Consider the following 53,124-nt stretch of genomic DNA (forward strand, 5'->3'; position numbering starts at 1 on the left):
CATAGTATACTGGTATCCATAAATATATCAATAATCGATACAAATGACAAGCAGTTTGTAAAAGAGACAATCATAGGAAATATAAATGGAAAGCCAACTTTACTAAGAAATCAGAACATACAGTTGCGTTTAATGACTATACAAGTTTATAAAAACAAACTGTGTAAAGGAAAAAGCGATCTCATGTGTAACAGTTTGATCCTTTAAAAGAATATTCTGGGATAAAATTAAAATTTTATCTCTAATATTTTGGACAAAACTAAAATTGTCTCAAAAAATGAATCTTAAATTTTAAGGGATAAGATTAAAATTTCATCTTTAAAAGTAATATTTTGAAATAAAATTATAAAATTTTGTGCCGAAAATAATATCCTAGGGCAAAACTATAATAATGAAGCCTGTTAATTATATGTATGTTAACAAGGATTTCTATGAGAGCGAGACATGTGAAGCTGTCATTCATCGTACGGACTTCTAAATCACAAACAAGCCTGCTTTTTTTAGAAGTGAAGTCTCCATTTTTGAGAGTGCCTTCAGACTCATAGTTGATATTCTTTCTTTCTCTTATTACAATTCTTGGAGATAAAAGAATTCAAAGAGGAGAGAATTTCAGAAAAAATACAAAACCAAGAGAAGACAGAAATGGAGATTCAAGCTCAGGAAGCAGCTCAAAATGACACTCAAATGCCGTATGAAGCAAGCATGACGGGATATTTAGCCACCTTGAACACATTGATACAGAATGATCCTTTCATTCTCCATAAAATTTCACTCACTCCCTTCACTGAAACTCCCTTGCACATCTCAGCTTTGCTTGGTCATGTTGAGTTCACCAAGGCTATTGTGAGCTCGGTTGGAATGAGTCCAAATCGAGCTCAACTCAAGTGAGTTCAAACTTAAGTCTATGAGTTAAATATTTTCGAGTTTAAGTTTTAGAGGTATTCGGCTTATTAAATTCGTAAACTTGAAAAAATTTGATATAAATTGATTAAAAAGATGATGTTTTAGTATAGAGTTGAGTTCAAAACTTAATTCGAGTTTTAACTTAAGCCAATCTCAAACGTGACTCCTCTCAAACAAGTTGAACTTGAACACTTTTAAAGTGAGCTCAAGCTTGGATCCACTTCAATCGAACCAAGCTTGAGACCCAAAGAGCAGGCAGACACTTCATGTTTGCAAGTTGTATAACACAACATATATAGTGAATTATCATTTTGCTCACTCTATTCTAGTATTATTTCAATTTGGTTGAACTTTATGCAGACCACTAGCTACTTGCTTTCCGTGCCGAAAATAAGAGTGGATTTGAACTCCTTGATCAAAAATGGCCTTCCAGCCTTTGATGGAAGCTGTAGAAATGGCACACAAGTCAAAGCAATTTACAGAAGAATCCATCAAAGAAAAACCACCAAAGTTCAAACCACCCAATCACCCCAAAAATTACAATCAATACTAACATCATTCTTCAAGTGGAGAAGGCTCAGCAAGTACAAGAGCGACACCATGAAAAGACAAGAGGAAACTGATGGTGGTGGCCACTTTGGCTGCCACCATGAGTTTCCAGATTGCAACAAATCCACCAGGTGGCTACTGGCAAGAAGACACCACTCATTCGAAGCTGAAACCTGCCCAAAGGGGGTAATTTGCAGAGCTGGAACTTCAATTCATGCATACACAGATGGGTACTACTACTTAACAATCATAAGCATAATCTCATTCTCAGCATCGCTCAGCATAATTTTGCGGCTCATTAGTGGAGTTCCTCTCAGGAATAGAGTTTCTGTGGAAATTGTGCTTGTAAAAATGTGGGTTACGGTGCTCTTTATTGCCAATGCATACGTTATCTCAATAGACTTGGTAATGCCATATGATGAAATATTTCATAGTTTGAATAGCCCGTGGCGTCAGGTCTTCTCGAGGATTTGGGCTTTGTCGCTTATCGCTATAATTTTTATACATGTAATAAGATTTTACTGGTGGGTGTTGAAGAAGCTGTTCATGGGGGTGATTTTTGTGACTAAACGTTGCTGTTTTAAGAAGAAAAAACAGCTTGATCAGCCTGTGGTGAGTGCTTAGAAAAATCAGATATAATCTTATTATCTATTGAAGTGTACACATTTGATCAATAAATTATGTATGAACAATAAAATTTTATGTAATCTATTGATAGACTTCTCATATTCTATCAGTTAATGTTGCATTATGAATTCTTATTTTGGATGGAAATAGGAGGGAATAAAAGGAAGAAAAAATTAAATTTAACAAATGTTTGATTTATTTTCTATTTGCTTTTATTATATAAATAATATATTATTATGTAATTAGATATTATTTTTTAATTTAAAATTATACAATTACATGATAGCACTCATCAAATGTGTATAAATATTTATACTTAAAGTGAGTATATATAATTTTATATATATATAAATTTGAATTTCTTCGTATAACCAAACAACTATAACCATTTTTTATATGGCACTTATTGATAATTGCATAAAATTATGATTGGCTTGTCAATCACAAACATGTTTTGTTTTTTTATCAAGGGAGTTTGTAAATTGTCAATATTACCCATCAAAGGTGCCTTCTTTTTTGAAAGTGAAATCTCCAATATTGAGAGTGCCGTGACTTTCGCATGTGATTTAGGGACTGACTTGTCAATTTTCAAAAGACACTCTCAATAAAAATCAACCACCCACTGTGTTATCTATGAGGACGATCAAAACCCAAGGTCAAGTGAAAATGCAGACAATGCATAATCTCGTTTAAAAATTATTATAAGGAATATGAGTTACTATTTGCCATGGCTTCCACAATCTCTCGAATTTAAATAATAATTTTGTGTCGTCTTGGAACCATTTTTCACATTTTTAACCATTGTAATCAATGTAATATCACTGCTTTTCTCTTCAAATTATTCAAATAATATCACTAGGCTCTTGGTTTTTTTTGTAACCACATTAAAAATCGATCATATCTTAATTTTTTTGTGTCTCTTCCTCTTCTAATATTGAATTTTATAACCATTCAATGTACTTCTCGTGGGTGCTAGGAGTGTTCAAAATTATCTGATAACCGAACTAAATCAAATTTTGAATCAAAAACCAAATAAAAAAATAGATTATTTAAAAACTGGTTCGAATATCAATTCATAAATATAGAAAAACTGGCTTTTTGATTTGATTACTGGTTGGTCTAATTTTTAAAATCGATTAATTGAACTGAATCAGTTTTTAAAAAATTGAATAAAAATTAGGAGTATTTACAAAAAAAAATTAATAAAATAAGATAATTCTTTGAAATTCGATTTAAAACTGATCAACTAAAAATTCGATCTGATTAATTAGTATTTTCGATTCAATTCAAAATTGATTAATCTTTAAATCAGTTTTATTTCGGTTTATAATTTTTCTCAAATCAAAAATTTGATTCAATTTAAAAAATTGATAAACCAATTTAGTTAAATGGTTTTGAACACCCCTAGCCGGTGCAAATCCCATCACTAACAATATCAAAGATGTGGCTGCGTATTTGAACACAATAAATGCAAAAGTCTATTTTGGTTCAAGAATTTTTTCCGGTATAGGCAATTTCGTTGAAATTTCAATTAATAGAGAAGAGGTTGAGGTTGATATCCTCTCCTACCCTGAGATTACAGGGACGGAACTGGCAGAGAAATTGCAGAAAAGAAAAACTATGTCAAGGGAAACGGAGCTTATTGCTGAAAATGGCACTCAAACGCTGTATGAAGCAAGCATGAGGGGATGTGTAGCCACCTTGAACACATTGATACAGAATGATCCAATCATTCTCCATATCCAAAGTTTTAAGGAACAAAATTAAAATTCATCCTCAAAAGTAACATTTTAAAAATAAAGTCTAATTTTGTGTCTAAAATGAATCTTAAGTGTTAAGGAACCATATTAAAATTTCATCTTTTAAAAATAATATTTTAGACAAAACTAAAATTATTTGGAAAAATAAATCCTAAATTTTAGAAGATAAAATTAAAATTGTCTTTAAAAACAATATTTTGAGACGAAATTAAATTAAAATTTTGTTTCTAAAAATAACTTCTTGGGACAAAATTATAATAATGAAGCTTGTTAGTTATATATATGTTAAAAAGAATTTCTCTAAGAACCAGACAAGTAAAGCCGTCATTCATCGCACAGACTTCTAAATCACAAACACGCCTGCTTTTTTTAAAGTGAAATATCCATTATTGAGAGCGCCTTCAGGCTCATGTGGTTGATATTCTTTCTTTCTCTAATTACAATTCTTGGAGATAAAAGAATCCAAAAAGGAGAGAATTTCAGCAAAACCAAGAGAAGACAGAAATGGAGATTCAAGCTCAGGAAGCAGCTCAAAATGACACTCAAATTCTGTATGAAGCAAGCATGAGGGGATGTGTAGCAACCTTGAACACATTGATACAGAATGATCCATTAATTCTCCATAAAATTTCACTCACTCCCTTCACTGAAACTCCCTTGCACATCTCAGCTTTGCTTGGTCATGTTGAGTTCACCAAAGCTATTGTGAGCCAAAAGCCTCAACTTGTCGCAGAGTTGGACTCTTTCAAACGCTCACCTCTTCACTTGGCTGCTGCTGAGGGCCACAGTGAAATTGTCAAAGAGCTGTTAATAGCAAATAAGGATGTGAGTATGGTTGCTGACCAAGAGGGGAGAATTCCTCTCCATTTGGCTGCAATGAGAGGGAGAGTTGAGGTGATAAAAGAGCTTATAAGTGCAAAACCTGAGTCAATTTTTGAGCCAATCCGTGCAGAAACAGCTTTACATTTCTGTGTTAAGCTCAATCATTTGGATGCACTCAAAGTATTGGTGGCATCAGTTGATGATGAGGAGTTTCTCAACTCCAAAAACTTTGAAGGAAACTCTATCTTGCAAGTATCTACTATGTTGCAGCAGTATGAGGCATAAGCCTTTTTATCTCGTGCTTAATTTGCTTAAATTCTAAGTACGATGAGATTCAAACTGAGTTTATTTTTGCTTGAGTTAGGCTAGAATGAGTCCGAAATGAGTTCAACTCAAGTGAGTTAAATATTATTGAGTTTGAGTTTTAAAGGTGTTCAGTTCGTTAAATTCATAAACTTAAAAAAATTTGACACAAATTGACTAAAAAATATTATTTTGGCCAATACGCATCAAAATGATATTATTTTGGTATAGAGTCGAGTTCAAAGCTCAATTTGAGTTTGAACTCAAGCCAAACTCAAACTCGCCTTCTCTCAAACAAGTCGAATTCGAATACTTTTGAAGCGAGTTTAAGCTTGGATCTACTTAAATCAAACCGAGCTCGAGACCCAAAGAGTAGGCAGGCACTTCATGTTTGCTAGTTGTATAACGCAACATATGTAGCGAATTATCATTTTGTTCACTCTATTCTAGTATTATTTCCATTTGGTTGAACTTTATGCAGACCACTAGCTACTTGCTTTCCGTGCCAAAAATGAGAGTGGATTTGAACTCCTTCATCAAAAATGGCTTTCCAGCCTTTGGTGGAAGCTGCAGGAACGGCACAACTCGAAGCAATTTACAGAAGAATCCCATCAAAGAAACAACCACCAAAGTTCAAACCACTCAATCACCCCAAAAGTTAAAATCAATAATAACATCATTCCTCAAATGGAGAAGGCTCATCAACTACAAGAGCGACCGCCACGAAAAAATGAGAGGCAACTTGATGGTGTTGGCCAGCTTGATTGCCAAAATGAGTTTCCAGATTGCAACAAGCCCACCAGGTGGCTACTGGCAAGCAGACGCCACTAATCTGAAAGAAGAAACCTGCCCAAAGGGGGTTTGCAGTGCTGGAACTTCAATTCACGCATACACTCATGAAAATGAGTACCACTTATTAACATTCGTGAACACGGTCTCATTCTCAGCATCGATCAGCATAATTTTGTGGCTCATTAGTGGAGTTTTGGTGGGAATTTTGCTGGTAAAAATGTGGGTTACGGTGTTGTTTATCGTCGGTGCATACTATTTGTCAATAAGCTTGGTGATGCCACATGAAATACTTGATAGTATTAGTAACTGGTGCCCATGGGTTTATGTTTGGTCGCTTATCGCTATAATTTTTATACATGTAATAAGATCTTGCTGGTGGGTGTTGAAGAAGCTGTTCATGGGGGTGATTTTCGTGGCTAAATGGTGCTGTTTTAAGAAGAAATGGGGTGGAATAAGAGGTTGAAAAAATTAAATTAAATAAATGTTTGATTTATTATCTATTTGTCTTAAATCTTACATTTGATTTCTCCTATCATATTAAATATATAAAAAAAACCAAATAATGTTATGCATACAATTTTTTATTATATAAATAATATGTTATTATACAATTAGGTGTTATTTTTTCTTTAATTTAAAATTATACAATTACATGATAACACTCATCAAGTGTGTATCAATATTTGTACTCAAAGTGGGTATGTATAGTTTTATTGATAAAATGCAAACATTATTTTGCATTGATCGAAATGTTATTATAAGATCTAGGGTTTCTTTATATATCATCTCATAAAATTTACAAAAAATTGCCTAACACATTACATATCATTCACTGTTTTTTTTTTAAATGAGAAATTCTTATTTAAGTCGAATTATCCTTTTAATGTTAAACTTACCATATCAAATAAATAAAATCCCGAATTTAATAACTGACTACACATATGTCTTCTTTGTTATTTGGATGCAATCATTTTTGCCGCTTAAACTATCTACTTGAAGCTATTTTCACTATTTTTAAGACCCGAAATCATAGAATGAGATATTCGTAAGAGCAATGTTATATAGGCACACTTCTAAGTATATAATTATGTACATATTATATATCATTTTATGATTAGGTATTGTTCTACCTTATGCTTGATATAATTATGTACACATTTTTGAGTATATAATTACACTTTTGATTATATAATTGAGCAATGCCAGAGATGCCCATGTGTTATTTTCGGCAGGAAAAATAAAAAAGGGTGCAAATGCTTGATATGTGTATTTTTGCATCCCTATTCTTTTCATAGCCAAAACAATAGCTACCAAGAAGAAAAATGGATTGACTAAAGGTGTTTGAGTGAAGTTTGGACATTGGAAATCCTTCAGCCTTGCCATGATTAACAAAAACTTCAGAGGACAAGTAATTATGGTGTGGCTTTGGCAAAACTGTTTTCTGTTTTGATGAATTTCTAAACTTTATTCATAAGTTTAAGATTTATGGGTTATGGATTGATGTTAAGATGATTATATAAAGGTTTTTACATTTAAAGAATGTGGAAATAGTATAGAGTTATATGAATGTGCTGGTTGTGTTAAGATTAAAGAGATGATAATGTGGTTCTCGATTTGAGATGTGTTTTGGTTGGTTGTTATTGGATTGTTGGAAGTTGGCCAGAATTCATAGAAACCTGTAGGGACAATTTTCAGATCATAGTATATGATCATGTGTGACAGCTCACATACCCGTGTATCCCTTTGTAAAGAAATAGCTCGCGAGTAGCAGCACATTCGTCTTGAGGAAAAGCTCAAATGATCATGCAGTATAGGGCAAACATCTATGAATGGCTTCCCCATTAGTGGACGCATGTGTTAGAGTATGATGAAATGCCCGTGTTGAGTTGGTGAGGAATATGGGGATGTAAAACTATAACATGCCCATATGTCATCCTTGTGAAGAACACGGGGAAGGCAAGGGTGAAGAACGCCCATAGATGTACTAAGAAATGGAAAAGACTATTTTATCTCTAGGTTATGTTCAATGAGGGGAAGAGGAAACAAAGAGAAACAAAAAGGCTTTAGCAAACAACTTAAGCTAGCCAACCATAGTAAAGGTGCCCGAATATGTGACAGATGACACAAACCTTAACCAAGTCAAATCTGGATTAAAAATAGGAAAAGTCAAATCTGGATTGAAAATAGGAAAAGTCAAGGAAAGTGGTGTACACCTAGTTATCCATAAGTTGTATACGTAAGTGGTGAGATAAATGAAAGCACTAGGGTTATACAAGAGATAAATACCTATGAGATATATCATATAGTTAGATTTAAGTGTGCATAGTAAGGGATAGTGGCAGTTCAGTTAGTTTTTCATGTGGTCAATGAGATAGAGCACATACATGCTTGTGGTAGGTGTCATCCAAAGATTGTATTTCAGTTAGCATACTCGTAACTAAGTGTATGTAGTAAGGGAGGGACTTCAACCAGTTTCCTTGTGTGACTAGGTTATCATAGCTAATTGACCTAATAGTCTGGTTGACATGTGCGTGGGGCACAATAGTCAGTAGGCATTCAAGATGTTGATTACTTTCACTAGGGCATCAAACATGTTGAGATCAACTTAGGCTATAATAGTTTATGTGAGAGAGCTTATGTATTTAGGGCATGAGAATGTCGAAAATAGACAGATGGGCAAATGAGAGTGCTAGAAAACATATGTTTTAACAACATAGAGACTTAATAATGGAACATCAATTATAAGATTTTATGTTATATGTAAGGTGTTGAAACGTCACCTACTTACTAAGTGTTTTTTACTTGTGCATTTCTTTGTGGTTTTGCAAATAGACGTTAGTAGCAAGACATACAGGGGAGCAAACGATCCAAGAAATTATCCTTAATCACTACAACACTTTTCATAAAAAGTGACCAAAATTTTCATCCCAAAAAGTCACTCAAGACAAAAGATCAAATATAAAAAAAGACTAGTTACCAAAAGACTACCCATGAAAAAAGAAATCGTTCTTAATAACCAATCATTGTTAACAGAACAGTGTTTTCTCAATACGCATTTTGGGATGAAATTTTTTCTCTATAAATGAATTAAATTTCGTCCCAAAAGGAACACAATTACGAACAAAATTAGGAACAAAATTATTCATCCTTGATAGTGTGGTGAATGTGGGACAAAATTTGTTGTCCTTAATTTTATAGTGCATTAGAAGAAAATTTTTCTTCCTTAAATGTATAATAAATTTAAGACAATTTTTTTCATTATTGATTGTGCAATGAATTAAGGATAAAATTTTCCATCCTTAATTGTATGATGAATTTGGGACAAAATTTTTCATCTTTGATTATGTGAACAAAATTTTTTGTCATTGATTATGTGGTGAATTGGGGACAATTTTTTATGTCCTTAATTGTGTTATAAATCAATGACAAAAAATTTGTTCTTGATTATGAAGTGAATTAAGAACACAAATTTCTGTTCTTGTTTATTTGGAGAATTTGAGAAAAGAAATTCGATCATAAATTAAAATTAGTAGTTATATTAATCTTCGAAATTGAACAAATCATATAAAACATCTTTTATCAAATTTTCAGCTTGTAACAGATGCCATTCTCTTCTTGTAGCATGTCAAGCTGCAATTTATAAAGGGATATTGAAATTTTTATCACTATTTTATTCCGTGTATACAAAAATGCCACCTATCCTAAAGCTTTCACAAATATACCACAACAGTAATCACCTTCCCAAAAATACCCCTCTTCAATCTTTCATGCACAAATTCTCTCTCTTCTTCTCTGCAACTTTTTTCTCTCTTCTTCCTCTTCTTTCAAAGTGATAAATGAATCACTCTCTCTTCTTCCTCATCTTCAAAAACAAAAGTAGGAAGGAAAATACTGAATTCTTCAGATTAAGAATTTTTCAAAGTAAGGATTTAAAAAGAGAAAAGAGCAACCCACAAAAAAATTTAACCACATCCACTGTATATACCTTGGAGGAAATGACAATCGGAGAAGACCATATAGCAGTATTTAACTGGAAAAAGAAAAAAATTGATATTTAAGGATTAAAACTGAAAAAAAAAATGTGAAAGTTGCTGCTGGGTTCGCCAACCCCTGAAGATATATACATAGCCAACCCTTATTATATTATATATATATAATATTATAATATTATAATACATTATATTATATATTATATTATATTATTATAATAATATTTTATATATTATTATAATATTATATTATATAAAAAATATTATAATATTAATATTATAATATATAATATTATTATATTTATATAATATATTAAAATATTATATACTATAATATTATAATATATTAATATATTACTATAATATATAATATATTATAATTTATATAATTAAATTATAATATTATTATAATATTTTATAATATAATATTACATATATAATATAATATATATATAATATATTATATTATATATAATATATATAATTCGCCAACCCTTGGTTATATATATTATATATATAATATATAATTCTATATTATAATATATTATATATTATATAATATATATAATTATATATTATATATAATATTATAATATATAATATATATTATAATAATATAAAAAAAGAGGGTTGGCGTTGACCCCCTTTTTTTTTTTAATTAAATTTATTTTTTTAGAAGGCAATCCTTTTTATTTTTTTTAATTAAATTTGTTTTGTTTAAAAAACATGAACACCCACCCTTTTTAATTTTTTAAATTAAATTTTAATTTAATTCAAATTTAAATTAATTTGATTTGATTGAATTAATTTAAAATTTGATCCAAATTTAAATTAATACAATAAAAAACAGAAGAAAATGATACTGAAAAAAAATTAATAAGGGTGGGTGTTCATATTTTTTAAACAAAAAAAATTAATAAGGGTGGCCAACCCTTTTTTTTTTATATTATTATAATATATATTATAATATATATATATATATATATATATATATATATATATATATATATATATATATATATATATATTATAATATTATTTAATATAATATTAATATATTATAATATATATAATGTGTATTAATATATTAATATATATTATAATATATAATTATTATATATTAATAATATAATATTATATATTATAATATAATATATATGATATTATATAATATATATAATATATTATCAATAAAACTATGTGTACCTACTTTGGGTACACAAATATGTACACATTTATATGTGTCATTATGTAATTGGATGATTTTGAATTAAGAATAAAACAATAACCAATCATATGATGACACATATGAGTGTGTATATATTTGTGTACCCAAAGTGGGTACACATAGTATTGCTCATATATTATATATAATATTATATAATATTTTATATATAATATATTATATCATATATAATGTATATATTATATTATATAATATATAATATAATGTATATATTATATTAATAATGTATATAATAATATTATATATATATTGCCAAGGGTTGGCGTTGCCGCCAACCCTGACAAATAATATATACATATATTATATTATATAATATATTAATATTATTAATAATACATATAATATATTATATTATAATATGTAATTATATAATATAATTATAATATTCTAATTAAAAATATAATATATTTTATATATTTTATTTTATATATAATAATTTTATAATTATAATTATATATTATAATATATTAAATATATTATATTATATATAATATAATTATATAATATATTACATAATATATAATATTATAACATATAATTATATAATAAAATATATATAATATATTAATAGAAAAAAAAAAAAGCAAACTGGAAATTCTGGGAATTATTAACTGTTGGCGTACGCCAACCTTTCCCACACCACTTGCTCTGCTTTATAAAGGGTGGGTCCACCTTACATTAATGCTACAGGCCAATTTCCCTTATCGCCAACCTAGACCTGGCCACGGTTCATGAACCGTAGGTTTTGGTTCAGAACCGTCGGTTCACGGTTCAAAAACATAAGGACCCTGAACCGAAACCGTAACAGGACGGTTCGTCCACGGTTCGAAACCACCGGTTTCGGTTCGGAACCGACGGTTTCGATTCGAAACCGATATTGAACAGTCAATTCTAATACATGATCTTGATTTAATTTTTAAATTATTAATTACAATAATTGAAAATTAAAAGAAAAGCTTGAACTTAATTACAATAAATAAAATTAATTATATAAATAAATTATATGATTAATTATAAAAGATAATAATAAATAATAAATAAAATTAATTATAGAAATAAATTCTATAATTAATTATGAATTGTATAAAAAAAATTGAAATTGAAATTAATAAAAAATTAAGAAAGAATTTAATTAAATTTGAGAAAATTTGATTGAATTGAAAGATTGAGAGAGTATTAAGAGTTTAAAGAATGAGAATGAGAGTTTGAAGGATTGAGTGAGAGAGTGGAGAGATTGAAATTTGAGAGAATGGAATTTGAAGGAGTATATATAGGAAAAAACTTTTTGAAAAAAATTAAAAATAGGGGGGTGAATTGAGATTCAGAGAAATTGCGGGGGTTGGTTCCCTGCATTTTCTTTGAAAATTGCAGGGGATCCCCTGCAATTTTCCCTTCAAGCCAACGGTTCCCTGCGCAGGGAACCGTTGGCTTTTTTAAAAAAATTCAAAAAAAAATCAAAAAATATTCAAAAAAATATTCAAATTTTTTCAGTTCAGCATAGTAAACCGTCGGTTCATAAACCAGGTGTGAACCGGTGGTTCACGATTCCAATTTATGCAAACCGGAACCGAACCGTAGAACCCCAGTTTTGGTTTCAGTTCAGTCCGGTTCCGGGTCTGCCAGTTCCAGTTCCGGTTTTAGGCGGGCCGGTTTCGGTCCGGTTCACAGGCCAAACCGGCCCGTGGCCAGGTCTACGCCAACCCATTGCCCCAGACTCCCTTTACATATATTTTATAAAATATAAAATTATATTATATTATATATTATATTAATATATTATTATATTATAATATTATAGTATATAATATATTATATTAATATAATAATATTATTTAATATTATATATTATAATATTAATATAAATATTATATACATATATTAAGAGTTGGTGTTACACAACAACTTTCACACCAACCTTTTTTTTTTTTTCAGTTAAATGCCCAGTTTTTTTTGTTTCACTTAAATCCTTAAATACCAATTTTTTTCTTTTTCCAGTTAAATACTGCTACATGTTCTCTCCTATCGTCATTTCCTCCAAAGTATATACAGTGGATGTGGTTGAGTTTTTTTGTGAATTGCTCTTTTCTTTTTTTAAATCCTTACTTTGAAAAATTTTTAATCTGAAGAATTCAGTATTTCCTTCCTGCTTTTGTTTTTGAAGATGAGGAAGAAGAGAGAGTAATTCTTTTATCACTTTGGAAGAAGAGGAAGAAGAGAGAAAAAAGTTGCAGAGAAGAAGAGAGAGAATTTGTGCATGAAAAATTGAAGAGGGGTATTTTGGGAAAGATGATTATTGTTGTGGTATATTTGTGAAAATTTTAGGATAGGTGACATTTTTGTATACACGGAATAAAATAGTGGTAAAAATTTCAGTATCCCATTTATAAATTTACATTTGCTTCAAACTTTCTGCTTCAGGACATATTATTGCATTCAGTTAAAAATTAAAATGGTTGAAAACAATAAATAGCTTCTTCCAATGTATTTCAAAGGTTATATGTGTCTTCAACAAGACAAATCTACAGGAGGAGCGTGACATAATTCATCAAGAAGCGCAGAGGCTTCACACTGGTCTCCTGAATCTTTTATATTGAGGAGTGGTATATCAAATGAGAGTCTAAAGCAATTAACATTTTTATATTCTATATATCTAATTGTATAATACATTCATTTTATCATATTAATTCAATACACCTCATTATATATATCGTTTTATATTTTTATTATATCATAGCAAGGAAAGTAAAAGGTTGAGTCGTCTTAATGGTGAAACAAAGAATCAAGAATTAATCAGCAAATTTTTGGATCAAATGACATCCAAAGAAAAACGAAATTTCAAATCGAATGAAAATAGCGCATGAAAGTGAGAGAATTAGCTGCATACCATAACATGAACTATAGAAGATGAGTCCGCGACTTAGCTTTGCCGAGAAATCAAGATACACCGAAGAAATATAACCAAGATTTGAATAAATATAGCTAGTGATTTCAACAGGAAACAAACATAAAAGCTAAGTAGATATATCATGATAGTTGAATTGTATATTGTATCATGCATCAAAACCTAATTTTTTGTATCGTATATTGAGTATCATATCATATTGTATTGTATGATACAGTTTTTAAAAAATAAATTATTAAAAAACCTAATCAACATATCATTATTTTGAAAAATTTCACAAACATCTTTAAAAATTTTTAATTTCTCATATACACTCCTACTATATTATCATTTTCTTTAAAAAAAATGCATTGTTTCGTATTGATAATATGTATTATATCATATTATATATATCATATTGTATAATACATCTATTATATCATATTAATTCAATATACCTCATTATATATATTGTTTTATATTTATATTATGTCGTATTATAGGATATATATCACGTATCATAGGATACTGACATCTATAAATATATCAATAATCCATACAAATGAGAAGCAGTTTGTAAAAGAGACAATCATGGGGGTAAGAAATATATATGGAAAGCTAACTTCACTAAGAAATCAGAACATACAGTTGCGTTTAATGACTATACAAGTTTCTAAAAACAAACTGTGTAAAGGAAAAAGCGATCTCATTGCATGGATAAAGGAAAATCATCAGAAGTGAATAAACCAAAAAGGTCATAACTCAATCATCTTTAACAGTAGTATACAAAGTTCCAAGTGAACATCCATTTCTATTTCATCAGTAAAATTTTTGGAGGAAAGTTAAATTTTGTTCGTAAAAATTAATCATAACAATTCTATGACAATTTGATTTTTTAAAAGAACATTTTGGGATGAAATTAAAATTTTATCTCTAATATTTTGGACAAAACTAAAATTGTCTCAAAAAATGAATCTTAAATTTCAAGGGATAAGATTACAATTTCATCTTTAAAAGTAATATTTTGAAATAAAATTATAAAATTTTGTTCCCAAAAATAATATCCTAGGGCAAAACTATAATAATGAAGCCTGTTAATTATTTATATGTTAACAAGAATTTCTATGAGAGCGAGACATGTGAAGCTGTCATTCATCGTACGGACTTCTAAATCACAAACACGCCTGCTTTTTTTAGACGTTAAGTCTCCATTATTGAGAGTGCCTTCAGACTCGTAGTTGATATTCTTTCTTTCTCTTATTACAGTTCTTGGAGATAAAAGAATTCAAAGAGGAAAGAATTTCAGAAAAAATGCAAAACCGAGAGAAGACAGAAATGGAGATTCAAGCTCAGGAAGCAGCTCAAAATGACACTCAAATGCCGTATGAAGCAAGCATGAGGGGATGTGTAGCCACCTTGAACACATTGATACAGAATGATCCTTTCATTCTCCATAAAATTTCACTCACTCCCTTCACTGAAACTCCCTTGCACATCTCAGCTGTGCTTGGTCATGTTGAGTTCACCAAGGCTATTGTGAGCTCGGTTAGAATGAGTCCAAATCAAGCTCAACTCAAGTGAATTCACACTTAAGTCTATGAGTTAAATATTTTCGAGTTTAAATTTTAAAGGTGTTCGGCTTATTAAATTCGTAAACTTGAAAAAATTTTATATAAATTGATTAAAAAGATGATGTTTTAGTATAGAGTCGAGTTCAAAACTCAATTTGAGTTTTAACTTAAGCCAATCTTAAACTCGACTCCTCTCAAACAAGTTGAACTTGAACACTTTTGAAATGAGCTCAAGTTTGGATCCACTTCAATCGAACCAAGCTTGAGACCCAAAGAGCAGGCAGGCACTTCATGTTTGCAAGTTGTATAACACAACATATATAGTGAATTATCATTTTGCTCACTCTATTCTAGTATTATTTCAATTTGGTTGAACTTTATGCAGACCACTAGCTAATTGCTTTCTGTGCCGAAAATAAGAGTGGATTTGAACTCCTTGATCAAAAATGGCGTTCCAGCCTTTGATGGAAGCTGTAGAAATGGCACACAAGTCAAAGCAATTTACAGAAGAATCCCATCAAAGAAACAACCACCAAAGTTGAAACCACCCAATCACCCCAAAAATTACAATCAATACTAACATCATTCTTCAAGTGGAGAAGGCTCAGCAAGTACAAGAGCGACCGCCATGAAAAGACAAGAGGCAAACTGATGGTGGTGGCCACTTTGGTTGCCACCATGAGTTTCCAGATTGCAACAAATCCACCAGGTGGCTACTGGCAAGAAGACACCACTCATTCGAAGCTGAAACCTACCCAAAGGGGGTAATTTGCAGAGCTGGAACTTCAATTCATGCATACACAGATGGGTACTACTACTTAACAATCATAAGCATAATCTCATTCTCAGCATCGCTCAGCATAATTTTGTGGCTCATTAGTGGAGTTCCTCTCAGGAATAGAGTTTCTGTGGAAATTGTGCTTGTAAAAATGTGGGTTGCGGTGCTCTTTATTGCCAATGCATACGTTATCTCAATAAACTTGGTAATGCCATATGATGAAATATTTCATAGTTTGAATAGCCCGTGGCGTCAGGTCTTCTCGAGGATTTGGGCTTTGTCGCTTATCGCTATAATTTTTATACATGTAATAAGATTTTACTGGTGGGTGTTGAAGAAGCTGTTCATGGGGGTGATTTTTGTGACTAAACGTTGCTGTTTTAAGAAGAAAAAACAGCTTGATCAGCCTGTGGTGAGTGTTTAGAAAAATCAGATATAATATTATTATCTATTGAAGTGGACACATGTTTTGTGTTGGTTTATCAAGGGAGTTTGTAAATTGTCAATATTACCCATCAAAGGTGCCTACTTTTTTGAAAGTGAAATCTCCAATATTGAGAGTGCCTTGACTTTCGCGTGTGGTTTAGGGACTGACTTGTCAATTTTCAAAAGGCACTCTCAATAAAAATCAACCACCCACTATGTTATCTATGAAGACGATCAAAACTCCCCACTCATACTTGTCGAGTGAAAATGCAGACAATACAAAATCTCGTTCAGTTTAGCTGATTCTCCATTTCTTGGATCAATCGGGGCTTGACCTTGATCTCATCATTTGTATTTGTTTCTTAACCGTATACTACAAGAGAACGTATACTTCAATGTAGGCCTAGGATGTGTCACCATCCTCAAATCAATAAGATAATAGAAAATATAGGAAGCAAGCAAGCAACCGCTAATCTGGACATTGAAACGAAGAGGACATTGCCATCCATCCAGGTACTTTCTCTTTAATTTCAAGATTCATGCTTATGTAAGCCAATTTCTTTACTGTTAACGTGTTCTATTCACCACCAACTTTTGCATACAAAAAGTCGAAGAACATTAATGCAAAACCCAGTTTTCTGTCAAAATATTATTAATTTTAGAATTTAAAACGTGTTTTTGATAGTTTATAAACTAACAGACTATTTAATTAGTGGTCTTTTATAATCTCAAAAAATATGAAATATACGTATAAACTCAATATTTCTTTTATATTTTATCAAATATGAGATTTATTTAAAGGATTATCCTGAAACTATTTATATGATCACAACCAAAACTTCTTAAGTTACAGCGGGCAGGTGAGTCAAAATGAGTAGGTTTGCTTGCTCTGATGGCCAGCCGGCGGATAAAAGAGGTTATTAGAAGCCGAGACATGTCAGGGGTGTGTTTTATAAGGTGATTTGATGGTTCAACAAACGTTTTTCTTGTGGTTGTTGAGATTGCTTGCATTGCACCAAAGTCAAAAAAAAGAGTCCCCCAATTTTCTTAATTTGCAGGCCAAACCGGCTAACAAATATGACTTATTATTCAAACTATGGCCAAAACACTACTCTCAGCCCAACGATAGCTGAAATGATATTTGCATCTTTAAGTTTCAAAAGTCAATTTTTTATTTTAAAAGTTAATAAAACTGATAAAATATTAAAATTTTTAAAGAAAACACATGATTTTAAGTTTCTGTTAGACTATTTGCCATGGCTTTCACAATCTCTCGAATTTAAATAATAATTTGATGTTGTCTCGGAACCATTTTTCACATTTTTAGTAACTGTAATCAATGTAATATCACTGCTTTTCTCTTCAAATTATTCAAATAATATCATTAGGCTCTTGCTTTTTTTTGTAACCACATTAAAAATCGATCATATCTTAATTTTTTTGTGTCTCTTCCTCTTCTTATATTGAATTTTATAACCATTTAATGTATTTCTCGTGGGTGTTAGGAGTGTTCAAAATTATCTAATAACCGAACCAAACCAAATTTTGAATCAAAAACCGAATAAAAAAATAGATTATTTAAAAACTAGTTCGAATATCAATGTAAAAATATAGAAAAACTGATTTTTTGATTTGATTACTGGTTAGTCTAATTTTTAAAATCGATTAATTAAACTGAACCAGTTTTTAAAAAATTAAATAAAAATTGAGAGTATTTACAAAAAAAATTAATAAAATAAGATAATTCTTTGAAATTCGATTCAAAACTAATCAATTAAAAATTCGATTCGGTTAATTGGTATTTTAAGTTTAATTTAAAATCGATTAATCTTTAAATTAGTTCTGTTTCGGTTTATGATTTTTTCTCAAATCGAAAATTCGGTTCAGTTTAAAAGATTAACAAACCAATTTGGTTAAAATGGTTTTGAACACCCCTAGGGGGTGCAAATCCCATCACTAACAATATCAAAGATGTGGCTGCGTATTTGAACACGGTAAATGCAACGTCTACTTTGGTTCAAGAATTTTTCGCGGTATAGGCAATTTCGTTGAAATTTCAATTAATAGACAAGAGGTTGAGGTTGATATTCTCTCCTACCCTGAGATTACAGGGACAGAAACTGGCAGAGAAATTACAGAAAAGAAAAACTAAGTCAATGGAAATGGAGATTATTGCTGAAAGTGACACTCAAATGTTGTATGAAGCAAGCATGAGGGGATGTGTAGCAACCTTGAACACATTGATACAGAATGATCCATTAATTCTCCATAAAATTTCACTCACTCCCTTCACTGAAACTCCCTTGCACATCTCAGCTTTGCTTGGTCATGTTGAGTTCACCAAAGCTATTGTGAGCCAAAAGCCTCAACTTGTCACAGAGTTGGACTCTTTCGAACGCTCACCTCTTCACTTGGCTGCTGCTGAGGGCCACAGTGAAATTGTCAAAGAGCTGTTAATAGCAAATAAGGATGTGAGTATGGTTGCTGACCAAGAGGGGAGAATTCCTCTCCATTTGGCTGCAATGAGAGGGAGAGTTGAGGTGATAAAAGAGCTTATAACTGCAAAACCTGAGTCAATTCTTGTGCAAATCCATGGAGAAACAGCTTTACATTTATGTGTTAAGCATAATCATTTGGATGCACTCAAAGTATTGGTGTCATCAGTTGATGATGTGGAGTTTCTCAATTCCAAAAACCTTGAAGGGAACTCTATCTTGCAATTATCTACTATATTGCGGCAATATGAGGTACAAGTCTTCTTATCTCTTGCTTAATTTGCTTAAATTCTAGCAGAATTATCACATTGCACACTCAAATAGCAAGCAGGCATTTCATGCAGGAGCGTTAAAAAATATTCAGTAACCGAACCAAACTGATTTTCAAACTGAAAAATAGATTATTTAAAAATTGCTTGAAATACCAATTCAAAAATATGAAAAAAACTAGTTGTTTTTCATTAGGTTACCAATTTATCAATTTTTTAAAGTCAGTTTGAACCTATTTTTTAAAAATTGAAAAAAGATAATAAAATAGAATTATATCGCTTTATAGTGAATTGTCACTTCGTATTATATCAATTCTGTTGAATCTTGTAATATTTTTTTATCTGTCTTTCTATCGTTAGTAGTAGGAAGATCATGAACAATCTTGAAGTTATGCATGTATATGCTTCATGCAGACCACTAGGTACTTGCTTTCAGTGCGAAAAATAAGAGTGGATCTGAACTCCTTGACCAAAAATGGCCTTCCAGCCTTTGATGGAATCTGCAGAAATGGCTCAATTCAAAGGAATTTACAGAACAATCCCACCAAAGAAACAGCCACCAAAGATAGAACCACCAAAGTTCAAACCACCCAATCACTGCAAAAATTAAAATCAATATGGAGAAGGCTCTGCAAGCACAAGAGCGACCGCTACGAAAAAACAAGAGGCAACTTGATGGTGGTGGCCATTTTGATGGCCACCATGAGTTTCCAGATTGCAACAAACCCACCAGGTGGCAACTGGCAAGCAGACACCACTAGTCTGAAAGGTGAAGGCTGCCCAGAGGGGGTAACTTGCCCAGCTGGAACTTCAATTCATGCATACACTCATAAAGATGAGTACAACATATTAACAATCGTGAGCACAATCTCATTTTCAGCATCTCTCGGCATAATTTTGTGGCTCATTAGTGGTGTTCCTCTCAGGAATAGAGTTTCTGAGGGGATTTTGCGGGTGGGAATGTGGGTTACAGTGCTGTGTATAGCCGGTGCATATTATTTGTCAATGAGCTTGGTGTTGCCACATGATGAAATATTTCTTGACATTAGTATGTATTACGAACAGACTTGGGTTTACTTGCTTATGGGTATTCTTTTTATTCATGCAATTAGATTTTGCTGCTGGGTGTTGAAGAAGCTGTTCACCGGGGTGATTTTTGTGGCTAAACGTTGCTGTTTTAAGAAGAAAAAACAGCTTGATCAGCCTGTGGTGAGTGTTTAGAAAAATCAGATATAATCTTATTATCTATTGAAGTGGACACATTTGATCAATAAATTATGTATGAACAAGAAAATTTCATGTAATCTATTGATGGACTTGTTGTATTCTATCAGTTAATGTTGCATTATGAATTCTTATTTTGGATGAAAATTTAATAAATGTTTAATTAATTATCTATTAGTCTTAAATCTTACTTTTGATTTCTATTATTATTATTATTATTATTATATATAAACAAAGAGTATACTATGTGTATAATATTCAAGTACATAAATAATGTATTATCATATGATTAATCACTCAATCATTTGATAACACTTATTAAATATGTATTTATTTTCTATATTCAAAATTGGTGCATATAGTTTTATTGATAAAAAAATATATAAAATTTTGCATTGATCCAAATATTATTATAATCTGTAGGGTTTATCTATATATCATCTTATAAAATTTACAAAAAAAAAAATCCTAAAACATTAACATATCACTCTCTATTTTTTTTCCTTTTAATGAAAATTTTTTATTTAAATTCAACTATCCTTTTAATATTGTATCTCCCACATCAAATAAATAAAATTTTAAATTTAATAACTGACTCCACATATATTTCCTTTGTTGTTTAGATGCATGCATTTTTATTCTTGAAGCTATCATTCACTGTTTTAAAAACTTGAAATTATAAAATGAGATGTTCTGAAAAGTAATATTATGTATACACACTCTTAAATATATAATTTTGTATACAAATTATATGTTATTATGTAATTATATATTATTTTATTTTTATTTTAAAATCGTTTAATCATATAACAATATGTCATTTATATATATCTAATTATATATACATAATTTTATTATATTCTTAATTATTTGTAGATGTCCATGCAGATATTCACACACCCTCCCAGACCTGAACCCACCTTAAAATGTATAGGATTTACATGTCACCTTACATCAGCTAGACAAAGAGGTTAGCATCATCTGTTTCACTCTGCCACTTGAACAAATCAAAAACCGTCGGATGGTCACTTCTCTCAACCAATCAACGGCTGATCATTCTCCAATTTCTTCCTCACCCTCAAACAAAGCCACCTGACAACCGAATATTAAAAGGAAACCTTCTACCACGTGTCGGTTTCCCTTAAGCCATTTTAATCTAAACTCACCTTTTATTCAGGGCACCCACACATTGGGAAATTAATTAAAATAGGCACTCAATTAAACTTTTTTGACAATAATTATTAACTTTTACTTTTTTAAGCAAATAATTTTTTTATTCCATAAATACCCTTCATCTTATTTCTCTCCATTTACAATAGTTTTCACATACTAATCTCTTATGTTTCAAAGGATATGCATTAAGCTTAATTTTTTTGTAATGAATAAGATTTACAGAAGAAAACAAGATATAATAATGGATACTTATATACTTTTACACATTTATAAAATAATTGACATAACTAATACAGGACATGTGGGCTGTGTCAGATGAAAAAGGGTGTCTGTCTCTTCGAAACGGTTGGAAACATTGCGAAAATGAGTGAAAGGGTGGGCGTATCCTCAAAACGGTGCATTTTTTCGAGTAGGTGTGAAAGTGTAATGGGGTGTGTGGAAGGGTGCATGGAAGGGTGCAACAATGATGAAGGGGTGCGTGGAAGGGTGCGACAATGGTAAAGGGGTGCGTGGAAGGGTGCGACAATGGTAAAGGGGTGCGTGGAAGGGTGCGGCAATGCTAAAGGGGTGCATGAAAGGGTGCGGCAACGCTGAAGGGTGGCTAAAAGGTGCGACAACGCTAAAGGAGTGTGTGGAAGGGTGCGACACTTTGAAATAGTGCATTATAATCTCAAGGGGTGCGTGAAAACCCTAAAAGGTGTGTCATTCTATCCATAGGTCCGTGGATGGTGCGTTTGTCTCTCCAAGGGCGTGTGCATGCATGCATGCACAATTCATCAGCTGTAATGAAAATAATTTCATACAAAGAGGTGCATGAAAATACAAACAGGTGAGTGAAAATACAAACGAGTGCGTAAAAATAAAAACAGATGGGTGAAAATACAAACGGATATGTGTAAATATGAACGGGTGCATAAAAATACAAAACAGATGCATAAAAATACAAACGGGTGTGTTAAAATGTGAAGGGTTGCGTGAAAATACAAATGGGTGTGTAAAAATACAAAATGGGTGTGTACAAATATAAACGTTGCGTGAAAATATAAACGGGTATGTAAAAATGTAAAGAGGTTGGTGAAAATACAAACGGGTGTGTGAAAATATAAATAGGTACATAAAAATACAAACGAATGCGTAAATTATAAAAAGGGTGTGGGAATTATAAAAGGGGTGCAAAAGATTATAAAGGGGTGCGGGAGATATTATAATATATATTATTAATATATATTATAATCTCCCGCACCACTTTATAATTCCCGCACCCCTTGTATAATTCACGCACTTATTTTAAAAATATAAACCAGTGCGTGAAAATGTGAAGAGGTGCGTGAAAATACAAAACGAGCGCATAAAAACACAAACGGATGCGTAAAAATGTAAAAGGGTGCGTGAAAATACAAACGAGTGCGTGAATTATAAAAAGGGGTGTGAGAATTATAAAAGGGGTGCAGAAGATTATAAAGGGGTGCGAGAGATATTATAATATATATTATATTAATAATATATTATTTTTATATATAAATATATATATATTAATTTTTATATGATATATATCTATTATATTAATATATAATATTATTTTTATATTATATTAATATAATATATGTTATAATATATATAATATAATATATATTAATAATATATATTATAATCTCCTGCACTACTTTATAATTCCCGCACCCTTTTTATAATTCACGCACTCATTTTAAAAATATAAACAGGTGCGTGAAAATGTGAAAGAGTGTGTGAAAATACAAAACGAGTACATAAAACACAAACAGATGAACAAAAATGTAAAAAGGTGCGTGAAAATACAAATGAGTACGTGAATTATAAAAAGGTGCGAAAATTATAAAAAATGTGCGGGAATTATAAAGGGGTGTGGGAGATTATAATATAATATATATTAATAATATATTATATTATATATTATAATACAATATAATATATTATTAATATAATATATATTATAAAGGGGTGCGAGAGGTATTAACATATCTCTTGCACCCCTTTATAGTCTCCCGCACTTATTTTATAATTCACGTATTTATTTGTATTTTTACACATTCATTTATATTTTCATACACTTGTTTATATTTTTGCGCACCACTTTGTATAAATATTATGTTAATAATTCACGTATTTGCTTCACACACTGGTACAGAATTATCCAATCATTCTCCATAAAATTTCACTCACTCGCTTCACTGAAACTCCCTTGCATATCTCAGCTTTGCTTGGTCATGTTGAGTTCACCAAAGCTATTGTGAGCCAAAAGCCTCAACTTGTCACAGAGTTGGACTCTTTCAAACGCTCACCTCTTCACTTGGCTGCTGCTGAGGGCCACGGTGAAATTGTCAAAGAGCTGTTAATAGCAAATAAGGATGTGAGTATGGTTGCTGACCAAGAGGGGAGAATTCCTCTCCATTTGGCTGCAATGAGAGGGAGAGTTGAGGTGATACAAGAGCTTATAAGTGCAAAACCTGAGTCAATTCTTGTGCAAATCCATGGAGAAACAGCTCTACATTTATGTGTTAAGCATAATCATTTGGATGCACTCAAAGTATTGGTGTCATCAGTTGATGATGAGGAGTTTCTCAATTCCAAAAACCTTGAAGGGAACTCTATCTTGCAAGTATTTGCTATATTGTAGCAATATGAGGTACAAGTCTTCTTATCTCTTAATTTGCTTAAATTTTAGATAGGGTTGGATTTGGGTCGAGCTTGTTTAAGCTCAAGCTCAGTTTGAACGAGTCTAAAATGAACTCAACTCAATCGAGTTATAGTTCGAACAAGCTTGAGCTTGAAATTGACTCTGTGAGTTAAATATTTTCAAGTTTGAGATTTGTGGGTGTTTAGTTTGTCAAGTTCATTACCCTGAAAAAATTTGACATGAATTGACTAAAAAAAATTATTTTGACTAATACACATCAAAATAACATCGTTTTAATACTGAATCGAGTTTAAAGTCTGAGCTCGAGCCAAACTCAAACTTGACTACACTTTTGAAGTGAACTCAAGTTTAAATATCGAAACGAGCTTGAGCTTGAATCTGCTTAAATCGAACCGAGCTCAAGTCCCAAATAGCAGGCAGGCACTTCATGTTTGCTAGTTGTATAACACAACATATATGGTGAATTACTGAATTATCATTTTGCTCACTGTGTTCTCGTCTTATTTCAATTTGGCTGAACTTTATGCAGACCACTAGGTACTTGCTCTCAGTGCCAAAAATATGAGTGGATCTGAACTCCTTGACCAAAAATGGCTTTCCAGCCTTCGATGGAATCTGCAGAAATGACACAATTCAAAGGAATTTACAGAACAATCTCATCAAAGAAACAACCACCAAAGCTAAAACCATCCAAGCACCCCAAAAATTTAAATCAATAATAACATCATTCTTCAAATGGAGAAGGCTCAGCAAGCACAAGAGCGATCGCTATGAAGGAACAAGAGGCAACTTGATGGTGGTGGCCACTTTGATTGCCACCATGAGTTTCCAGATTACAACAAATCCACCAGGTGGCTACTGGCAAGAAGACACCGATCATTCGAAAGCTAAAACCTGCCCAAAGCGGGTAATTTGCAGAGCTGGAACTGCAATTCATGCACACACTGATGAGTACTACTACTTAACAATCGCGAGCACAATCTCATTCTCGGCATCGCTCAGCATAATTTTGTGGCTCATTAGTGGAGTTGCTCTCAGGAATAGAGTTTCTGTGGGAATTTTGGAGGTAAAAATGTGGGTTGCGTTGCTCTTTGTTGCCTATGCATACGCTCTCTCAATAAGCTTGGTAATGCCATATGATTATCTATTTCATAGTTTGAATAGCCCGTGGCTTCAGGTCTTCTCGGAAATTTGGGCTTTGTCGCTTATCGCTATAATTTTTATACATGTAATAAGATTTTGCTTGTGGGTGTTGAAGAAGCTGATTTTGTGGCTAAATGGTGCTGTTTTAAGAAGAAAAAACAGCTTGATCAGCCTATGGTGAGTGTTTAGAAAGATCAGATTTAATCTTATTATCTATTGAAGTGGACACATTTGATCAATAAATTATGCATGAACAAGAAAATTTCATGTAATATATTGATAGACTTGTTATATTCTATCAGTTAATGTTGCATTATGAGTTCTTATTTTGGATGGAAATTTAATAAATGTTTGATTAATTATGGATTCTTAGCGCCCTAGCTAAGAGTCTAGATCCTAATTTGGATTTCTCATATATTATATATATATAAATAATAATAATAATAATATCTTATATATCTTTTTTAATATATAAATAATGTGTTGATATATGATTAAATGTTATTTTTTTTAATTTGAAATTATTTAATTATTTGATAATATACATAAAATATACATATATTTTTGTATTTAAAGTAGATAAATATAGTTTTATTAATAAAAAACATAAAGGGTTTTGTATTGATCGAAATATTATTATAACGTGTAGAGTCTATTTTTATATCAACTCATAAAATTTATAACAAAATTCCTAATACATTAACATATCATCCACTATTTTTTTTTTAATGAGAAATTTTTATTTAAGTTAAACTATTCTCTTAATATTGTACCACCCATATCAATTAAATAAAATTTTAACAATATTATATATATACATATTTTTAAATATATAATTATGTGTTATTATGTAATTATATATTATTTTATTTTTAATTTAAAATTATTTAACCATTATATATTTAATTGTATATGCATAATTTTATTATGCCCGGGATTGTTTATGGATGTCCATGTGGATATTCATACACCCACCCACACCTGAACCCACCTTAAAGTGGATAGGATTTGTATGCCACCTTACATCAACTAGACAAAAACGTTAGAATCAGCTATTTTATTATTAATCAAAAACCGTCGGATGGTCACTTCTCTCAACCAATCAACGACTGATCATTCTCCAATTTCTTCCTCGCCCTCAGACAAAGCGACCTGACAACCGAATATTAAAACGAAACCTGCTGCCACGTGTTGGTTTCCCTTGAGCCGTTTTAATCTAAACTTACCTTTTATCCAGGTCACCCGAACATTTCTCTTCTCCTTTGTAGAATGTAGACTCTCTTCGATATTGTTTCGTACCTCGGTCTCTTTATTCCGGTAAGTCGAAACTCTCCGTCGATCTGGGTCTCCCTTGGTTTTTTCATTTGAAGTCCAGAAACAGAACAAAAAAAAAAAGAAACAAAACAGAGTAAACCAGAGCAAATTTTGTGTTGTTGTAATAGCTGTTTATTGTAAATGTTTTGATTTTATTTTGGATGGAAATAGGAGGGAATAAATAGATGAAAAAATTAAATTTAACAGATGTTTGATTTTATTTTTTTATTAAATATTATTTTATTTTTAATTTAAAATAACATAATTATATGATGACAGTTGATGCAGAATGGTCCATTCATTCTCCATAAAATTTCACTCACTCCCTTCACTGAAACTCCCTTGTACATCTCAGCTTTGCTTGGTCATGTTGAGTTCACCGAGGCTATTGTGAGCCAAAAGCCTCAACTTGTCGCAGAGTTGGACTCTTTCAAACGCTCACCTCTTCACCTGGCTGCTGCTGAGGGCCACAGCGAAATTGTCAAAGAGCTGTTACTAGCAAATAAGGATTTGAGTATGTTTACTGACCAAGAGGGGAGAATTCCTCTCCATTTGGCTGCAATAAGAGGGAGAGTTGAGGTGACAAAAGAGCTTATAAGTGCAAAACCTGAGTCAATTTTTGAGCCAATCCGTGGAGAAACAGCTTTACATTTGTGTGTTAAGCTCAATCATTTGGATGCAGTCAAAGTATTGGTGTCATCAGTTGATGATGAGGAGTTTCTCAACTCCAAAAACCTTGAAGGAAACTCTATCTTGCAAGTATCTACTATGTTGCAGCAGTATGAGTCATAAGCCTTTTTATCTTATGCTTAATTTGCTTAAATTCTAAGTACGATGAAATTCAAACCGAGTTTATTTCAGTTTGAGCTAGGCTAGAATGAATCCAAAATGAGCTCAACTTAAGTGAGTTAAAACTTAAGTCTATGAGTTAAATATTTTTGAGTTTGAGTTTTAAAGGTGTTCAGTTCGTTAAATTCGTAAACTTAAAAAAATTTGACACAAATTGACTAAAAATTGTTGTTTTGGCCAATACACATCAAAATGATGTTATTTTGCTATAGAGTCGAGTTCAAAGCTCAATTTGAGTTCGAACTCATGCCAAACTCAAACTCAACTTCTTTCAAACAAGTCGAATTCGAACACTTTGAAGCGAGGTCAAGCTTGAATCTACTTAAATCAAACCGAGCTCGAGACCCAAAGAGCAGGCAGGCACTTCATGTTTGCTCGTTGTATAACGCAACATATGTAGCGAATTATCATTTTGTTCACTCTATTCTAGTATTATTTCCATTTGGTTGAACTTTATGCAGACCACTAGCTACTTGCTTTCCGTGCCAAAAATTAAAATCAATAATAACATCATTCCTCAAATGGAGAAGGCTCATCAACTACAAGAGCGACCACCACGAAAAAATGAGAGGCAACTTGATGGTGGTGGCCAGCTTGATTGCCAACATGAGTTTCCAGATTGCAACAAACCCACCAGGTGGCTACTGGCAAGCAGACGCCACTAATCTGAAAGAAGAAACCTGCCCAAAGGGGGTTTGCAGTGCTGGAACTTCAATTCACGCATACACTCACGAAAATGAGTACCACTTATTAACATTCGTGAACAGAGTCTCATTCTCAGCATCGATCAGCATAATTTTGTGGCTCATTAGTGGAGTTTTGGTGGGAATTTTGCTGGTAAAAATGTGGGTTACGGTGCTGTTTATCGCCGGTGCATACTATTTGTCAATAAGCTTGGTGATGCCACATGAAATACTTGATAGTATTAGTAACTGGAACCCATGGGTTTATGTTTGGTCGCTTATCGCTATAATTTTTATACATGTAATAAGATCTTGCTGGTGGGTGTTGAAGAAGCTGTTCATGGGGGTGATTTTCGTGGCTAAATGGTGCTGTTTTAAGAAGAAATGGGGTGGAATAAGAAGTTGAAAAAATTAAATTAAATAAATGTTTGATTTATTATCTATTTGTCTTAAATCTTACATTTGATTTCTCCTATCATATTAAATATATAAAAAAAACCAAATAATGTTATGCATACAATTTTTTATTATATAAATAATATGTTATTATACAATTAAGTGTTATTTTTTCTTTAATTTAAAATTATACAATTACATTATGACACCCATCAAGTGTGTATCAATATTTGTACTCAAAATGGGTATGTATAGTTTTATTGATAAAATACAAACATTATTTTGCATTGATCGAAATGTTATTATAAGATGTAGGGTTTCTTTATATATCATCTCATAAAATTTACAAAAAATTTCCGAACACATTACATATCTTTCACTGTTTTTTTTTTTAAATGAGAAATTCTTATTTAAGTCGAATTATCCTTTTAATGTTAAACTTACCGTATCAAATAAATAAAATCCCGAATTTAATGACTAACTACACATATGTCTTCTTTGTTATTTGGATGCAATCATTTTTGCTGCTTAAACTATCTACTCGAAGCTATTTTCACTATTTTTAAGACCCAAAATCATAGAATGAGATATTCATAAGAGCAATGTTATATAGGCACACTTCTAAGTATATAATTATGTACATATTATGTATCATTTTATGATTAAGTATTGTTTTACCTTATGCTTGATATAATTATGTACACATTTTTGAGTATATAATTACACTTTTGATTATATAATTGAGCAATGCCAGAGATGCCCATGTGTTATTTTCGGCCGGAAAAATAAAAAAGGGTGCAAACACTTGATATGCGTATTTTTGCATCCCTATTGTTTTCATAGCCAAAACAATAGTTGCCAAGAAGAAAAATAGACTAACTAAAGGAGTTTGAGTCAAGTTTGGACATTGGAAATCCTTCAACCTTGTCATGATTAACAAAAACCTCGGAGGACAAGTAATGATGGTGTGGCTTTGGCAAAACTATTTTCTGTTTTGATGAATTTCTAAACTTTATTCATGAGTTTAAGATTTATGGGTTATGGATTGATGTTGAGATGATTATATAAAGGTTTTTACATTTAAAGCATGTGGAAATAGTATAGAGTTATATGAATATGCTGGTTGTGTTAAGATTAAAGAGATGATAATGTGGTTCTTGATTTGAGATGTGTTTTGGTTGGTTGTTATTGGATTGCTAGAAGTTGGACAAAATTCATAGAAACCTATAGGGACAATTTTTAGATCGTAGTATACGATCATGTGTGACAGCTCACATACCCATGTATCCCCTTGTAAAGAAATAGCTAGCGAGTAGCAGCACATTCGTCCTGAGGAAAAGCTCAAATGATCATGTAGTATAAGACAAATATCTGTGTCTAGCTTCCCCATTAGTGGACGCATGTGTTAGAGTATGATGAAATGTTTGTGTTGAGTTGGTGAGGAATATGGGGATGTAAAACTATAACATGCCCATATGTCATCCTTGTGAAGAACACGGGGAAGGCAAGGGTGAAGAACGCCCATATATGTACTAAGAAATGGAAAAGACTATTGTATCTCTAGGTTATGTTCAACGAGGGGAAGAGGAAAGAAAGAGAAACAAAAAGGCTTTAGCAAACAACTTAAGCTAGCCAACCATAGTAAAGGTGCCTGAATATGTGACAAATGACACAAACCTTAACCAAGTCAAATCTGGATTAAAAATAGGAAAAGTCAAATCTGGATTGAAAATAGGAAAAGTTAAAGAAAGTGGTGTACACTTAGTTATCCATAAGTAGTATGAGTAAGTGCTGAAATAAATGAAAGCAATAGGGTTATACAAGAGATAGATACCCATGAGATATATTATATAGTTTGATTTAGGTGTGCATAGTAAGGGATAGTGGCAGTTCAGTTAGTTTTTCATGTGGTCAACGAGATAGAGCACATACATGCTTGTGGTAGGTGTCATCCAAAGATTGTATTTCAGTTAGCATACTCGTAACTAAGCGTATGTAGTAAGGAAGGGACTTCGACCAGTTTCCTTGTGTGACCAGGTTATCATAGCTAGTTGACCTGATAATCTGATTGACATATGCGTGGGGCACAATAGTTAGTAGGCATTCGAGATGTTGATTACTTTCACTAGGGCATCAAACATGTTGAGATCAACTTAGGCTATAATAGTGTATATGAGAGAGCTTATGTATTTAGGGCATGAGGGTGTTGAAAATAGACAGATGGGCAAATGAGAGTGCTAGAAAACATATGTTTTAACAACATAGAGACTTAATAATGGAACATCAATTATAAGATTTATTGTTATATGTAGGGTGTTGAAACGTCACCTACTTACTAAGTGTTTTTTACTTGTGCATTTCTTTGCGGTTTTGCAAGTAGACGTTAGTAGCAAGACATACAGGTGAGCAAATGATCCAACCAATTTGTTAAATGAGGCTAAGGGGCAAAACTGTTATTTGCACATTTTATGTTATTCATGTTTTGTTTTCTGTCTAGATTTTATGGTTTATATTTATGCATTTATCAGAGTTTTAGATTTTAGATACAACATTTATTCAAACAATGGTTACTAGTTATGAATATCAGTTATTTCAATTACATCTTTTTGCACACTTTGAATGAAGTTTGAATGCATGCTCATTTATTTCGTTGTTTTAGTTAAAATGTCAAGTTGTACAAGTCTCTTCAGGTCATATTCCCTGTAAAGGTATATATTTGAAGAGGGATGTTATAGTGATGAATATTTTCGTCCTAGAAAGTCAAAAATTTATCTTAAAAAATCAATATTGACAAAAGATCAAACATTACAAAAGGTGTGTTGCCAAAGAGTAATACCTATAAAAAGAAAGGAAGAAATTATCCTTAATCACTACAACACATTTCATAAAAAGTGACCAAAATTTTCATCCCAAAAAGTCACTCAAGACGAAAGATCAAATATAAAAAAAGACGTGTTACCAAAAGACAATACCCATGAGAAAAGAAATCGTTCTTAATAATCAATCATTGTTAACAGAACAGTGTTTTCTCAATACGCATTTTCGGATGAAATTTTTTCTCTATAAATGAATTAAATTTCGTCCCAAAAGGAACACAATTACGAACAAAATTAGGAACAAAATTATTCATCCTTGATAGTGTGGTGAATGTGGGACAAAATTTGTCGTTCTTAATTGTATAGTGCATTAGAAGCAACTTTTTCTTCCTTAAATATATAATAAATTTAGGACAATTTTTTTCATCATTGATTGTGCAATGAATTAAGGATAAAATTTTCCATCCTTAATTGTATGATGAATTGGGGACAAAATTTTTCATCTTTGATTATGTGAAAAATTGAGGACAATTTTTGACAAAATTTTTTGTCATTGATTATGTGGTGAATTGGGGACAATTTTTTATGTCCTTAATTGTGTTATAAATCAATGACAAAAAATTTGTTCTTGATTATGAAGTGAATTAAGAACACAAATTTCCGTTCTTGTTTATTTGGAGAATTTGAGAAAAGAAATTCGATCATAAATTAAAATTAGCAGTTATATTAATCTTCGAAATCGAACAAATCATATAAAACATCTTTTATCAAATTTTCAGCTTGTAACAGATGCCATTCTCTTCGTGTAGCATGTCAAGCTGCAATTTGTAAATTTACATTTGTTTCAAACTTTCTGCTTCAGCACATATTATTGCATTCAGTTAAAAATTAAAATGGTTGGAAACAATAAATAGCTTCTTCCAATGTATTTCAAAGGTCATATGTGTCTTCAACAAGACATAAATCTACAGGAGGAGCGTGACATAATTCATCAAGAATCGCAGAGGCTTCACACTGGTCTCCTGAATCTTTTATATTGAGGAGTGGTATATCAAATGAGAGCCTAAAGCAATTAACATTTTTTCCAACGGTTAACCAAAACTAAAACATTTTTTCTTATTATTCTAAGCAAAAGGTTAATTAACTGCTTAGCAGGGAAAGTAAAAGGTTGAGTCGTCTTAATGGTGAAACAAAGAATCAAGAATTAATCAGCAAATTTTTGGATCAAATGACATCCAAAGAAAAACGAAATTTCAAATCGAATGAAAATAGCGCATGAAAGTGAGAGAATTAGCTGCATACCATAACATGAACTATAGAAGATGAGTCCGCGACTTAGCTTTGCCGAGAAATCAAGATACACCGAAGAAATATAACCAAGATTTGAATAAATATAGCTAGTGATTTCAACAGGAAACAAACATAAAAGCTAAGTAGATATATCATGATAGTTGAATTGTATATTGTATCATGCATCAAAACCTAATTTTTTGTATCGTATATTGAGTATCATATCATATTGTATTGTATGATACAGTTTTTAAAAAATAAATTATTAAAAAACCTAATCAACATATCATTATTTTGAAAAATTTCACAAACATTTAAAAATTTTTAATTTCTCATATACACTCCTACTATATTATCATTTTCTTTAAAAAAATGCATTGTTTCGTATTGATAATATGTATTATATCATATTATATATATCATATTGTATAATACATCTACTATATCATATTAATTCAATATACCTCATTATATATATTGTTATATTTATATTATGTCGTATTATAGGATATATATCACGTATCATAGGATACTGACATCTATAAATATATCAATAATCCATACAAATGAGAAGCAGTTTGTAAAAGAGACAATCATGGGGGTAAGAAAATATATGGAAAGCTAACTTCACTAAGAAATCAGAACATACAGTTGCGTTAATGACTATACAAGTTTCTAAAAAACAAACTGTGTAAAGGAAAAAGCGATCTCATTGCATGGATAAAGGAAAATCATCAGAAGTGAATAAACCAAAAAGGTCATAACTCAATCATCTTTAACAGTAGTTTACAAAGTTCCAAGTGAACATCCATTTCTATTTCATCAGTAAAATTTTTGGAGGAAAGTTAAATTTTGTTCGTAAAATTAATCATAACAATTCTATGACAATTTGATTTTTAAAAGAACATTTTGGGATGAAATTAAAATTTTATCTCTAATATTTTGGACAAAACTAAAATTGTCAAAAAATGAATCTTAAATTTCAAGGGATAAGATTAAAATTTCATCTTTAAAAGTAATATTTTGAAATAAAATTATAAAATTTTGTTCCCAAAAATAATATCCTAGGGCAAAACTATAATAATGAAGCCTGTTAATTATTTATATGTTAACAAGAATTTCTATGAGAGCGAGACATGTGAAGCTGTCATTCATCGTACGGACTTCTAAATCACAAACACGCCTGCTTTTTTTAGAAGTTAAGTCTCCATTATTGAGAGTGCCTTCAGACTCGTAGTTGATATTCTTTCTCTTATTACAATTTTGGAGATAAAAGAATTCAAAGAGGAGAGAATTTCAGAAAAAATGCAAAACCAAGAGAAGACAGAAATGGAGATTCAAGCTCAGGAAGCAGCTCAAAATGACACTAAAATGCCGTATGAAGCAAGCATGAGGGGATGTGTAGCCACCTTGAACACATTGATACAGAATGATCCATTCATTCTCCATAAAATTTCACTCACTCCCTTCACTGAAACTCCTTGCACGTCCCAGCTTCGCTTGGTCATGTTGAGTTCACCAAGGCTATTGTGAGCCAAAACCCTCAACTTGTCGTAGAGTTGGACTCTTTCAGACGGTCACCTCTTCACTTGCTGCTGCTGAGGGCCACAGGGAGATTGTCAAAGCGTTGTTAATAACAAATAAGGAAGTAAGTATGGTTGCTGACCAAGAGGGAGAATTCCTCTCCATTTGGCTTCAATGAGAGGGGAGTTGAGGTGATACAAGGGCTATAAGTGCAAAACCTCGGTCAATTCTTGTGCAAATCCATGGAGAAACAGCTTTACATTCGTGTGTTAAGCATAATCATTTGGATGCGCTCAAATCATTTTGCCGGTGGATGTGAAGAAGCTGTTCATGGGGTGATTTTTGTGGCTAAATGGTGCCGTTTTAAGAATAAAAAACAGCTTGATCAGCCTATGGTGAGTGTTTAGAAAGATCAGATTTAATCTTATCTATTGAAGTGGACACATTTGATCAATAAATTATGTATGAACAATAAAATTTTATGTAATCTATTGATAGACTTCCACAATACAAAATCTCGTTTAAAAATTATTATAAGGAATATGAGTTACTATTTGCCATGGCTTCCACAATCTCTCGAATTTAAATAATAATTTTGTGTCGTCTTGGAACCATTTTTCACATTTTTAACCATTGTAATCAATGTAATATCACTGCTTTTCTCTTCAAATTATTCAAATAATATCACTAGGCTCTTGGTTTTTTTTGTAACCACATTAAAAATCGATCATATCTTAATTTTTCTGTGTCTCTTCCTCTTCTAATATTGAATTTTATAACCATTCAATGTACTTCTCGTGGGTGCTAGGAATGTTCAAAATTATCTGATAACCGAACCAAATCAAATTTTGAATAAAAAACCAAATAAAAAATAGATTATTTAAAAACTAGTTCGAATATCAGTTTAAAAATATAGAAAAACTGGCTTTTTGATTTGATTATTGGTTAGTCTAATTTTTAAAATCAATTAATTAAACTGAACCGTTTTTAAAAATTGAATAAAAATTGGGAGTATTTACAAAAAAAAAAAATTAATAAAATAAGATAATTCTTTGAAATTCAATTCAAAACTGATCAACTAAAAATTCGGTTCGATTAATTGGTATTTTAGGTTTAATTCAAAATCGATTAATCTTTAAATCAGTTCTATTTCGGTTTATAATTTTTCTCGAAACAAAAATTCGGTTCAGTTTAAAAGATTAACAAACCAATTTGGTTAAATGGTTTTGAACACCCCTAGAGGGTGCAAATCCCATCACTAACAATTTCAAAGTTGTGGCTGCGTATTTGAACACAATAAATGCAAAAGTCTATTTTGGTTCAAGAATTTTTTCCGGTATAGGCAATTTCGTTGAAATTTCAATTAATAGAGAAGAGGTTGAGTTGATCATCCTCTCTACCAGAGATTACAGGGACGGAACTGGCAGAGAAATTGGGAAAAGAAAAACTAATTCAAGGGAAACGGAGCTTATTGCTGAAATTGCACTCAACGCTGTATGAAGCAAGCATGAGGGGATGTGTAGCCACCTTGAAACCATTGATACAGAATGATCCAATCATTCTCCATTATCCAAAGTTTTAAGGAACAAAATTAAAATTCATCCTCAAAGTAACATTTTAAAAATAAAGTCTATTTTTGTGTCTAAATGATCTTAAGTGTTAAGGAACCATATTTAAAATGTCATCTTTTAAAATAATATTTTCGATAAGACTAAAATTATTGGAAAAATAAATCCTAAATTTTAGAAGATAAAATTAAATTGTCTTTAAAAAAAATTTTTGAGATGAAATTAAATTAAAATTTTGTTTCTAAAATAACTTCTTGGGACAAAATTATAATAATGAAGCTTGTTAGTTATATATATGTTAAAAGAATTTCTCTAAGAACCGACAAGTAAAGCCCGTCATTCATCGCACAGACTTCTAAATCACAAACACGCCTGCTTTTTTTAAAGTGAATATCCATTAATGAGAGCGCCTTCAGGCTCATGTGGTTGATATTCTTTCTTTTCTAAATTACAATTCTTGGAGATAAAGAATCAAAAAGGAGAGAATTTCAGCAAAACCAAGAGAAGACAGAAATGGAGATTCAAGCTCAGGAAGCAGCTCAAAACAGACATCAAATTCTGTATGAAGCAAGCATGAGGGGATGTGTAGCACCTTGACACAGTGATACAGAAAGTTCCATTAATTCCATAAAATTTCACTCACTCCTTCACTGATACTCCCTTGCAATCTAAGCTTTGCTGGTCATGTTTGAGTTCACCAAAGCTATGTGCGCAAAAGCCTCAACTTGTCACAGAGTTGGATCTTTCAAACGCTCACCTCTTCACTTGGCTGTGCTGTGGGCCACAGTGAAATTGTCAAAGAGCTGTTAATAGCAAATAAGGATGTGAGTATGGTTGCTGACCAAGAGGGGAGAATTCCTTCAGTTGGCTGCAATGAGAGGGCGAGATGAGGTGAATAAAGGTTATAAGTGCAAAACCTGAGTCAATTCTTGTGCAAATCATGGAGAACAGTTTTACATTTATGTGTTAAGCATAATCAATTTGGATGCACTCAAAGTATTGGTGTCATCAGTTGATGATGAGGAGTTTTCAATTCTAAAACCTTGAAGGGAACTCTATCTTGCAAGTATTTGCTATATTGCGGCAATATGAGGTACAAGTTCTTCTTATTTCTTGTCATTTGTTTGCTTAAATTCTAGCAAAATTATCATTGCACACTCAAATAGCACGCAGGCACTTCATGCAGGAATGTTAAAAAAATATTCAATAACCGAACCAAACTGATTTTCAAACTGAAAAGTAGATTATTTAAAAATCGCTTGAAGTTCCAATTCAAAAATACGAAAAAACTACTTTGTTTTTTATTTGATTACCAATTTGTCAATTTTTTAAAGCCAGTTCAAACCTGTTTTTTAAACATTAAAAAAAGATAATAAAATAGGATTATATCACTATATAATGAATTGTCACTTCGTATTATATCAATTCGGTTGAATCTTGTAATCAATTCGGTTGAATCTTGTAATATTTTTTTTATCTGTCTTTCTATCGTTAGTAGTAGGAAGATCATGAACAATCTTGAAGTTATGCATGTATATGCTTTATGCAGACCACTAGGTACTTGCTTTCAGAGCAAAAAATAAGAGTGGATCTGAACTCCTTGACCAAAAATGGCTTTCCAGCCTTTGATGGAATCTGCAGAAATGGCTCAATTCAAAGGAATTTACAGAACAATCCCATCAAAGAAACAACAACCAAAGATAGAAACACCAAAGTTCAAAACACCCAATCACTCCAAAAATTAAAATCAATATGGAGAAGGCTCAGCAAGCACAAGAGCGGCCGCTATGAAAAAACAAGAGGCAACTTGATGGTGGTGGCCATTTTGATGGCCACCATGTGTTTCCAGATTGCAACAAACCCACCAGGTGGCAACTGGCAAATAGACACCACTAATCAGGGCTGCCCAGCGGGGGTTTGCAGAGCTGGAACTTCAATTCATGCATACACCAATAAAAAAGAATACGACCAATTAACAATCGTGAGCACAATCTCATTCACAGCATCTCTCGGCATAATTTTGTGGCTCACTAGTGGTGTTCCTCTCAGGAATAGAGTTTCTGTGGGGATTTTGCTTGTGGGAATGTGGGTTGCACTGCTTTGTACAGCCGGTGCATACTATTTGTCAATGAGCTTGGTGGTGTTGCATGATGAAACTTTTGATGGCATTAGTAAGTATTACGGACGGACTTGGGTTTTCCTGCTTATCGCTATAATTTTTATACATGCAATAGGATTTTGCTGGTGGGTGTTGAAGAAGCTGTTCATGGGGGTGATTTTTGTGGCTAAACGTTGCAGTGTTAAGAATAAAAAACAGCTTGATCAGCCTGTGATGAGTGTTTAGAAAAATCAGATATAATCTTATTATCTATTGAAGTGGACACATTTGATCAATAAATTATGTATGAACAAGAAAATTTCATGTAATCTATTGATAGACTTGTTGTATTCTATCAGTTAATGTTGCATTATGAGTTCTTATTTTGGATGGAAATTTAATAAATGTTTGATTAAATTATCTATTAGTCTTAAATCTTACTTTTGATTTCTATTATTATATCATATATATATATATAAACAAAGAGTATACTATGTGTATAATATTTAAGTTCATAAATAATGTATTATCATATGATTAGATATTCTTTATATTCAAAATTGGTGCATATAGTTTTATTGATAAAAAAATATATAAAATTTTGCATTGATCCAAATATTATTATAATGTGTAGGGTTTATCTATATATCATATTATAAAATTTACAAAAAAAAAAAAAAAAAATCCTAAAACATTAAACATCACTCTCTATTTTTTATTTCCTTTTAATGAAAAATTTTTATTTAAGTTGAACTATCCTTTTAATATTGTATCTCCCACATCAAATAAATAAAATTTTAAATTTAATAACTGACTTCACATATATTTTCTTTGTTGTTTAGATTTAAGCATTTTTATTCTTGAAGCTATCATTTACTGTTTTAAAAACTTGAAATTATAAAATGAGATGCAGTGGCTAATTAAACTTACGTGCCTCACAAGACTATTAATAATCATCAATAATTTGTTACTCCAGTAAAACCTGAACCTGAAGTGCAGTGGTGTAGCTCTTCATCTCCGAATTTTTTTTATTCTTTTCTTTTATATACACTGAATCTGACGCCCTTTTTTTGGCTTCTTCTTAAAGGTATTTATTTACTTAATATTTAATCTTATTCTTTTATACTTACCAAATTTCTATGCATGTGTTCTTGTAGAAAGCAACTTCAGTTGTGACCACTGGGGTACACTATTTCAAAACACTTATAACTCCCCATAAATTCTCCACCCTTTTTCTCCCTAAAAGATGCCTAGAGTCTCTTTTATTATTTACCTACATCAATTTGAGAAACAACTTATAAATTTAAAAATATAATAAACACTCTTAAATATATAATTTTATACAAAGATTATATATTATTTTATTCTTATTTCAAAATCGTTTTAATCATATAATAATGTATCATTTATATATATCTAATTATATTTACATAATTTTATTATATTTTTAATTATTTGTAGATGTCCATGCAGATATTCATACACCCTCCCACACCTGTACCCACCTTAAAATGTATAGGATTTACATGTCCTTACATCAGCTAGACAAAGAGGTTAGGATCATCTATTTCACTCTGCCACTTGAACAAATCAAAAACCGCCGGATGGTCACTTCTCTCAACCAATCAACCGCTGATCATTCTCCAATTTCTTCCTCACCCTCCAACAAAGCCACCTGACAACTGAACATTAAAAACGAAACTTCTGCCACGTGTCGGTTTCCCTTAAGCCATTTTAATCTAAACTCACCTTTTATTCAAGTCACCCACACATTGGGAAATTAATTAAAATAGGCACTTGATTCGCCGTTTAAATCTTTTTCGACAATAATTACTAATTTTTACCTTTTTAAGCAAATGATATTTTTCATTTCATAAATACCCTTCATCTTATTTCTCTCCGTTTACAGTAGCTTTCACATATCAATCTCTTATATTTTAAAGGATATGCATTAAGCTTAATTTTTCTGTAATAAATAAGATTTACAGAAGAAAACAAGATATGATAATGGGTACTTATATACTTTTACGCATTTATAAAATGATAGACATAACTAATACAAGATGTGTGGGTTGTGTCGAATGAAAAAGGGTGTCATCTCTTCGAAACGGTTGGAAACATTGCAAAAATGAGTGAAAGGGGTGGGCATATCCTCAAAACGGTGCGTTTTCTCGAGCAAGTGCGAAAATATGTGAAAGTGTAATGGGGTGCATGAAAATGTGTGACAATGATGAAGGGGTGCGTGGACTCTTTCAAACGCTCACCTCTTCACTTGGCTGCTGCTGAGGGCCACAGTGAAATTGTCAAAGAGCTGTTAATAGCAAATAAGGATGTGAGTATGGTTGCTGACCAAGAGGGGAGAATTCCACTCCATTTGGCTGCAATGACAGGGAGAGTTGAGGTGATACAAGAGCTTATAAGTGCAAAACCTGAGTCAATTCTTGTGCAAATCCATGGAGAAACAGCTTTACATTTATGTGTTAAGCATAATCATTTGGATGCACTCAAAGTATTGGTGTCATCAGTTGATGAGGAGTTTCTCAATTCCAAAAACCTATAAGGGAACTCTATCTTGTAAGTATCTGCTATATTACAGCAATATGAGGTACAAGTCTTCTTATCTCTTAATTTGCTTAAATTTTAGATAGAATTGGATTTAAACCGAGCTTCTTTAAGCTCGAGTTTAGTTTGAACAGGTTTAAAATGAATTCAACTCAATCGAGTTATAGCTCAAACAAGCCTGAGTTTGAGATTGACTTTGTGAGTTTTTAGTTTGTCAAGTTCATTACCCTAAAAAAATTTGACATAAATTGATTAGAAAAAATCATTTTAACTAATACACATCAAAATGACATCGTTTTGGTATTGAATCGAGTTTAAAATCTGAGCTCGAGCCAAACTCAAACTTAACTAATCTCAAACAAGTCAAGTTCGAGCACTTTGGAAGCGAACTCAAGTTTAAATATCAAAGCGAGCTCAAGTTTGGATCTGCTTAAATCGAACTGAGCTCAAGTCCCAAATAGCAGGCAGGCACTTCATGTTAGCTAGTTGTATAACGCAGCATATATGGTGAATTACTGAATATCATTTTGCTCACTGTGTTCTAGTGTTAATTGAATTTGGCTGAAATTTATGCAGACCACTAGGTACTTGCTTTCAGTGCCAAAAATAAGAGTGGATCTGAACTCCTTGACCAAAAATGGCATTCCAGCCTTCGATGGAATCTGCAGAAATGGCACAATTCAAAGGAATTTACAGAACAATCTCATCAAAGAAACAACCACCAATGTTAAAACCATCCAAGCACCCCAAAAATTTAAAACAATAATAACATCATTCTTCAAATGGAGAAGGCTCAGCAAGCACAAGAGCGATCGCTACTGGCAAGAAGACACCGATCATTCAAAAGCTGAAACCTGCCCAAAGGGGTTAATTTGCAGAGCTGGAACTGCAATTCTTGCATACACTGATGAGTACCACTACTTAACAATCGCAAGCACAATCTCATTCTCGGCATCGCTCAGCATAATTTTGTGGCTCATTAGTGGAGTTGCTCTCAGGAATAGAGTTTCTGTGGGAATTTTGCTGGTAAAAATGTGGGTTACGTTGCTCTTTGTTGCCTATGCATACGCTCTCTCAATAAGCTTGGTAACGCCATATGATTATTTACTTGATGGTTGGAATAGCCCGTGTCTTCAGGTCTTCTCGGAAATTTGGGCTTTGTCGCTTATCGGTATAATTTTTATACATGTAATAAGATTTTGCTGGTGGGTGTTGAAGAAGCTGATTTTTGTGGCTAAATGGTGCTGTTTTAAGAAGAAAAAACAGCTTGATCAGCCTGTGGTGAGTGTTTAGAAAGATCAGATTTAATCTTATTATCTATTGAAGTGGACACATTTGATCAATAAATTATGTATGAACAAGAAAATTTCATGTAATCTATTGATGGACTTGTTATATTCTATCAGTTAATGTTTCATTATGAGTTCTTATTTTGGATGGAAATTTAATAAATGTTTGATTAATTATGGATTCTTAGCGCCCTAGCTAAGAGTCTAGATCCTAATTTTGATTTCTCATATATTTTATATATTATATATATATATATATATATATATATAAATAATAATAATATCTTATATATCTTTTTTTAGTATATAAAAATATATGTTAATATATAATTAAATGTTTTTTTTAATTTGAAATTATTTAATTATTTGATAATATACATAAAATATACATATATTTTTTATATTTAAAGTAGGTAAATATAGTTTTATTAATAAAAAATATATAGAATTTTGCATTGATCGAAATATTATTATAACGTGTAGAGTCTATTTTTATATCATCTCATAAAATTTATAACAAAATTCCTAATACATTAACATATCACTCACTGTTTTTTTTTTTTTTAATGAGAAATTTTTATTTAAGTTAAATTGTTCTTTTAATATTATATCATCCACATCAAATAAATAAAATTTTAACAATATTATATATATACACACTTTTGAATATATAATTATGTATATGATTTTGTGTTATTATATAATTACGTATTACTTTATTTTTAATTTAAAATTATTCAATCACCTAATGATATGTCATTTATGTATTTAATTATATATGCATAATTTTATTATACTTGGGACTGTTTATGGATGTCCATGTGGATATTCCTACACCCTCCCACACCTGAACCCACCTTAAAGTGGATGGGATTTATATGCCACCTTACATCAACTAGACAAAAACGTTAGGATCATCTATTTTATTCCACCATTTGAACAAATCAAAAACCGTCGGATGGTCACTTCTCTCAACCAATCAACGGCTGATCTTCTCCAATTTCTTCCCCATCCTCAGACAAAGCCACCTGACAACCGAATATTAAAACGAAACCTCTGCCACGTGTCGGTTCCCTTAAGCCATTTTAATCTAAACTCACCTTTTATTCAGGTCACCCACACATTTCTCTTATCCATTGTAGAATGTGGACTCTCTTTGATATTGTTTCGTATCTCGGTCTCTTTATTCCGGTAAGTCGAAACTCTCCGGCGAGTTATGCGGTCACCGGCCGCTACCTTGCGTGGTCAGATCCATCCGTCGATCTGGGTCTCCCTTGGTTTTTTCATTTGAAGTCCAGAAACAGAACAAAAAGAAAGAAACAAAACAGAGTAAACCAGAGCAAATTTTGTGTTGTTGTAATAGCTGTTTATTGTAAATATTTTTATTTTATTTTGGATGGAAATAGGAGGGAATAAATGGATGAAAAAATTAAATTTAACAGATGTTTGATTTATTTTTTTAATTAAATATTATTTTATTTTTAATTTAAAATAACATAATTATATGATAACAGCTGATACAGAATAATCCATTCATTCTCCATAAAATTTCCCTCACTCCCTTCACTGAAACTCCCTTGTACATCTCAGCTTTGCTTGGTCATGTTGAGTTCACCAAGGCTATTGTGAGCCAAAAGCCTCAACTTGTCGCAGAGTTGGACTCTTTCAAACGCTCACCTCTTCACCTGGCTGCTGCTGACGGCCACAGCGAAATTGTCAAAGAGCTGTTACTAGCAAATAAGGATGTGAGTATGTTTACTGACCAAGAGGGGAGAATTCCTCTCCATTTGGCTGCAATGAGAGGGAGAGTTGAGGTGATAAAAGAGCTTATAAGTGCAAAACCTGAGTCAATTTTTGAGCCAATCCGTGGAGAAACAGCTTTACATTTGTGTGTTAAGCTCAATCATTTGGATGCACTCAAAGCATTGGTGCCATCTGTTGATGATGAGGAGTTTCTCAACTCCAAAAACCTTGAAGAAACTCTATCTTGCAAGTATCTACTATGTTGCAGTAGTATGAGGTATAAGCCTTTTTATCTCGTGCTTAATTTGCTTAAATTCTAGGTACGATTAGATTCAAACCGAGTTTATTTAAATTTAAGCTAGGTTAGAATGAGTCCGAAATGAGCTCAACTCAAGTGAGTTAAAACTTAAGTCTGTGAGTTAAATATTTTCGAGTTTAAGTTTTAAAGGTGTTCAACTCGTTAAATTCGTAAACTTAAAAGAATTTGACACAAATTGACTAAAAAATATTGTTTTGACCAATACGCATCAAAATAATATTATTTTGGTATAGAGTCGAGTTCAAAGCTCAATTTGAGTTCGAACTCAAGCCAAACTCAAACTTGACTCCTCTCAAACAAGTCAAACTCGAATACTTTGGAAGCGAGGTCAAGTTGGATCTACTTAAATCGAACCGAGCTCAAGACCCAAAGAGCAGGCAGGCACTTCATGTTTGCTAGTTGTATAACGCAACATATGTAGTGAATTATCATTTTGCTCACTCTATTCTAGTATTATGTCCATTTGGTTGAACTTTATGCAGACCACTAGCTACTTGCTTTCCGTGCCAAAAATGAGAGTGGATTTGAACTCCTTGATCAAAACTGGTTTTCCAGCCTTTGATGGAAGCTGCAGGAACGGCACAACTCAAAGCAATTTACAGAGGAATCCCATCAAAGAAACGACCACCAAAGTTCAAACCACTCAATCACCCCAAAGGTTAAAATCAATAATAACAACATTCTTCAAATGGAGAAGGCTCATCAACTACAAGAGCGACCACCATGAAAAAATAAGAGGCAACTTGATGGTGGCGGCCAGCTTGATTGCCAACATGAGTTTCCAGATTGCAACAAACCCACCAGGTGGCTACTGGCAAGCAGACGCCACTAATCTGAAAGAAGAAACCTGCCCAAAGGGGGTTTGCAGAGCTGGAACTTCAATTCACGCATACACTCATGAAAATCAGTACCACTTATTAACATTGTGAGCACAGTCTCATTCTCAGCATCGCTCAGCATAATTTTGTGGCTCATTAGTGGAGTTCCTCTCAGGAATAGAGTTTTTGTGGGAATTTTGCCGGTAAAAATGTGGGTTACGGTGCTGTTTATCGCCGGTGCATACTATTTGTCAATAAGCTTGGCGATGCCACATGAAATACTTGACAGTATTAGGAACTGGTACCCATGGGGTTATGTTTGGTCGCTTATCGCTATAATTTTTATACATGTAATAAGTTCTTGCTGGTGGCTGTTGAAGAAGCTGTTCATGGGGGTGATTTTTGTGGCTAAATGGTGCTGTTTTAAGAGGAAAAAACAGCTTGATCAGCCTCTGGTGAGTGTTTAGAAAGATCAGATTTAATCTTATCTATTGAAGTGGGCACATTTGATCAATAAATTCTATATGAACAATAAAATTTTATGCAATCTACTGATAGACGTGTTATGCTCTATCAGTTAATGTTGCATTATGAGTACTTATTTTGGATAGAAATGGTGTGGAATAAGAAGTTGAAAAAATTAAATTTAATAAATGTTTGATTTATTATCTATTTGTCTTAAATCTTACTTTTGATTTCTCCTATCATATTAAATATATACAAAAAAAAAAACCGAATAATGTTGGGCATACAATTTTTTATTATATAAATAATATGTTATTATACAATAAAATATTATTTTTTTAATTTAAAATCATACAATTACATGATGACACTCATCAAGTGTGTATCAATATTTGTACTCAAAGTGAGCATGTATAGTTTTATTGATAAAATACATACATAATTTTGCATTGATCGAAATGTTATTATAACATGTATGGTTTCTTTTTATATCATCTCATAAAATTTACAAAAAAAATTCCTAACATATTACATATCATTCACTATTTTTTTTTAAATGAGAAATTCTTATTTAAATTGAATTGTCCTTTCAATGTTAAACTAACCACATCAAATAAATAAAATCTCGAATTTAATGACCGACTACACATATGTCTTCTTTGTTATTTGGATGCAATCATTTTTGCTGCTTAAACTATCTACTTGAAGCTATTTTCACTGTTTTTAAGACCCGAAATCATAGAATGATATATTCGTAAGAGCAATGTTATATATACACACTTCTAAGTATCTAATTATGTATATACTATGTGTCATTTTATGATTAGGTATTATTCTACCTTATGCTTGATATAATTATGTACACATTTTTTAGTATACAATTACACTTCTGATTATATAATTGAGCAACACCAGAGATGCCCATGTGTTATTTTCCACAAGAAAAATAAAAAGGGGTGCAAATGCTTGATATGCGTATTTTTGCATCCCTATTCTTTTCATAGGCAAAACAATAGCCACTAAGAAGAAAAATGGACTGACTAAAGGAGTTTGAGTCAAGTTTGGACATTGGAAATCCTTTAGTCTTGCCATGATTAACAAAAACTTCAGAGGATAAGTAATTATGGTGTGGCTTTGGCGAAACAGTTTTTTGTTTTGATGAATTTCTAAACTTTATTCATGAGTTTAAGATTTATGGGTTATGGATTGATGTTGAGATGATTATATAAAGGTTTTTATGTTTAAAGCATGTGGAAATAGTAAGAGTTAAATGAATGTGTTGGTTGTGTTAAGGTTAAAGAGATATGATAATGTGGTTCTTGATTTGAGATTCGTTTTGGTTGGTTGCTATTGGATTGCTAGAAGTTGGCCAGAATTCATAGAAACCTATAGGGACGATTTACAGATCACAATACACGGTCATATGTGACAGCTCAATACCATGTATCCTTTTGTAAAGAAATAGCTGGCGAGTAGCAACACATTTGTCCTAAGAAAAAGCTCACATGATCGTGTGGTACAGGACACACATCTATGTCTAGCTTCCCCACTAGTGGGCATATATGTTAGAGTATGATGAAACAGCCGTGTTGAGTTGGTGAGGAACATGGGGATGTAAAACTATAACATGCCTATGTGTCGTCCTTGTGAAGAACACGGGGAAGGCAAGGGTGAAGAACCCCCGTATATGTACTAAGAAATGAAAAAGTCTATTTTATCCATAGGCTATGTTCAAGGAAGGGAAGAGGAAAGAAAGAGAAACAAAAAGGTATTAGCAAACAACCTAAGCTAGCCAACCATAGTAATGGTGTTTGACTATGTGACAGATGACACAAACCTTAACCAAGTCAAATCTGGATCGAAAATAGGAAAAGTCAAGGAAAGTGGTGTACACCTAGTTATCCACCAGTAGTATGTGTAAGTGGTGAGATAAGTGACAACAATAAGGTTATACGAGAGATAGATACCCATGAGATATATCATATAGTTCAATTTAGGTGTGCATGGTAAGAGATAATGGCACTTCAGTTAGTTCTTCAGGTGGTCAGCAATTTGCAACACATACATGCTTGTGGTAGGTGTCATCCAAAGATTGTATTTCAATTAGCATACTCGTAACTAAATGTATGCAGTAAGGGAAAGACTTCGACCAATTTCCTCATGTGACCAAGTTATCATAGCTAGTTGACCTGATAGTCTAGTCAACATGTTTGTGAGGCACAATAGTTAGTAGGCATTCGAGATGTTGATTACTTTCTCTAAGGCATCAAACATGTTGAGATCAACTTAGGCTATAGTAGTTTATGTGAGAGAGCCTATGTATTTAGGGCATGACAGTATTGAAAGTGGACAGATGGGCAAATAAGAGTGCTAGAAAACATGTTTTAACAACATAGAGACTTAGTAATGGAACATCAATTATAAGATTTTATGTTATATGTAAGATGTCGAGAGGTCATCTATTTACTGAGTGTTTTCCATTGTTGCATTTCTTTGTGGTTTTGCAGGTAGACGTGAGTAACGAGACATGCAGGGGAGCAAACAATCTAACCAATTTGTTGCATGAGGTTGAGGGGCAAAACCGTTATTTGCACATTTTATGTTATTTATGTTATGTTTTCTGTATGGATTTTATGGTTTGTATTTATGCATTTATTTAAGTTTTTGATCTTAGACACAACATTTATTCAAACGATGGTATATATTTGAAGTTAAGAGGTTATGTTTTCTTTTATTTCGTTGTTTTAGTTAAGAGATCAAGTTGTACACGTCTTTTCAAGTCATATTCCTTGTAAGGGTATATATTTGAAGAGGAATGTTATAGTGATGAATATTTTCATCCTAGAAAGTCAAAAATTTATCTTAAAAAATCAATATTGACGAAAGACCAAATCATTACAAAAGTTGTATTTGGCAAAGATAAATACCTATTAAAAAAAAAAAATCATCCTTAATCACTACAACAAATTTCATAAAAGGTGATCAAAATTTTCATCCCAAAAAGTCATTTGTGACGAAAGATGAAACACAAAAAAAGACGCGTTACCAAAAGACAATACCCACGAGAAAAGAAATTGTTCTTAATAATCAATCATTGTTGACAGAATAGTGTTTTGTCAATATACATTTTGGGACGAAATTTTTTCTCCATAATTGCATTAAATTTTGTCCCAAAAGGTACACAATTATGAACAAAATTAGGAACAAAATTATTCGTCGTTGATAGTATGGTGAATGCGGAACAAAATTTTTCATCTTTAATTATATAGTGCATTAGAAGCAGTTTTTTCTTCCTTAAATATATAATGAATTTAGGACAATTTTTTCATCCTTGATGATGCAATGAATTAAAATACAAAATTTTTCGTCCTTAATTGTATAATAAATTGGGGACAAAATTTTTCGTCCTTGAATATGTGAAAAATTGAGGACAATTTTTGATAGAATTTTTTGTCTTTGATTATGTAGTGAATTGAGGACAATTTTTTATGTCCTTAATAGTGTTGTAAATCAATGACAAAAAATTTGTTCTTGATTATGTGGTGAATTAAAAACACAAATTTCTGTTCTTTTTTTTTTTTTGGAGAATTCGACAAAAGAAATTCGATAATAAATTAAAATTAATAGTTATATTAATCTTTGAAATTGAACAAATCATATAAAACATCTTTTATACAAATTTTCAGCTTGTAACAGATGCCATTCTCTTCTTGTAACATGTCAAGCTGCAATTTATAAATTTACCTTTGCTTCAAACTTTCTGCTTCAGGACATATTATTGCATTCAGTTAAAAATTAAAATGGTTGGAAACAATAAATAGCTTCTTCCAATGTATTTCAAAGGTCATATGTGTCCCTAAATCTACAGGAGGAGCGTGACATAATTCATCACGAAGCGCAGAGGCTTCACACTGATCTCCTGAATCCTTTATATTGAGGAGTGGTATATCTAACGAGAACCTAAAGCAATTATTATTCTAAGCGAAAGGCTAATTAACTGCTTAGCAGGGAAAGTAAAAGGTTGAGTCGTCTTAGTGGTGAAACAAAGAATCAAGAATTAATCAGCAAAATTTTGGATCAAATGACATCCAAAGGAAAACGAAATTTCAAATCAAATGAAAATAGCGCATGAAAGTGAGAGAATTAGCCACGTACCATAACATGAACCATAGAAGATGAGACCTTTTTAAGATAATTGTACAATTGTATATGATTACTCCATGTTTTCAGATGCTTTCAGATTAGTTTTCATATGAGTATATACATCTTTTGTTCGCTTCCAGATTTTCAATTTTCTTCGAATAATTTCTAAACACTTTTAGTGATGCATTCATTTTAAAGTATTTTAAAAAAAAAAAAATAGACGCTTAGGAAATTAATTCATAACATTTCTCCTTCGGTGGGTTGTACTTTTAAGGAGGGATGTTACACACATACATGCTCGTGGTAGGTGTCATCCAAAGATTGTATTTCAGTTAGCATACTCGTAACTAAGTGTATGTAGTAAGGGAGGGACTTCGACCAGTTTCCTCATGTGACCTGGTTATCATAGCTAGTTAACCTGATAGTCTGATTGACATGTGCGTGAGGCATAATAGTTAGTAGGCATTCAAGATGTTGATTGCTTTCACTATGGCATCAAACATGTTGAGATCAACTTAGGCTATAGTAGTTTATGTGAGAAAGCCTATGTATTTAAGGCATGAGGGTGTCGAAAATAGACAGATGGGCAAATGAGTGTGCTAGAAAACATCTGTTTTAATAACATACAGACTTAGTAATGGAACATCAATTATAAGATTTTATGTTATATGTAGGGTGTTGAAACGTCACATACTTACTAAGTGTTTTTTACTGGTGGATTTCTTTGTGGTTTTGCAGGTAGACTTCAATAGTGAGACATATAGGGGAGCAAACGATCCAACCAGTTTGTTGCATGAGGCTAGGGGGCAAAACCGTTATTTGCACATTTTATGTTATTTATGTTATGTTTTCTGTATGGATTTTATGGTTTGTATTTATGCATTTATTTGAGTTTTAGATTTTAGACACAACATTTATTCAAACGATGGTTACTAGTTATGAATATCAGTTATTTCAGTTACATCTTTTTGCACACTTTGAATGAAGTTTGAATGCATACTCTTATATTTCGTTGTTTTACTTAAAAGGTCAAGTTGTACTTGTCTCTTCAAGTCATATTCCCTGTAAAGGTATATATTTAAAGAGAGATGTTATACTAATGAATATTTTTGTCTTAGAAAGTCAAAATTTTATCTTAAAAAATCAATATTGACGAAAGATCAAATCATTGCAAAAGGTGTGTTGCCAAAGAGTAATACCTATAAAAAAAAAAATCATCTTTAATCACTACAACAAGTCATTCAAGATGAAAGACCAAAATTTTCATCCTAAAAAGTCATTCATGATAAAAGATCAAATATAAAAAAAGACGCATTACCAAAAGACAATACCCATTAGAAAAGAAATTGTTCTTAATAACCAATTATTGTTGACAAAATAGTGTTTTATTAATATGCATTTTGGGACGAAATTTTTTCTCCATAATTGCATTAAATTTTGTCCCAAAAGGTACACAATTATGAACAAAATTAGGAACAAAATTATTCATCGTTGATAGTATGGTGAATGCGGAACAAAATTTTTCATCTTTAATTATATAGTGCATTAGAAGCAGTTTTTTCTTCCTTAAATATATAATGAATTTCGGACAATTTTTTCATCCTTGATGATGCAATGAATTAAAATACAAAATTTTTCGTCCTTAATTGTATAATAAATTGGGGACAAAATTTTTCGTCCTTGAATATGTGAAAAATTGAGGACAATTTTTGATAGAATTTTTTGTCTTTGATTATGTAGTGAATTGAGGACAATTTTTTATGTCCTTAATTGTGTTGTAAATCAATGACAAAAAATTTGTTCTTGATTATGTGGTGAATTAAAAACACAAATTTTTGTTCTTGTTTTTTTTTGGAGAATTTGACAAAAGAAATTCGATAATAAATTAAAATTAATAGTTATATTAATCTTTGAAATTGAACAAATCATATAAAACATCTTTTATCAAATTTTCAGCTTGTAACAGATGCCATTCTCTTTTTGTAGCATGTCAAGCTGCAATTTATAAATCTACCTTTGCTTCAAACTTTCTGCTTCAGGACATATTATTGCATTCAGTTAAAAATTAAAATGGTTGGAAACAATAAATAGCTTCTTCCAATGTATCTCAAAGGTCATATGTGTCTTCAACAAGACATAAATCAAATGAAAATAGCGCATGAAAGTGAGAGAATTAGCCACATACCATAACATGAACTATAGAAGATGAGTCCGCGACTTAGCTTTGCCGAGAAATCAAGATACACCGAAGAAATATAACCAAGATTTGAATAAATATAGCTAGTGATTTCAACAGGAAACAAACATAAAAGCTAAGTAGATATATCATGGTAGTTGAATTGTATATTATATCACGTATCGAAACCTAATTTTTTGTATCGTATATCGAGTATCATATCATATTGTAACGCATGATACAGTTTTTAAAAAATAAATTATTAAAAAACCAAATCGACATGTCATTATTTTGAAAAATATCACAAACATCTTTAAAATTTTTAATTTCTCATATACACCCTTACTATATTATCATTTTCTTTAAAAAAAGGCATTGTTTCGTATCGATAATATGTATTATATCATATTATATATATCATAATGTATAATAAATCTACTATATCATATTAATTCAATGCACATCATTATATATATTATTTTATATTTATATTATATCGTATTATAGGATACATATCATGTATCATAGGATACTGATATCTATAAATATATCAATAATCCATACAAATGAGAAGCAGTTTGTAAAAGAGACAATCATAGGGGTAAGAAATATATATGGAAAGCTAACTTTACTAAGAAATCAGAACATACAGTTGCGTTTAATGACTATACAAGTTTATAAAAACAAACTGTGTAAAGGAAAAGGCGTTCTCATTGCATGGATAAAGGAAAATCATTAGAAGTGAATAAACCAAAAAGGTCATAACCCAATTATCTTTAACAATAGTATACAAAGTTCAAAGTGAACATCCATTTCTATTTCGAGTTTGGACATTGGAAATCCTTCAGCCTTGCCATGATTAACAAAAACCTCGGAGGACAAGTAATTATGGTGTGGCTTTGGCGAAACAGTTTTTTGTTTTGATGAATTTCTGAACTTTATTCTTGAGTTTAAGATTTATGGGTTATGGATTGATGTTGAGATGATTATATAAAGGTTTTTATGTTTAAAGCATGTGGAAATAGTGTAGAGTTATATGAATGTGCTGGTTGTGTTAAGATTAAAGAGATATGATAATGTGGTTCTTGATTTGAGATGCATTTTGGTTGGTTGTTATTGGATTGTTGGAAGTTGGCCAAAATTCATAGAAACCAGTAGGGACAATTTTCAGATTGCGATACATGGTCATGTGTGATATCTCACATATCCATGTATCCCTTTGTAAAGAAATAGCTGGCGAGGAGCAGCACATTTGTTTTACCTCACATGATCATGCGGTATAGGACGCACATTTGTGTCTGGCTTCCCTACTAGTGGACGCATGTGTTAGAGTATGATGAAATGCCCATGTTGAGTTGGTGAGGAACATGGGGATGTAAAACTATAACACGCCCATGTGTCGTCCTTGTGAAGAACATAGGGAAGGCAGGGGTGAAGAACGCCTGT

At 31.7% G+C, this 53,124-nt stretch overlaps 5 protein-coding genes across 5 annotated transcripts; all 5 read left to right on the plus strand.

Annotated features, from left to right (window-relative positions):
- The first annotated feature begins 642 nt into the window (after positions 1-642).
- On the plus strand, positions 643-2,076 carry LOC123219631. The gene is made up of 2 exons (XM_044641635.1): positions 643-843; positions 1,264-2,076. Exons 1-2 carry the CDS (start codon positions 643-645, stop codon positions 2,074-2,076), a joined length of 1,014 nt encoding a protein of 337 aa, XP_044497570.1.
- A 2,267-nt stretch (positions 2,077-4,343) lies between these two features.
- On the plus strand, positions 4,344-15,453 carry LOC123219632 (ankyrin repeat-containing protein BDA1-like). Its single transcript, XM_044641636.1, has 3 exons — positions 4,344-4,940; positions 5,446-5,967; positions 15,139-15,453. Exons 1-3 carry the CDS (start codon positions 4,344-4,346, stop codon positions 15,451-15,453), a joined length of 1,434 nt encoding a protein of 477 aa, XP_044497571.1.
- A 1,462-nt stretch (positions 15,454-16,915) lies between these two features.
- Positions 16,916-20,778, plus strand: LOC123219418 (ankyrin repeat-containing protein BDA1-like). The gene is made up of 3 exons (XM_044641378.1): positions 16,916-17,160; positions 18,759-19,394; positions 19,826-20,778. Exons 1-3 carry the CDS (start codon positions 17,056-17,058, stop codon positions 20,630-20,632), a joined length of 1,548 nt encoding a protein of 515 aa, XP_044497313.1. The 5' UTR covers positions 16,916-17,055; the 3' UTR covers positions 20,633-20,778.
- Positions 20,779-22,171: 1,393 nt separating this feature from the next.
- Positions 22,172-27,731, plus strand: LOC123219633 (ankyrin repeat-containing protein ITN1-like). Its single transcript, XM_044641637.1, has 6 exons — positions 22,172-22,282; positions 23,973-24,457; positions 25,012-25,019; positions 25,085-25,608; positions 25,719-25,802; positions 27,219-27,731. Exons 1-6 carry the CDS (start codon positions 22,172-22,174, stop codon positions 27,729-27,731), a joined length of 1,725 nt encoding a protein of 574 aa, XP_044497572.1.
- Positions 27,732-34,739: 7,008 nt separating this feature from the next.
- On the plus strand, positions 34,740-38,409 carry LOC123219634. The gene is made up of 2 exons (XM_044641638.1): positions 34,740-34,892; positions 37,615-38,409. The coding sequence occupies exons 1-2, from the start codon at positions 34,740-34,742 to the stop codon at positions 38,407-38,409; spliced, it is 948 nt and encodes a 315-aa protein (XP_044497573.1).
- The last annotated feature ends 14,715 nt before the right edge of the window (positions 38,410-53,124 follow it).

This window comes from Mangifera indica, chromosome 6, assembly GCF_011075055.1.
Source record: "Mangifera indica cultivar Alphonso chromosome 6, CATAS_Mindica_2.1, whole genome shotgun sequence".
In the NCBI taxonomy this organism is placed as follows: domain Eukaryota; kingdom Viridiplantae; phylum Streptophyta; class Magnoliopsida; order Sapindales; family Anacardiaceae; genus Mangifera; species Mangifera indica.

Excerpts from the sequence above, each read along its gene's own strand:
- LOC123219631 (XM_044641635.1), top strand. The coding sequence starts at position 643 with ATGGAGATTCAAGCTCAGGAAGCAGCTCAAAATGACACTCAAATGCCG. Across the intron at positions 844-1,263 it reads TTGAGTTCACCAAGGCTATT|ACCACTAGCTACTTGCTTTC; the intron begins GTGAGCTCGGTT and ends AACTTTATGCAG.
- LOC123219632 (XM_044641636.1), top strand. The coding sequence starts at position 4,344 with ATGGAGATTCAAGCTCAGGAAGCAGCTCAAAATGACACTCAAATTCTG. Across the intron at positions 4,941-5,445 it reads CTATGTTGCAGCAGTATGAG|ACCACTAGCTACTTGCTTTC; the intron begins GCATAAGCCTTT and ends AACTTTATGCAG. Across the intron at positions 5,968-15,138 it reads TTTTGGTGGGAATTTTGCTG|TTCTTGGAGATAAAAGAATT; the intron begins GTAAAAATGTGG and ends CTCTTATTACAG.
- LOC123219418 (XM_044641378.1), top strand. The coding sequence starts at position 17,056 with ATGTGTCACCATCCTCAAATCAATAAGATAATAGAAAATATAGGAAGC. Across the intron at positions 17,161-18,758 it reads GGACATTGCCATCCATCCAG|GGACAGAAACTGGCAGAGAA; the intron begins GTACTTTCTCTT and ends CTGAGATTACAG. Across the intron at positions 19,395-19,825 it reads CTATATTGCGGCAATATGAG|ACCACTAGGTACTTGCTTTC; the intron begins GTACAAGTCTTC and ends TGCTTCATGCAG.
- LOC123219633 (XM_044641637.1), top strand. The coding sequence starts at position 22,172 with ATGAGTGAAAGGGTGGGCGTATCCTCAAAACGGTGCATTTTTTCGAGT. Across the intron at positions 22,283-23,972 it reads GGTGCAACAATGATGAAGGG|AATTATCCAATCATTCTCCA; the intron begins GTGCGTGGAAGG and ends ACACTGGTACAG. Across the intron at positions 25,803-27,218 it reads AACAGCTTGATCAGCCTATG|TTGATGCAGAATGGTCCATT; the intron begins GTGAGTGTTTAG and ends ATATGATGACAG.
- LOC123219634 (XM_044641638.1), top strand. The coding sequence starts at position 34,740 with ATGGAGAAACAGCTTTACATTCGTGTGTTAAGCATAATCATTTGGATG. Across the intron at positions 34,893-37,614 it reads AACAGCTTGATCAGCCTATG|ACCACTAGGTACTTGCTTTC; the intron begins GTGAGTGTTTAG and ends TGCTTTATGCAG.